The sequence below is a fragment of the Saccopteryx leptura genome, chromosome 8 (assembly GCF_036850995.1).
Source record: "Saccopteryx leptura isolate mSacLep1 chromosome 8, mSacLep1_pri_phased_curated, whole genome shotgun sequence".
Classification (NCBI taxonomy): domain Eukaryota; kingdom Metazoa; phylum Chordata; class Mammalia; order Chiroptera; family Emballonuridae; genus Saccopteryx; species Saccopteryx leptura.
Genome location: NC_089510.1, coordinates 85978221 through 86043421, shown reverse-complemented (window position 1 = coordinate 86043421; position 65201 = coordinate 85978221). Strand labels below are relative to the sequence as shown.

Sequence of the window (65201 nt, the reverse complement as noted above, 5' to 3'; positions counted from 1 at the left end):
ACAGGATGGACAGAGGCCTTTCCCACCAAGGGTGAAACTGCTTCCACAGTTTGTAAGATTCTGCTAAGGGAGATCATCCCTAGATATGGGACCATAGCTATAGGATCTGATAATGGACCAGCTTTCATCTCTAAGACTTCCCAGGAGTTAGCTAAGAGGCTAGGAATTGATTGGAAATTACATTGTATTTATAGGCCTCAAAGCTCAGGGCAAGTAGAAAGAATGAACAGGACTTTGAAAGAAACTTTGATTAAGGTGAAGGAGGAGACCGGCGAAAACTGGGTAGAGTTACTCCCTTTTGCCCTATTCTGGGTTAGATGTACACCTTACATTAATAAGTGGAGTCCCTATGAGCTCATGTTTGGACAACCAGTTCCTCTGGTTCCCCAGCTCACCAGAGAGGAAATAGAAGTGTCTAATCATAACTTCCTCAAGTCCCTACAGGCATTGCAGCAGATTCAGAGAGAAGTAAGGGAGTTGCAGAAGCAAAGGATGCAGCATCGGGAGACAACACCCAGAGGCTCTCGCCACCGGACCCTGGGCAGTGGGTTTGGATTCTTAACCACCGACGAGGGAACCTAGAGCCGCGGTGGCAAGGACCGTTCCAGGTACTGCTCAGCATCCCTTCTGCAGTCTGGGTAGCTGAAAAGCCCTACTGAATCCACCTCTCCCACATGAAGCCAGCCCAACCACCCGACGAAGGACCCCGGAAATGGCAGGTCAAAGAGAGCCCTGGAGAGCCTTTAAAGCTCACCTTCTCCTCCATTTAGGACTAATAACTCTGTGTAATTTACCCAGTAAGGAACTAAAATAAAAAAAAATAAAAAAGGGTATTAATTAGGACAGCTGATGGAACAGTAATAGCACAAAACAAAACATGGGTAACCAAGTAACTTTTAGAGTAGATTTTTCAAAGTTCTTTGATAATGAATTCTGTAATTCCCCCGCAGCACACAGGTATATGGGATGGAAACCTAGAATGCCTTTAGGCTCACCACAAATAGAAAATGTTGAAGTGTGTACACCCTCTCACCATAATAGGGCGTTGTGGTTTACTCCACATTATGTGCGCCCTGAGCCTCTTCCAGGGCGACGCCACACTTGTGGATCTACTGCTGATTATTATTGTAAGGCATGGGGTTGTGAAACACATGCTTCCCAATGGAAGCCATCTAAATCTGACCCAGACATAGATCTCTTCCGCCTGAGTTTGGAGGGAAAAGGCCTAATAATGAAAGGGATTACCAATGTTCTATAAACAATTGTAACCCTACCATTGTTACCATCAAAAGGCCACAAGACCCAAGTTGGAGTAAGGGAAAAACATGGGCAATAAGACTTTATATCGAAGGTGCAGATCCAGGAACCTTCTTTACTATCAGAAGATTACCCACCAAGAATAAGCTTCTCTTTGAAGGGGAAAAGAATAAGCTAGCCCCTAGAGTGCCCAAACCATCAGCCACTTCCTTGACCAGTTCTTCCACAAGCAAAATAGACTTAGTTAGTCCAACTTCATATAATGTACCAGGAAGAACAGATTATAAAGCACCCTATCACACTGTCCATCCATTACTTAACGGACAACAGGAAGAACTGGGATTATTAGACAAAGTGTTTACTTACTTTAATAACACTCAACCTAATATCACTGAGTCTTGCTAGCTGTGCCTTATCCCTAAACCCCCCTTTTTACATTGGGATAGGGGCTAATACATCAGAAGGAGGAAATTTAGTTCCTAGTACTATAATCCCTCCCAATACTGGAAAACAGGACCAAATAAAAGATTGTTTTTCTGGGGGATCTCTCACCTTAGCTGAATTCCATGGAAAAGGGACTTGTTATCCCATAGCTAATTTTACTGTAATTAATTCTAATTACAGCGATTATTGTCTTAATCAAGAAACTCTGGTTAGTGATCCAGAAAAACCTCAGGTAATAAAAGCACCAGAGGGATTATAGTTTGTGTGTACCCAAGGTATATTCAAACGTATTGTTCCTACAAAACCTGAGTTCTGTATAAATGCATATATCATCCCTCAAGTGTATCTATATGGAGGCAATCCTGATTTCCTCCTTATGCCACCTCTAAGAAGAGAAAAACGAGCTCCCACTCTAATACCTATCATAGCCACTGTAGGTGTTGTAGGATCAGCAGCGGTAGGAGCTGCTGCTCTAATTCAAGGGGACTTGAATTTAAAACAGTTGTCCCATACCTTTTCTAGGGACATTGCCATACTTCAGAACCAGGTAATTTTCTTAGAAAAGCAAATAGATTCTTTAGCAGAAGTAGTCTTACAGAACCGAAGAGGGCTCAATCTCCTTTTCCTCAAACAAGGAGGATTATGTGCTGCCTTAGGTAAAGAATGTTGTTTTTATGCTAATCATTCTGGAATAATTAGGGAGAATATTAAAGTATTAGCAGACAGGTTAAAAAATAAAAAAAGTTAAAAAAAAAATAACCCAGGCTGGTATGCCTCTATGTTCAAGACCTCTCCATGGCTAACTACTCTCATATCTACAATTGCTGGACCATTACTAATACTTTTGTTAACTCTTACTGTTGGGCCTGTAATTTTTGATAAACTCGCATTTATTAAAAAGAGAATTGAGACTGTAAAAGTAATGGTCCTATCTCAACCTACCTATACCATCCTTCCTTCTGATGAAGAATCAAGGGTTTGATTTATGCCCTAACAGGAGTAGGGAATGTAAGGACCAAGAGAAGATCAGAATATCTAAAATAATAGGAGATAGGCAGGGCACTGATGGAACAGGGAACTTAAGGGTTACAGGCAGGTCCTGCTCCTGTTCTGTTAGGAATACCATGCCCAAGGTCCTTCAAGAAGCAGAGACAGATAGGGACCCTGTGAGGCTGAGAACAAAGAAAGACAAACGTTTGCATTCCATTGGTTAAAGACCCTTATCAGAAGTTTATGTTTGGAATTCGCCAATGAGCTAGACCCAGCCCCTGTTGCTATGCTATGTGCAGCCCCCTTAGCGAATAGGTAATCGCCACATCTGCTTCTGTATATGCTTGCTTACTTAGGATATAGTATAAGGAACTAGCTGTAAGTGCCAGGCACGATTCCCGTTTGTAGCTCCTTGTGAGTAAGGTGTCTCCGGACACCTGGGAATTCGCCCCTGCACAGGTTAAACTGGCAAATAAAGAAACATCTATATTCCTGAAAGTCTCTGACGTCTGTTATTGTACCTGATGCATGCTACACTGATAAGCTTACAACATTTATCTATAGGGTCTATTAAAAGGAAAAAACATTCCTACACATTAACTGCAAGATAACACAGTAGTGATAAATGTTTTATATGCAACACAGTACTGGTAAATGTCATTTTACATATCAAAGACATTCCCAAATCCTCCATAGTTTACATTTATTTATCCTTGTTGCCACCACAGTGAAAAGGTTTAGCTTAGGATAAGGAGAGAGGCTAAATAAAAATACCTTTGCTAAAAGTGTTGGGACTTGCTTTAGTTTGTAAGTTTTATACATATAAAGAATTTCCAAAGGGATGATTATTAAAAAGCATATAAAATGTTACAGAATGCAGGGTTTTCAAGCAAGGGGAGTGGGCTCGTGATCCCTTTGTCTAGAGTATACGTCACTCTCAGGATGCCAGGAGAGGAGGAAGGGTGAGAATCAGTGTAGGAATTTTTAATTAAGATATGTAAACATTGTCTCCTAAAGGATCTTATTGAAGGGGAAGGGGAAGTTTTCAAATACTAATTTTTGGGGTTTTTTTTCAGAAAGGAGGGGTAAGGGGGCCTGACTTCCTTTTAAAATACTAATGTTAACAATTTTTGCAATTCTTCAGCACCTTATCACAGCTTAATATATTGTTTTGTTGATTGGAGACTTAAGAAGGTGACAGAGGAAATGTTAATAATCTACATGAAAACTTCAAAAGTGTTCCATGTCTCTAAGACAGGTTTATTTGATATACAAATACACTGTGAAAGTATTCCCCCATCGACTGAATTAACATATCATTCATCTCACGTATTTGCATTTTTGTTTTTTTTCATTTTTGTTGAATTAATTGAGATGACATTGATCAATACAATGATATAAGTTCCAGGTGTACAGTTCTATGATACATCATCTGTATATTGTATTTTGTGTTTACCACCCAAAGTCAAATCTCCATCCATCACCATTTCCTCTTCTACCTCCCTTCAACCCCCTTTCCCACTGGTAATCACCATGCTGTTATGTTATCTGTGTCTATGAGAGGCTTTTAGGCTTAATTTCTTCACCTTTTTGATCCAGTCCTACAACCCCTCTCTGCTCTAACAGTTGTAAGTCTGTTCTCTCTATCTTTGAATCTGTTTTTATTTTGTTCATTAGATTCTACATATAAGTGAAATCATAAAATATTTGTCTTTCTCAGGCTGGTTTATTTTACTTATCATAATGTTCTCTGTGTCCATTCGTACTGTCATAATATTTGTCTTGTACCCTTATACCAACCTCTCTGAATCTCCCTCACCACCAACCCCTGGCAATCACTTTTCTACTCTCTGTTTCTATGAGCTTGACTTTTTTAAGATTCCACATATTGAAGATATCATTCTGTACAAAGTGAAAATACTTGCAATTATGTATCCAATATGGGGTTAATATCCAGAATATATAAAACACTACAACTTAACAACAAAAAGCAAGTAATCTAATTTTTTTTCTGCATAAGAAGAGCACATTTTATTAATTTAATGCAGTGACATTGATAAATCAGGGTACATACGTTCAGAGAAAGCATCTCCAGATTATTTTGACATTTGATTACGTTGCATACCCCTCACCCAAAGTCAAATTATCTTCTGTCACCTTCTATCTGGTTTTCTTTGTGTCTCTCCCCTCCCCCACCCCCTCTCTCTCCTTCCTCGCCCCTCCCCACCCCACCCCCATTATTATCACACTCTTGTTCATGTCTCTGAGTCTCATTTTTATGTCCCATCTATGTATGGATTCATATAGTTCTTAGTTTTTTCTGATTTACTTATTTCACTCAGTATAATGTTATCAAGGTCCATCCATGTCATTGTAAATGATCCAATGTCATCATTTCTTATGGCTGAGTAGTATTTTATAGTATATATGTACCAAAGCTTTTTAATCCACTCATCCACTGACGGACACTTGGGCTGTTTCCAGATCTTCGCTATTGTGAACAATGCTGCCATAAACATGGGGGTGCATTTCTTCTTTTCAAACAGTTCTATGGTATTCTTAGGGTATATTCCTAAGTGTGGAATAGCTGGGTCAAAAGGCAGTTTGATTTTTAATATTTTGAGGAATCTCCATACTGTTTTCCACAGTGGCTGCACCAGTCTGCATTCCCACCAGCAGTGCAGGAGGGTTCCCTTTTCTCCACATCCTCACCAGCACTTATTCTGTGTTGTTTTGTTGATGAGTGCCATTCTGACTGGTGTGAGATGATATCTCATTGTGGTTTTAATTTGCATTTCTCTAATGACTAGTGATGTTGAGACTCCCAGCTCACACCACCAAACTGGATTACAAATTAATTTAGGAACAATTAGTGTGAAAAACCAACTCTGGACTACAAGAACAGTTCTCAAAAACCAAGGAGCAAAGAAGAAGCCACACCAAACCTGGTAGGTAGCACCTGAATCTCCCCTGCTTACAGGAACAGAGGGGGTGGGTGAGGCTGAGAGCCCAGAAGGGCTCTCACTTCAAGGAAAAGAGCAGAAAATATTGCTCACAGCCAATTGCCTGGCGACCAGGGAATGAGGTGTGTTGAAAGGGCTGGCTTGTCTTCCAGAAAGAAAGGGGAGAGAGAGAGACAGATGTTGAGGGGCAGAGGAATGCAGGAGATGACCTAAAAAGCTGACTCATCAGTGCTGGAGGTGGCCATAGCTGGGGGAGGGGCTGGTCCTTCCACAAAAGCAAGCAATCTAATTTTAAAATGAGCAAAGGGCTTGACTGGTGGTGATGCAGTGGACAGAGTCTTGACCTGGGATTCTGAGGTCCCAGGTCTGCAACCCCAAAGTTGCTGGCTTGAGCACAGGCTCAACCTCAGGCTCAAATGAGCACGGGCTCACCAGCTTGAGCACAAGGTCGCTGGCTTGAGTGTGGGATCGTTGATATGATCACATGGTCACTGATTTGAGCCCAAAGGTTGCTGGCTTGAAGCCCAATGTTGCTGGCTTGAGCAAGGAGTCACTAGCTCAGCTGGAGTTCCCCCTCCCCAACCTTGGGACACATATAAGAAGCAATCAATTAACAACTAAAATGCCCCAACTTAGAGTTGATGTTTCTCGTCTCTCTTCCTTTCAGTCTCTCTCTTTCTCTCTCTCTCTCTCTTGCACACACACACATACACACACACACACACATACTCAAATGAGCAAAAAACTTGAATTAACACTTCTCCAAAGGTGATAAACAAATAGCCAATAAACACATGAAAAGATGCTCCACATCACTAATCATTAGGGAAATGCGAATCAAAACCATAATAAGATACCACCTCACACTTGATAATGTGAGATCAGTTGGAAATGGGGGAAAGTCACATGAGGAAAGAGGTCCGGGAAATTTGACTGGAACCACCCACGTCCATGCCCTCCAAAAGAAATGGCCCAGGAGCATGTGAAAAAAGAACAACTGTCTGTCAGCCAATGAAGTTTTGCCATGTCATATCAACCCGCCACCACCATACTGATGCTATAAATTACCCCCTGGGTGGGTGAGGCTGCGCAACTTCTCTGGGCCATCTCGTGGACCAGAGAACTTCGCCTGGGATATGCTCTGAATAAAGCTTTTGCTATTCCACACTTGGTGCCTATGCCCTTCTTTCTTCCTTGGCAGGGAAAATACCTTACATTTGGTGCCAAAACCTTGGAGGAGCTTGAAGCCCACTGGGGGCCGCTCCTCTCCCCTTCCCTTTGTAGGAAGAACAAGACCTCTGACTTCCCACCCACTTCAGCACACAGTGCAATAAGTCCCCTGCCTTTGGCCTTCCCTCAGTTCTTTCCGCCTTTGAAACTCCCTGTTCATAATCACAGCTGCATCAGGGACCTCCTATCTGTTCCAAGTGCGTGTGTGCCCATGGAGACGTCCCGGACACATCCACTCTACCTAATCGTCTGGTGGCCAGAGCTGGATTTGCGGGATGCTAATTCTCATCTTTGATCACTCTGAGGGCTGAGGGTGGCCATAGAGGCATAGGAATCTAAACCTGACTCAAAAACAGTCCTGAAGTGCCTTATCTGGAATCTCTCCCTTCCTAAAAAAGAAGAAACTGTTTTTTCTCCACTGTGGCCAGGCCACAGAACCCACTGGACAATAGAACCAGGTAGCCTCATTAACTTCCTTGCCATGAAGGGAGTTTTGATTTTAACACCTTCACCAATTTATAGGACTATTGCCAAAAAACTGGGAACTGATTGGAGATTTTTTACATTCAGGGCTTCTAAATTTGCTCCTTGTCCTAATCTCTGTGCTGCCTGCTCTATGTGCAGGTCCTTTTAGCCAGAGAAACCTCCACTCCTGATCTTACCTCCTTTGCCTACCCCCTTGAGGAACTCTCTCCCCCTCCTGCCCGACCCCCGGGGCACCCCTCTCTCAGGACCCCTCTCTGGTCCCTCTGTGGACTTCTTCTGCTCAGGTCTCTTCCCTCCAGGAAGCCCCCTTCCCTGCCGGCCAGGAGCCCCTCCCTTCTCTGCTGTGTTCTTAAGCCCCTCCCCCATCAGGCTGCCCTCCGCCGGCCATTGGCCCTCACGCGGGTTTGCAGGGCTCCTGACCCCATGGCCCAACCCCGGTCTTCTTGCAGGAAGGCCTGGCCCTGTCCTGCCTTTGGCTCCAGCATTTCTGGCTGGATCTGGGTGCTGGGCTCCCCAGGAGCCCCCCTCCTCTTATTCTCAACCCCCAAATCCCTATTCGAGACCTGATGAACATGGCATTTAAAGTTTTTAATGGTTGGGAGAAAAAGGCCAAGGCTACTCTCCAGAACCTCATGCAGCAGAAGGTAACACTCCAAATGCAGACTCTTGTGGCAGCCCTGAGGCCGGCAGAGCAACAGGGGCAAAGTATAGGAGGTGCCCGACCCAAGTCCAGGCCGCAAAGAGGAATCCCACCAGGAGCTTGCTTTAAATGCTGCAAAGAGGGTCACTGGGCCCGGCAGTGCCCCTGCCCAAGGACACCCACTAAGCCCTGCCCTGACTGCAAGCAGCCTAGTCACTGGCAGAGCGATTGCCCCTTTTGGGCAACAGGCTTTTCCTCAGTGCCTATATGTGGAGGACAAGCCATCCAAATGGGAGGCCAAGCCAGCCAGGCGGGCCCACCACTCGAACTCCTAGGCCTCATGGACGACTGACGCGGCCTGGACTCGAAGACCCCCATCACCCTCGCCAAGCCCAGGGTAATGCTGCAAATAGCAGGTAAGTCCATCTCATTTCTTGTGGACATGGGGGCTACCTTCTCTGGTTTGCCATCACACTCTGGACCTCTAGTTCCCTCACAGGTCTCGGTTATGGGAGTGGATGGGACCCCTTCTTTTCCCCTTCGCACACCATCCCTGACATGCAGTTTGGACAGAATCCCCTTTTTGCACTCGTTCTCAGTCATGCCATCGTGCCCTGTACCCCTTCTGGGTCAAGACATTCTACACAGTCTTGGAGCCACTATCCAGCTGACAGCATCTTCTCACCTACTTCTACCACTCCTGACTGAAGGCTCTCCCACTACCACAGATCACCCTAACCCAATCACACCCCCTATTTTACCAGATATTCTCAACTCTCAGGTCTGGGACACTTCTAGCCCTGTGGTAGCAACCCACCACCCACCTGTACACATCCGCTTAGAAAATCCCTCTCAATTTCCATCTAGACCCCAATTCCCTATTTCAGCAAGTCACCACCAGGGCCTTAAACCAATAATTACCCGCCTCTTAAACCAGGCTTACTCATCCCCACGGACTCTCCCTGCAATACCCCCATTCTTCCTGTTCGAAAACCTTCAGGAGCTTATCGCCTCATACAAGACTTACGTCTAATCAACGAGGCAGTAGTTCCCCTCCATCCAGTAGTCCCTAATCTCTACACATTACTGTCACACATTCCATCAGACACCACTCACTTCACGGTCCTAGATCTCAAGGATGCCTTCTTTACCATTCCTCTACACCTGACTCTTACTTTCTGTTTGCCTTTCCTTGGACTGATCCGGACACTAATGCAGCCCAGCAGCTTATGTGGGCTGTTCTACCCCAGGGGTTCAGGAACAGCCCACACCGGTTTGGACAGGCCCTGGCTCAGGATCTAGCTGCATGCAATCTTGAAACTAGTACTCTCTTACAATATGTAGATGACCTACTTCTCTGCAGCCCCTCTCTGTCCGCCTCAAGGAGACACACCACCACACTTCTTAACTTTCTTGCCATGAAGGGATATCGTGTCTCCCCTGCTAAGGCTCAACTTCACTCTCAGTCTGTAGTCTATCGGGGCATCATCGCCTTAACCCCCACCACCAGAGGTCTCACCCTAGATCGAACTCAGACCCTCCACAGTCTCCAGCCACCTACCACCGCTGATCAGATTCTTTCTTTCCTTGGTCTAATAGGCTTCTTTAGACACTGGATTCCCAACTTTGCTCTCTTAGCCAGACCCCTCTACAAGGCTGCAAAAGAGATTCCCACGGGACTTCTCACATCCCCCAACACCGTCAAAAGGGCTTTCTCTACCCTTTGAGATGCCCTCATCTCCTCTCCCCCTCTCGCTTTACCTGACCCCAGATGCTGCTTCCACCTTTTCACTGATGAAAAGCACAGTAATGCAATCCTAGTACTGACTCAACCTGTGGGGCCTACATACCGCCCTGTGGCATACCTGTCTAAACAATTGGACACCACCATCAAAGGCTGACAGCCCTGCCTCCGGGCACTGGGCGCAGCATCTGAACTCACCAAGGAGGCTACTAAACTCACCCTTTCACAACCCATCACTGTCTTCTCCTCCCATAGGCTCAGATCTCCTTTTGCACAAATCTCTTTCTCTGTCAGGTCCTTCCCGCCTACAAGAATTTCACCTCCTGTTCATTGAAAACTCTTCAGTCTCTCTTTTGCCCTCTCCCTGACTCAACCCAGCCACTCTACTGCCAGCTCCAATGATACTTCCAGAACCCACCCACTCCTGTACGGAACTAATAGATTTCCTCAACAGACCCCGACATGGATTATCAGATTCTCCTTTAAAAGATCCAGATCTAGGCCCTGGCCGGTTGGCTCAGTGGTAGAGCATCGGCCTGGCGTGCAGGAGTCCCGGGTTTGATTCCCGGCCAGGGCACACAGGAGAAGCACCCATCTGCTTCTCCACCCCTCCCCCTCTCCTTCCTCTCTGTCTCTCTCTTCCCCTCCCACAGCCAAGGCTCCGTTGGGGCAAAGTTGGCCCGAGCGCTGAGGATGGCTCCATGGCCTCTGCCTCAGGCGCTAGAATGGCCCTGGTTGCAACAGAACGACGCCCCAGATGGGCAGAGCATCACCCCCTGGTGGGCATGCCGGGTGGATCCTGGTCGGGCGCATGCAGGAGTCTGTCTGACTGCCTCCCCGTTTCCAACTTCAGAAAAATACAAAAAAAAAAAAAAAATCCAGATTTAATACTTTGTAGATGGGAGCTCTGTACAGGGACCCGACGGACGACGACGGGCAGCCTACGCGGTGGTCACTACCTCCTTCGCCCTCGAAGCCCAACAGCTGCCAGAGGGCATCACCTCCCAGAAAGCAGAGCTAATTGCCCTCATGTGGGCACTCACTCTGGCCCAGGGAAAATGCGTAATCATATATACTGACTCTAAATATGCTTTTCTTATCACCCACAGCCACTCTGCCCTCTGGAAGGAAAGGGGCTTCCTCACTACCAAGGGCTCCCCATAATCAATGCTACCCTCATTTCTAAACTTTTGCAGGCATTACAGCTTCCCGCTGAGGTGGCTGTGGTACATTGTAAGGGCTATCAAACCTCTCAGGACCCAGTGGCCTTGGGAAATGCTCGGGCCAATGCGGCGGCTCGAAACCTCACCACGGGGACCTCCCCCTCTCCTTTCATGTTTCTCTCCACCTCCTTGAAACCTCCCTACACTCCTGAGGAAGAACAGACCCTCCTCAGAAAGGGTGGAGATGTGTGCAACCAGGTATGGATATTTCTCAGAGATAGAATTGCCTTACCAAAAGGACAGGTGAAACTCTCCTTTCTGATATCCACTGTTCCTTACACAGAGGGCCAAAAGCTCTCTATCGTTCTTGCAATCACTCTTTTTCTTCCCAGGCCTCCAGCAGACTATCGAAAAGGTACATGCAGCATGTGCTGTCTGTTCCAAAGCCTCTACACAAGGGGGACTCCGCCCCCACTTCCCTACTCATCAGCGGACGGGGCACTTACCGGGCCAGGATTGGCAGATTGACTTCACTCATGTGCCCCCTCACAAAAAACTCCATTATCTCTTAACTTTTGTTGATACTTTTTCAGGGTGAATAGAAGTCTTTCCCACTTCTCAAGAGACAGCAGACACCATTGCCTCCATTCTCGCTGAAATCATCAGTCCGCGGTTTAGAGTGCCGACTACCATCCAGTCAGACAATGGCCCAGCCTTCACTGCCCAGATAGTCCAGCAGGTTGCCCTCTCTCTCAACATCACCTGGAAGCTCCACATACCCTATCACCTCAGTCGTCGGGTAAGGTGGAAAGGGCCCATGGCATCCTGAAGGGTCAGCTAACTAAACTTTCCATCGAGACCAGACTCTCCTGGACAAACCTCCTCCCCCTGGTACTCACCAGAATCAGAGCAACCCCGCAAAACCCCACTGGACTCAGACCCTTTGAGCTGGTTTACGGTAGACCATTCCTAATCAATCACAGCTTACCTGTCAACCCCCCTCCTCTTGCCACATACCTCCCCTTTCTGTCTTTACTTCGCCATCTTCTTAGGAAACATGCAGACTGGACCCTTCCTCCCGTAGGGGGTCTAGATGAAGCATACCCAGCGGTCCCCCTCCAGCCAGGAGAGTTCTTCTGAGGGAGCTCCAGCCCGGCTCCCTACAGCCCAGGTGGACGGGACCCCATACAGTAATACTGACTACTCCTACCGCAGCCACGCTCCTAGGGCAGACACCTTACCATGTCTTTCGCTTCAAGCTTGCCCCATGCAGGACCGCTGGCAGTCAGAACCACTGGGCCCCACCCGCCTTCTACTCACCAAAAGGTTGGGCCCTGCAGATCCTCCTGTTGCTCCTGTCCCTCCCACCGGGAACCTGCATCAGAGTGAGTTAAAGCAGGGAGCAATGCTGTTACCACATCAATGAGACTGGCCTGAGGGAAGAAAACATCAATGTCCTCAACTGTCTGCAAGAGAAACTGCGCAAGGACCTCTCTTCCTACAACCCGCTTAACTCCTGGGGGCAGCCACCCATCCTCACCTGGGCTGCCCCTATCCTAGGTCCTCTTCTAATTATCAGCATATTACTCACGTTGGCTCCTCTTTTTCTTAGATTCTTACAGGACCACATCCATGAGGTTTCTCAAGTCACAGTCAACCAGATGCTCCTACACCCATATACACTATTCCCCTCAGAGCCACCACCTTCCGACCTCCCCTCCCCAGGATGTCCCTAACCAGCAGGAAGTAGCCAGATGAATAGCGGCGCCCCTATCTCACATAAAAGGTTGGGATGTGAGGTCAGTTGGCAATGGAGAAAGATCACATGAGGAACCAGGTCCAGGAAATTTGGCTGGAACCACTCACATCCATGCCCACCAAAAGAAACGGCCCAGGAGCACGTTGAAAAAGAATGACTGTCAGCAAGTGAAATTTCACCACGTCATATCAACCCCCCACCACCATACTGATGCTATAAGTTACCCCCCACCCCCGCGGGTGAGGCTGCACAACTTCTCTGGCCCATCTCTCACTTCGCCCGGGATGAGCTCTGAATAAAGCTTTTGCTATTCTACACTTGGTGCCTATGCCCTTCTTTCTTCCTTGGCACGAAAAATACCTTACAGATAGTATCAGTAAAACAACAACAAACCCAGAAAATAACGAGTGTTGGCAAAGATGTAGAGAAATTGGAACCCTTGTGTACTGCTGATAGGAATATAAACTGGTGCATCTGCTGTGAAAAACAGTATTGTAGTCCCTCAAAATTTTTTAAATAAAATTACCATATGGCCCAGAAATTTCACTTCCAGCTATGTACTTAAAAGAATTGAAAACAGGGTCTTGAAGAGATTTGCACATTCATTTTCATAGCTGCATTTTTCACAATAGCCAAGAGATAGAAGCAACCCAAATATCTATTAATGAGTGAATGAATATACAAATGTAGTATTTACATACAATGAAATTTTATTTAGCCTTAAAAAGGAAGGAAATTCTGACACATGCCACAACATGGATAAACCTTAAGGATATTATGGTAAGTGAAATAAGCCAGTCACAAAAGAATAAATACTCCATGATTCCATTTACATGAATTGATCAAAATCATGGAACCAGAAAGTAGAATGGTGGTTGCCAGGAGTTGGGGTGAGTAGGGAATAGAGAGTTGTTTAATGAGTATAAACTTCAGTTTTGCAAGATGAAAAAAGTTCTGGAGATTACTTACACAAAAATGCGAATGAATTTGCTATTGAACTGTACTCTTTAAAATGATTAAGATGGTAAATTTTATGAGTATCACAGTTTTAAAAAGATATTTCATGCCATGTGGTACTCATAAAAATGGCTCATTATTTAGATAGAAAATATTGACATTTGAGATTGCCATGAAACAGGACACTGCTCATGCCAGGAGTCAGAGCACCACACAGGAGAAGAGGAACCTGAGGCCACAACTGACTTCATCAGTGACCCACAGTGTGTGAATTGCAGTTATTGAACCTTCTGGGGACTAGACCAAATGCTATTACTGCATTCTAAAAAAAAAGGTAGATGTTTTAAGTATAGATGAGGTGATGTTTGTAAAATTGCAGAGGCTCCTTACCAACAGAAAACTTTAAGTAAAAAAATATATATTATCATTAGTATGATTATGCTATTTCTGTAAACATTGTTAAATTGTTCAAAGGAATTCTGTCCATTTAACTGGTTTGGGCTAGATATCTATTAGTAATAGACTCTTTGCCACAGCAAGTAATATTTAGTTTCCTGAAACCAATCTTTAAAAGTCTGCTTTATACAACTGTTGAAATCTCTCATTATAAGGACTTATTTTTGGCACCAGGTCCTGGAACTTTAGCTAATAGCAGTCAACTAGGATAATTCTAGCTTAATTTTGCAAGTGTTCTAAAGGTAGAAGAAATTTGTTGCCCATGAATCATAATGACACTCAGCAAAACAGCTCAACATTTTACAGAGTCAGAAGACCATGGTAATTGTAGTTCTTGATCATCCTTTGTTGGGAATATTTCTATTATTTAGAGAAATGCAAATAATTTGGAGGAATCAAATTCCATTACAATGAATACCATGTAACAAATATTATTTCAGAAGTGTTTGTGGTGTGGTCAAATAGTCTAGATTCAAATTCCCTGGGGGAGTTGTAATCTTGGTACCAACCAACCAACAAACAAAACCCCACCAAAAATCCCACCATCAATAAGCAATTTACAAGTGCAATTATTTGAATGATTTTTTAAAATTAATTCTCCCGTTTAAAAGTAAAATATTGTTTCTACTTGTTTGATAGTCTACTTTCTTTTCTATACCTTGTCAATTATTTTTCCTGCTTAGTCCTTACACTATATCAGTAGTAAAGAGGGAGGAACAAGGGAATCATGTAAAAGAAACAAAAATAATTTGCAAAAAAAATATGCATAAACTATAAGCAAGAAACAAGAACCATGTCTTCAGCATATACTATAGTTCTTATGGTGCTCAGCATTTTATGGCCATTAAAATCAAATGATGTTTGATTTTAGCACTTTGTCATGCAGAAAATAATTTTTGAATTTTACTTTTTCTCAGGGGTTATGGATTTCTAAATCTTAGTAAGATTTTAAGTGATAAAAAGTTAATAAGTAATTTTATATTTTAATGAGGATATTAAGGAAAATAAGACTTTTAAAATAAAGAAAATGACAATTGAAACTAGTGTCTAAAGAAACAAAAACTTCTGTTGATTGTTTTTCTCATCTTACTATTTCCACACAGTTGTCCCCTTGTACAATAGAGGATGGAGCAAAAGTAGGTTTATAGTTCTTTGTATAGAAAAAATACAACAATTAATAAATAATAATACAAAAATAAGCTGTGTTTTGCATACTCTTAACTGTAGCCTACTTTTGCCCCGCCCTATGTGAGCAAGAGTTGAACCAGTGCTCACTGACTCAGTAGCACTGCCTTTGTCACAATACTTCATGATAGGAACACATGTAAATCAACATAACGTATGTTATAATAAATATATTAACTTTTATAAAACTTGTTAATTATTAGAAGGCTTGTTAATTATTAGAAGCATTTAATTTGTACAAGCTTGTTAATTAAAATAACATATAACAATTTCAGAAGAATGCATTTAATGCTACCATCATATATATATATATATGATGCACCTGACCAGGATCCACCTGGCACGCCCACCAGGGGGTGATGCTCTGCCCATCTGGAGTGTCGCTCCATTGCAGCAGGAGACATTCTAGTGCCTGAAGTGGAGGTCATGGAGTCGTCCTCAGCGCCCAGGTCAACTTTGCTCCAATGGAGCCTTGGCTGCAGGAAAAGAAGAGAGAGACAGAGAGGAAGGAGAGGGGGAGGGGTGGAGAAGCAGATGGGCACTTCTCCTGTGTGCTCTGATCAGGAATCGAACCCAGGACTTCCATATGCCAAGCCAATGCTTTACCACTGAGCCAACCGGCCAGGGCCAATGCTATCACCATATTTTTAACAAATAAATTATAATATCATTAAGCTAGTAATCCAAAGTTTGTTTAAATGTTTATTTTTATTGACTTTAGAGACAGAGGAAGGGAGAAAGAGAGACAGGAACATTGATCTGTTCTTGTATGTGCCCTGACAATGGATCAAACTGGCAACCTCTGTACTTTGGGATAATGTTCTAACCAACTGAGCCACCTGGCCAGAACTAGTGATCCCAATTTTTTACAGTTTCCTTAGGGCATGAAATAATCATCATCTATATTCTGGTCAAAGAAAGGGAAGACAGGTGAAGAATGAATATTTCCTATTCTTTCTTTGGAAGTCTTGTTACATGGAAAAAATGTTCTTGGAATAAATCCTATTACATTTCATTTCTATACTTACATGATTAATTTCCAGAAATAGAGCTCTTAACACTGTAAGAAAAAATAATTTCAAGGGCTTAGTAGGTTAGAAGTGTGTCTGTAGGTATTTTTCCCCGCAGAGAAGGAAGGAAGAGGGCTCGAAGCCACAAAATGTGGAATAGTAAACGGCTTTATTGAGTACAGAGTGCATCCCACCCAGCAATGTTCCCGGGCCCCAAAGAAAGAAAGAGGCCAGGGAAGTTGAAGGGATTAAACCACGTGGGAGATATTTAAAGGAGACCCTCTAGGGAAGTCGAGCTAACATGACGTGGTGAAATCCCACTGGCTGGTAGATGGTCACTTTTTTCCAAACGGTTCCTGTGAAGCTTCTTTTGGCGTGCCTGGTTGTGGGTGGTCCTAGCCAAAGTTCGCAAGTCTGAGTACCCCAAGTGACCATCCCCCATTATCCACCGACCTTACATTCTGACCTTTTGTGTTAAATAGAAAAAGGGGCGCCGTTTATTCGTCTGGCTACTTCCTGGTGAATAGGGGCGTCATGGGGAGGGGAAATTGGAAGGTGGTGGCTTTGAGGGGCGTCAGGAGGAACATCTGTGTGGTCATGATTGGAGAAACTTCGCAGATGCGGTCCTGTAAGGATTTTTTAAAAAAGAGGAGTAATAGGGGGATTTGCAGGGTCCAGCCTTTTGGTGAGCTGGAGATGGATGGAGTCCAGTGGTTCTGACTGCCAGTGGTCCTATAAGGAGGCAAGCTTGAGGCAGAACTGCATGTCAGGAGTGGTGTAAAAAAGGGAAAGGAAGGGGTCCCATCCATTCCCATAACCGAGACCTGTGAGGGAACTAGAGGTCCAGAGTGTGATGGCAAAACAGAGAAGGCAGCTCCCATGTCCACAAGAAATGAGATGGACTTACCCACTCGTTGCAGCATACCCTGGGTTCTCCGAGTCCAGGCTGTGTCCTAGGAGTTTGAGCGATGCACCCACCTGGCTGGCTTGGCCTTCCATTCGGGCGGCTTGTCCTCTGAGGAAAAACCTATTGCCCAAAGGGGCAATCACTCCGCCAGTGACTGGGCTGCTTGCAGTCAGGGCAGGGCTCAGTGGGCAGCTGTGGGCAGGGGCCCTGCCGGGACCAGTGGTCCTGCTTGCCACACTTAAAGCAAGCTGCTGGTGGCTCTTCTGGTCTCAGGGTTGCCACAAGAGTTTGGGTTTGGAGCATTACCTTCTGCTGCATGGGGGCCTGGCGAACAGCCTTGGCTTGTTTCTACTAGTTGGGACCATTAAAAACTTTAAATGTCGTGTTCACAGGTTCCGGATAGGGGTTTGGGGGTTGAGAATAAAAGGAGGAGGGCTCATGGGGAGCCCGGCACCCAGATCCCGCAGGAAACGCTGGAGCTAAAGGCAGGACAGGGCAGGAACTTCCTGCAAGAAAATTGGGGTTGGACATCCTGAAAACCGGTGTAAGAGCCAATGCCAGGCTGAGAAAGGCCTGACGGAGGAGGGACTAGAGAACACAGTGAAGGGAGGGGCCCCTGGCCAGCAGGGGAGGAGAAAGAGAATGGTAGTGGTGAATAAGAAACAGGTTTTTGTAAAGGGAGGGGAGGGGGCTTTCAGAGAGAAGATACCTGAGCACAAAAGAGGTTCGCAGAGGGACCAGAGAAAAGTCCCAAGAGAGGGGTGCCCATGGGGGTCAGACAGGAGAGAGAGAGAGTTGGGAGTCCATGGAGAAGGAAAGATTAGGAGTGGAGGTTTTAGGTGAGGTTTCTCTGGCCAGAAAAAGACCTGCGCAGTGGAACAGGCAGCACAGAGATTAAGAACAGGCACGCGAATAATTAGAAGCTGTGTATGTAAGAGATCTCCAATCAGTTCCCAGCTTTTTTGACGATAGTTAAATTGGTGAGGGTGTTAAAACTGAAAGTCCCTTCAGGAGGCTAATTGAGTGGGTTCTGTGGCCTGGCCACAGCGGAGAAGAACAATTTCTTCTTCTTTAAGGAGGGAGATTCCTGTGCCCCCACAGACGCCCTCAGTCCTTGGAGTGGTCAGATTTGAGTATTAGCATCCTAAAAACTCAAGGTCCGGCCACGGATGGAAAAGGTAAAGTGGATGCACTTGGGGAGGTCTCCGAAGCACACGCTCACTCGGATGGATGGAAAAGACTTCCCTGACGTAGCTACGGTTTCGGACAGGGAGTCTCAGAGGAAAGAACAGAGGAAGGCTGGAGGCAGGGGACTTACTGCACTGTGTGCCGAAGTAGGTGGAAGGTCAGAGATCCTGGTTCTTTCTCGGAGGGGATGAGGAAGAGGAGCGGTCCTTGCGGACTTCTACTCCTTCCTGGGTTTCGACACTAAAATGTAAGGTATTTTTCCCCACTGAGAAGGAAGGAAGAGGGCCCGGAGCCGCAAAGAGTGGAATAGTAAAAAGGCTTTATTCAGTACAAAGTGTGCATCCCACCTGGCAAGGTTCCCTGGCCCCAAGGTAAGATGGAGGCCAGGGCAGTTGCACAGATTAAACCGTGTGGGAGATATTTAAAGGGGTCCCTCTAGGGGAGTGGAGCTAACATGATGTGGTGAAATCCCACTGGCTGGTAGACAGTCGCTTTTTTCCAAACGGTTCCTGTGAAGCCTCTTTTGGCGTACTTGGCTGTGGGTGGTCCTAGCCAAAGTTCGCGGGTCTGAGTTCCCCAAGTGACCATCCCCCATTATCCACCAACCTTACAGTGTCAACATCAAAACAAATGATGATATAAGATAGTTTAAAAACAGTTTTTATTTTTCAGTGTATCCTCACCACACTCAGCAAAGGCATTGGTGTTAAGTCAGTAAGAACTTTGGTAATAAACAGAATTTTAAAACTAACTCTATACTATTTAAAGAGATGGAGATGATACAAAGATGTGAAGCTACACAAAGGTGGCAGCTGCTTCTTAAGATGGCTCAGAGGTGGGGTCATGAGACTTACTGCCACAGGACGGGACAGGGGAGAACTTTCACCAACGAACAGGGTGGGGTAGATTGGCTTTGAGTACCATACTTTCTTTTTTTCATCTACTTAGTTGAGACATTTGTTCTTAAAGCTAGACTTTGTGTCCTTAAAACCAGGCTTTGTGTGGAGGAATGGATAACCTAATTCCAGATCATCTCCATTTGTTAGCATATCAAAGGCCAAGACTGGAGACCTGCACATAGTTGTGCATCAGAAAGTCGGGAACAAGGTGGCCTACCCTTTGATTATAGGGCACCAGGGCATTCTGGAGTTCCAGGAGAGGACGCTGCATTAGATGAATGAAGGGAAAGCTAAGTACAGAGGAACTCTTGTTACACATCTCCCGTGGTTTCCCAGCTAGGTGCCCTGGAGCAACCTAGGGTCGCCAACAGGCCAGGGAGAGACAGAACCTGAGTCACCCTGACTGGCCCGAAAGGAGGAACCTCGAAGTGCTTGCATCCCCTTGGGTGATGGAAGTATAATAAAGACTGGTCTGGGAAGCTTGCTAGAGTGAGTCATCAATGCCATGGCAAAAGTCACTCTGTGGTCAAGGGCAACAGAGAATGAACTCTGCAGTGTCAGATGCTGAGGCAGCAGGCAGGGCCTCCTGTGAGCAGGCCATGCGATGATGTTGAGATGGGAAGCCAGCAGAGCCCAGGCCGGAGTGGCAGAATGTGGTTCCTCAGCACTGAGAGCCTCCCCACTCCTCTACCATAAGGCCACAGCAAGTGTTCACCTCTCAACTTATGTGCCATCTCAAGGAACAAAAGGAGATGGAGAAGGCCCTGGCTGGTTGGCTGAGCGGTAGAGCGTCAGCCTGGCGTGCAGAAGTCCCAGGTTCAATTCCTGGCCAGGGCACATAGGAGAAGTGCCCATTTGCTTCTCTACCCCCCCCCTCCTTCCTCTCTGTCTCTCTCTTCCCCTCCTGCAGCCAAGGCTCCATTGGAGCAAAGATGGCCCGGGCGCTGGGGATGGCTCCTTGGCCTCTGCCCCAGGCGCTAGAGTGGCTCTGGTCGCAGCAGAGTGACGCCCCGGAGGGGCAGAGCATTGGCCCCTGGTGGGCAGAGCATTGCCCCTGGTGGGTGTGCCGGGTGGATCCCGGTCGGGCGCATGCGGGAGTCTGTCTGTCTGTCTCTCCCCGTTTCCAGCTTAAGAAAAATACAAAAAAAAAAAAAAAAAAAAAAGGAGATGGAGAAAAAGAATCCAAAGGAAATCATTTAATCTCAGAATAGACCAAGTTACTTGAGAAACACTGATTCTTATGTTATAGTGGATAGGTTTTAAGTGACCAGATCGGACTAAACGAAGTTTCTCACCTCTTATGCAGACAGTAGGACCCGTGAAGGAGACTAGATCAGCTGCAGGAAAAAATAGAGGCTTTTCTTTGTACTGAGTGTAGGTCGCAAATTTACAACACTTCTGAATAATTAACAAATAGCCCCCACGGCCACTGCTAGTCTCATCCTCACCTGTTCCTCTCTGCGGTGGCATGGTGGCATGGTGGCATGGGGCTTCTTCCAACTCTCCCAGAACAGCCAGGCGGGAAGCCTGCCACTCCCTTTTCTCCCAAACTCAACACTTCAGAGAGCACACTCTTCAGCCCTGCGATCTTTCTCCCTGGTTCAGGGACAGTCACCGCCAATGCAGACCAGTCCGATTGGATTTTGGCTGAGGTGCTAGAGCAGGACCCTGTAGTTCCCTTGTTGTGTTAGGGATAATACACTGTGTGTATTTGGCAAATGAGTGGGAAATCTCAGGGGAAATGCTGGAGCAACTGGCTTGGGGAGCAGAGGGGCCTCAGGGCAGTGGCTCCTTTCCAACCACTGCTGGAGAATTCCAGTCAGCACAGCCAGACTAGTGCATGTTAACAGGACACCAGAAGCTTCTACATCCGCTCTCCCTTTTTCCATCAGAGCCCAGACCCTCCAGAAGCCACTGTTTCTCTTACTGTCCCCCCATATCAGGGCTCCTAACCTTCCTTCCTTTTTTCCTTTTTTCCTTCCTCTTTCCCTCTCTTCTTTCCTTCCTTCCTTCTTTCCTTCCTTCCTTCCTTCCTTCCTTCCTTCCTTCCTTCCTTCCCTCCTTCCTTCCCTCCTTCCTCCCACCCTTCTCTCCTTCCTTCCCTCCTTCCTCCCACCCTTCTTTCCTCCCTTCCTTCCTTCCTCTCTCCCTCTTTCCCTCCCTCCCTCCCTTTCTTCTTTCCTCCTTCCTTCCTTCCTTCCTTCCTTCCTTCCTTCCTTCCTTCCGTCCTTCCTTCCTTCCTTCCTACTTTCCTTCACATAGTCTTAGCCCACCCTCCTAGCAGGAGCTCGTGTAGGGGAGTAAAGAAGTCATAACTGCAAGTGAGCACTAAAAACTCATCCAGGGTTGGCTCAGAAGAAACCATGTCATTCATGAACCCTACTGGTACTCTGATCACATTTCCAGAAGAACAAAATTATAAATCCATATTGAAATGAGAACTGTTACACTGTTAAGATGGGGTTATATGGTCTGGCCAGGATGTTGCCTATATGAAAACAATGCATTTATGAGTTCCCATTGAGCAATGTATAAACAAGCCTTTCAAGCACAAGCTCTTCTAATTTGAGGACTAATCAGAGCAATGAAATCTCTATGTATTTATATTCATTAATATAAATTTATATTATAAATAAACTTTAAACTATACATATAATACAATGAGAGAGACAGTTTAGTAAAGAAATTAAGGCAAAGTGAAACTAATGTTAGGAAGAACAAGTTGAAGCCATAGAAAGTTTGTAGTTTTAAAATGCATGCCTAAAGGCAGATTGAACTTACTATTAGCCAACGCAAACTAGAAATTCATTAGTTACACGATTCCTAAATTTTGTTTTCGTCTGATTTCTCTGGAAAACACCCAATTATGCCTAAGACTAAAGGCTGAGAAAAATTTCTCCCATGTATCCTCAGTAGGGAACTCCATGTAATGTCGGTATCTGACATAATAGCTAACACTTAGTGGGAACTAGCCAAATGCTTGTCCACATTGTTGCCTTCCCATCTCCAAAAAACTCTCTGAGGCTCTTCTGAAATGAGGAAGAGTGGCTGGGAAAAGTTCAAGAGCTTGTTTGGCCAGGTCATGCAGCTCATAAATGGTGGGCCTGAGACTCGACTGAGTCTGTTAGTTATTGAAGTCCCTGCTGTTGACCACTGCTTTATGAACAAATATTCTAGAATGAAATCAGTATGTTCTTTCTGTTATTTCTTATAATGACCTCAACAGCCAATGACAAAAATGTGTGTCAACAAAGTCTAAAGCATTACTGGTGACACTTTATTTTTTATATTAAATTTTGTACTTTCCACTGGTAAATGAGTCAGAATAAAAAAATGAATGTTATTTTTCAAAACTATAAATTTTTTATTTCTTTAGTAAATAAAACAGGTCAACTTTTCAAAGTTCCATGTTTTCTCCTTTGCGTAGATTTTAGCTCTTGCACAGACTCTGCCTGTCTGTGAGAAGTGAAGTACAACTGTCAATTCTAGAAGATTCTTTCTTTAAAATCTGCTTTTTTTTAAATTTTGCAGCTCTGTGGGAAACAACTTAGTTTTTTTCCTACTTGCAGTAGGAACTTTTCCACTAAAACCTGTTGGAAATACGAAATAAGTTTTATTTCCACCAAAGAAAAGCTTATTATTTATTTGTATAGCTTTTTCCCTTTATGTCGAAGAGGGGCATTAAGTGAATGCCCACAAAGCACCTTAGAGACTAAGGAGGGATTAAACCGAAGGCTAAGCCCTAAGGCAGGTTTATGTACGCTGGCGTGCGCTCTCCTAGAGCTTACGTCTTTCCGCTGTCTGTAGAGGATACCAGAGGGCAACGTTTCTGTCATAAAATAAGATTAATCAACTTAGTTGAATTCATATTTAAGGCACAGTGAATTAATTAAGACAGTGTCTGCAACAATTGTCAGGTGTGTTTTTCAAGCTGCAGTCAGAGAAGCTTCTGCAATTTAAAGACAGAAAGTCTTTGGATGGTTTTTCCATGAGAAATGCCCTAACCAAGAAGTCTTCCCAGAGGATGTAAGTATACAAATCTACATGCTGATTAGGCCAAACTGAGGCTAGTCACTTTTACTAAAGTGTTTGCACATGTAAAATGAAAGGAGAATTTTATCTTAAAAGGAATATAGTTTTATATATAAGTTTAATGAAAATGGGAAAACAAGGAAATAACCATGTATAAATACCACCAAAAGCATTCCTCCCATAATTGCAGGGTGAGTACAATATAAAAAAACACAGTACACTTTGGAAGAATAAACTTATATAAAGATTTATCTGTAAATGTCGTTGGCTCTGTTACTAGCAGAATGTCAGCTGATAAATTTTTATTTGGCTGAAGTTACTGAAGAGGAAAATAATATACTGCTCCTACCAAATAAAAAAATAAATACTGCCTTGCTTTAGTTTTTTTTTTTTAGTAGAATAAAATAAAGTTTTTAAAAGATCAAGTCAGTTCTAAGTTGTATATAAATTTGAGCATTTTGTCATCTTCAAAGATATTAAGTACCTGTTTCTGTGTGTTACTGCTATATATAGTATTTACATTATCATTTTAATGGCCTCCCATTACTGCAGATAACTGTGTTCCAAAAATTGTCATGATGTACAGACTATGAAGTGTCAGAGTAGAAAATTTCAGAAAAAACATTGAGGAACAAACAAGCCTAATCATGAAAAAAACTCTCTTATATTAATATTTCTGAGTTCATTCTCTAAAATTATCTAAAATTCAGTTCAATTATATGAATACTGCTAGAATTTTACTGTAGTCTATGTACAAATTTATATAGATATAATAGGTTTTGTTTCAAAATCTTTTGAAGAAAGTGAACAAAATTTATACAAACAATAGTAACACATAAATTATGAATTCAAGTAATTACAGTTTCTACTTGCTTAATGTTGTCAAAAATTTATCTCTTTGTGTCACAATGTCTGCAAATATGCCTAGAGCTTTATGTTTCAAGAAGGTGTGGGTGGATCTAATGACAATGAGCTTCCAGATGAAAAGAAATAAAAGGCGAGAAAACCACGCACATACCATATGTGTTCAACAACACTTTCCAGAGTATTTCTTCTCTGTGATGTGATGCATTTACAAAGTGCTAAAGCACATGCCTTTAGTAAAATGTATTTTATAACCACTGCCAAATACTTCTGTATTAACTGTTGTATTATTGGCATTACAACAGTGATAACTCATTTTTGTTTATACTGGTGCGTGAATAACCAAAAAAGTGCTTATTGTCATTTAAAACCAAAAGGCCAACTGTCTTCTTTATTTATTATTATTATTTTTTTAATTAAGTGAAAGGTGGGGAGGTGGGGAGGTGGGGAGGCAGAGAGATAGACTCCCACACCCTGACTGGGATCCACCCAGCAAGCCCCTACCCTACCCAGAGGACATTGCTCAGCAACCTAGCTATTTTAATGCCTGAGGGAAGGCCATGGAGTCATTCTCAGTGCCTGGGGCCATGATCAAACCAATCCAGCCATGGCTGCATGAGGAGAAGAGAGAGAGAGAAAAAAAGGGGGAGGGGAAAGGTAGAAAAGCAGAAGGTTGCTTCTCCTGTGTGCCCTGACTAGGAATCAAACCCGGGACTTCCACACGCCAGGCTGGTGCTCTACTACTGAGCCAACTGTCCAGGACTGCCAACTGCCTTCTAAAGTAAAATGTTAGTGGCATAATTCAAACCAGTAGAAAAAAACTCTCTAAACTTCCTATTCTTAGCAAGGATGGGGAAGAAGAGTCAGCAGAGTGACCCAGAATAGAAGGCCCATTGAGGAGAGGCTCAGAGCAGAGTCTAGGAGAGGGACTAGGGAGGCTTGTGCAAAACAAAATGGGTGGAATTGGTTCAGAATGTTGGGTACTGACTGAAAGAAGGTCAAGAAAAAAAGCAGGAAACCAGAGCCTGACTTGTCAAAATTTCCCAAAGGAATGTTTCACAACAGAGAAGTCATGTTCAATTTTAAGTTGTTGTTAACACAAACCCTCTCCCTCTCCAATGGTCCCAGATCTCAGTAAAGTTGGCTGCACGCTGTGAGTGGTTTGGTGTGAATACTGAGGGAAGTGGACTGCATTCTGAGTTGGTGAGCCATGAGGTAGACTAGGAGCCCCTCAAGAACAAAAACTCAAGACAGAGTGCCCGCAAAGATGAAATCCCCAGGAATGGGCCGAAGCCTTGCAGAAGATGTGGGATAGGGGCTGAAGGTGACATCAATCATTCAGATTTTTTCTTCCTTTTTAAAAAAAATTTATTTGGGGGAGGAGGAGAAAGACAAGGGTGAGGGAGGGAGCAGAAAACATCAGCTCCCATATGTGCCTTGACCAGGCAAGCCCAGGGTTTCAAACTGGTGACCTCAGAATTCCAAGCTGTTACTTTATCCCCTGCGCCACCACAGGTCAGGCCCAGTCATTCAGATTTTAAGGAACAATATCACTTTTCCTGTTAAAAATCACTGTGATGCACATTTGGGTTGAAGATATTTTGGACTATTTCTTCCACTTGAAATAAGTGCTTCGGTAATTTTATAATTCTCTTCGGTAATTTTATAATTCTCTTATAATCTTCTCAAGAAATATGTGATTCTACAATTAGAACGGTAAAATATTTTATGCAGATAGTACCTTCAACTGTATTTCAATTAAAATGTGTTCAGTAAATATCTGCTGATGTGGCAAGACTGCTCTGAGCCTCTCCTCAGTGGGCCTTCTGCTCTGGGTCACTCTGCTGACTCTCGCTCCCCAGCCTTGCTAAGATTAGGAAGTTTAGAGAGTTCTTTTCTGCTGGTTTGAATTATGCCACTAACATCCTATGTTAGAAGGCAGTTTGATTTAATTTTGGTTTAATTTGTATCTTATACAATCTTTTATATAATTATTTTTAAAATCCTTTTCATATTGAATATAAAAATAGATTTTTCACACTTCTAACTATAGTTAGGAGAAATTAGCATGATCTCTCTTCTCACAGCCAATTTTTCAGTTAAAATTATTTGATAGTGAGATATTATTTTGGCCTTCCTTATTTTAAAAATGATTTCCTATTTATTTTTTAAAAAAAACTAAAATATACTTATGGAAATGTGAAATATGCTTTAGCATTAATATAGGACACCTAGAATAGTGAGTATGTGAAGATGCTGAGAATTGTTTTATAACTTAAACAAAAGCCCTCTAAGGATATCTCCTTCTAATTTTAAGAATTTATATTTTTCTTAAAATTATAGAAACACTTAATCCTACTAATCTTCTTTTAAATGTAAAAACTTGCCAAATACAACAGTTATTCTAAAATTAATTCATTTAAAATGAATATATCCTAGAATTTCATGCATCATATATGCAACAAATAGTTTCTAAATTGCTCAAACTCAGGTTTGGCAAATTCAAATTGCACTGGCTTTAATGAACAGTCATGGGACAGCCAGTGAGAAAGTGAAATAGAATTGAATTTGCACCTGGCTGCTATGCACCAGGAAGACGTTCATTAAATATCTGCTGATGCGGCAAGGGCTTTAGTTCATGAAGTTCATGTCTTGCTACTATTGCCCTAATCAGCTGAGACAGAATTAGCACTAGCTAAATCGCCTGCGTGCTGCCTGGAAGGGTTTGTTGAGGGTAAGAGTCTGAAGACAGAGATTAAGGAGTCCTCATCCTCCTAAAGTGCTGAGCATCCAGGATTAGAGCTCTGGGTCAGAGAAATCCTGCCTGAGTGCTAACCTAAGCACCAGCACTCTCCCGCGTTTGGGATAACCAGACACGCTCCACATTTAAAACAGAGATCCCAGGCATACTTTGACTCAAGATCGTTTCATCTGCCATAGTAAAGTAACCTTGATTTACAATTTTTCTACATGTACCTTGTTTGTTTGTTTCTTTAAATACAGAGGATACAGAGAAAATATGAAAGTTAGTACGTAAATACTCATGGGTTGATTTTATGACTATTTCCAAAATGGTTTGTACATAGAAACATAGATTTGGAGTTTAAAGTATCTATCTGGCTGATGACGGGAAAGACCTGGCCAATCCCAGAATATTTCCTTGGAAGTGTCCTGATAATATTTGCTTTAAAATATAATTTGGTTCAAGGCAGTGAAACTGTTGTATATGATGCTATAATGGTGCATACATGTCATTATGCATTTGTCAAAACCCAGAGAGTTCGACAATAAGTGTGAACACTAAGGTCAGCTATGGACTCTGGGTGGTAGTGATGTGTCAGTGCAGGTTCATCAACGGTAATGAATGTGCCTCTCTGGGGAAGGCTAGAAATTTGTGGGGAAGGGATATTTGGCAATTCTCTGTACTGTCTACTCAATTTTGCTGTGAACCTAAAAATATAAAGTTACTTCATATATTTATATATATATTTATATATACATATACACATGTGTGTATATAATATATATTATATTTTGAAAACAAAAGATAGTAGACATAACATGAAAAAATGGTACCATAGTCCATTTAGGCTGTTATAATAGAATACTATAATCTGGATGAATTATAAACACAGAAATTCCCTGAAGGCAGGAAGTCTAAGATGAAGGCACCAGCAGATTCAGTGTCTGGTGAGGATCTTCTTTCTGGTTCGTATATGGGTGTCTTCTTTCTGTGTCCTTAGGGGGAGGGAGATCTCTGGTGTCTCATTTCTGAAGACACTAATTTTGTTCATGAGGGCTCCACCTTCGTAACCTAGTCTCCAGCTCCAAATACCATAATATTGGGGATTGGAGTACAACATAGGAATTTGGGCATAGAGGAATGTACATTCAGTCTATAACACCCAGCAGTGGTTTTCTTTTTAAATGAAGTTTGGGCAGCAATAGGTATGATAGTGGTAAGTAAAGAAGCACTTGTTTACCAGAGAAACGAGGAAAGCCGAGGAGAGCTCAGAATCATAGCATTTAGGTGTAGCAGATGTCAATGACTCGTTGTCCTCCTCAGAGACTTCCATGACATACAGATATTTCCCCGAACATTAAAAATAATTTACCTTTGGAATAAAAACTTAATGGATTTATTCAAAAATAGTAAACGATCATATCAAAAGTATAACAACATTTAGTAGATTACATTCAACTCTTTTGGCATGGCAAAAAGAAAACAAGCCAGACTCAAGTACCATGGACTCCAGAACAGGTATGGTACCAAGAAGGGCTTTAAATTAGATTTCAGTTAGATGAGACTTATCTCTGATGCCTCATGTTTTTATCTCCATTAACCCAACAGCCTGTGTTCCCCACTTATTTCACTGAGCACATGACTAACAGTGAAAAAAATCTGGCTATGTTGTTGCAGACAATGGACCCTACAGAGGCTTGTAGAAACATGCCTATGCCTGGTGAAGCTGGCAGTCCAGAAGTAAGGCCTCTGTATCGATTATCTAATGGAATGACATTGGAAGGTAACCATTTTGCCTCAGCTGCTCTAAACCCTATTGCTGCCCTATTCCATAAGCCCTTGGCCCAGTTCAGAGTTCACCTGCAGCCATGGAGGTCATTTTCCAACTCAGGCACCTGCATCGCTCACCTTCTTGGTGCAAAGGCTTTCTTCTGCACCATAGGAGCTTGTTGGATCAGGCTCAGGCATAAATCAGATGTGAGGGAGAAGTATGCGGACAGAAATTGATGAGTAAACAGCCAAGTCTTTGTCTTTCATTGGGACATTCTGAGGTGTGTCCCACAGGTTTCTTAGAGGTTCCCCAGCAGGATTGAGCACCAGTTCCCCCTTCCCTGTGGTAACTTGCACATAACTCACCCCTTATTGCCTTTTCTCTTCCTCATTTTATTTCCTCACTTCCTCATGTGGGCTTCTTGGGACCACCTCCCAAATAAACTACCTGCACTCAAGCTCTTGTCTTGAGGCCTGCTTAAGGAGAGTCCTAAATAAGGCAGCCTCATTCACTTTCAGTGATCAATCCACATGGCATTTCCCAAAGTTGGCATGTGTGAGGCAGAGGGGAGGCACCATCCAGGCAGTCCTTGCTCTGAAGGAGTTATGCACCGCTCACTTTCCTCCTTCCTCTTCCTCCTGACTGGTCTCGGGCATCACATAAATGATGAGCACTATGTTTTATCATTTCAAAGATTCTATCTAATTCACAGAGGTGGTTTAAGGTTGGTTGAGGCCCCTGGCACAGAAGAAAATATTGGGCCTCTTTAAAAAAGAGAGAGAGACAGGTAAAATAAAAATACATGTTAACCAAAGGGGAAAATGGTGATGGAGTAGGCGGATGTTACAACTCCCACCTCCCAGAACCAAAGTGGATTACAACTTAAGTTAGGAACAATCATCTTAAAAAACCAACTTTGGACTAAACTAAGAGGAATCTATAACCAAGCATCACCGAAGGAACAACACTGAGCTGGTAGGAAAGGCAGAGATGCGGAAAGGGCTGCCCCAGTCCCAGGAGTGAGAGGCAGCCCACAGGATCTCTCATGGTGGAGTGGGTTTCCTGGAGAGTTGTGGGCCCTCAGCCACAGGACCAGAACCCCAGCCTGGAGTCCCAGAGATTAGAGGAGGCATATGGACAGTAGTTAGTTGAAAGAAGAGCTGGTTTACTGTTTGCAAGAGGGAGACAGAACACTCAGACCCAGGTTCTGTCTTAAAGGGACCGTACAAAAAACCTCATTCACGGCCACCTACCCGGGGCTCTGGGAGCGAGGAGCACCAAGAGGACTAGAGTTGAGAGAGGAGAGTGTAGTCTTGGGAACACAAGGAGAGACTGTGGGGGACAGCCACCCTGACCCCTGTACTGAGTCACTCCCCAAACCTAAAGTGCCCATTCTTCCTGGGAAAACCAAACCAACAAAGGGAAGCAACTACCCCACTCACCAGTGCCTCTCCTGCTTCAGTCACTGCAGAGAGTCACTTAAAAGCAGGAGGTGCATCAGGGACACAGGATTTGAGTGCTGAGTTCTGGGGTACATGGCCTCCCCAACCTGCTGAATACCCTCCAAAGGGCAGGAGGGCCCAGCTGTAGCAGCAGACACAGTGTTTGGCCCACATGGCAGATGGGGGCGGAGCCCAGTGAGGCAGCCCATGTGACAGTGGTAGGGAGTGGAGCCTGGAGAGGACTCCCATGTGCTCACAGGGATAGAACCCTGTGGGACGAAGTGTCCCCTGTGCTGGCACAGGGTAGACCCCAGCAGAGTGAGGTGTCCAGTGCACCTGCTAGAGGCAGAGCCTGGTGAGGGGTGCCGCATGCCCATGGGGGGCGGAGCCTAGAGAGACAGCCAGGGCACCCATGAAGTGCACAGCCCAGTGGCCCAGGCTGTGAAGGAGAGGGGTAGAGTCCTAAGAGGTGTCCCCCCCTCACACCCACAAGGGCAGAGACAGGAAAGGAAGATCATTCACCCATGGGGTGCAGAGCCCAGCGAGGCGAGGAGTCTCCCACACATGCAGAGCATGTAGCCCACAGCAGATTACAAACAGCTGAAGCCATACCAAGAAGATTTAGAAATAACACAACTGAAAGCTGGAGGCAGACAACACCAACCCTATACTCAGCTAGCTACACAAACAACACATCCAAAGGAGCAGTCTATACAGAGACAAAATGGGAAGACAGAGAAGTGCAATTCAAATGAATCAACAAGAGAAATTCCCATAAAAGAACTGAATGAAATGTAAATCACTAAGATACTGATTGCAGAGTTTAGAATAATGATTGTTAGGATGCTCAAGGATCTTAGAGCAACAATAGATGGACTAAATGAGCACTAAAACAAAGAGATATCTGGCATCAAAAAGGACAAGGAAATTATAAAAAATAATCAGAGAGAAATGACAAACAGAATATCAGAAATGAACACTACAGTAGAAGGAATTAAAAGCAGGCTGGATGAAGCAGATAATTGAATCAGCATTTTAGAGCACAAGATAAATGAAAGCACAGAAGCAGAACAACAAAAAGAAAAGAGAATCAAAAAGTCTGAGGAAACTCTGAGAGAACTCTGTGACAACATGAAGAGAAACAACATTTGCATAATAGGGGTTCCTAAAGGAGAAGAGAAAGAACAAGGGATAGAAAACCTGATTGAAGAAACCATAGCTGAACTCTTCCTTAAAATGATGCAGGGAAAAGTCACACAAGTCCAAGAACCACAGACAATCCCATTAAAAAGGAATCAAAGAGACCTACACCAAGACACATCATAATTAAAATACCAAAGCTAAGAGATAAAGAAAGAATACTAAAAGCTGCAAGAGAAAAGCAGTCAATCACCTACAAAGGAGCCCCTATAGGGACAACATCTGACTTCTCAGCAGAAACACTTGAGGCCAGAAGGGAATGGCAATAAATATTCAAAGTAATGCAGAAAAAGAGCCTACAACCAAGACTTATTTATCCTAGGGATTTCTCTTGTTGATTCATTTGAATTGCACTTCCCTGTCTTCCTGTTTTGTCTCTGTATAGACTGCTCCTTTGATTGCATAGCTAGCATGAAACTAGAAATTAACTACAATAGAAAAACTGAAAAACACTCAAACACTTGGAAACTAAATAGCATGTTACTAAATAATGAATGGGTTAATAATGAAATCAAGGAAGAAATAAAAATTGCCTTGGAACAAATGAAAGTGAACATACAATAACTCAAAATCTATGGGACACAGCAAAAGCAGTCCTGAGAGGAAAGTTCATAGCATTACAGAAATACCTTAAGAAGCTAGAAAAAGCTCAAATAAACAATTTCACCCTACATCTAAAAGAACTAGAAAAAGAACAGCAAGTAAAACCCAGAGGAAGTAGAAGGAAGGAAATAATAAAGATCAGAGTGGAAATAACCAACATAGAGACTAAAAAAACAATATAGAGCAGCGGTCCCCAATCTTTTTTGGGCCACAAACCAGTTTAATGTCAGAAAATATTTTCATGGACCAGCCTTTAGGTTGGGACAGATAAATGTATCACGTGACCAAGACAAGTGTCAAAAGTGAGTCTTAGACGGATGTAACAGAGGGAATCTGGTCATTTTTAAAAAATAAAACATGGTTCAGACTTAAATATAAATAAAACGGAAATAATGTAAGTTATCTATTCTTTCTCTGCGGACTGGTACCAAATGGCCCACAAACCGGTAACGGTCCATGGTCCGGGGGTTGGGGACCACTGATATAGAGGATCAATAAAACCAAGAGCTGGTTTTTTAAAAAGGCAAACAAGATTGATGAACCTATAACCAGACTCACCAAGAATAAAAGAGAGAGGACTCAAATAAATAAAATTAGAAATGAGAGTGGAGAAGTAACAACTGATACAGCAGAAACACAAAGGATTGTAAGAAAATACTATGAAGAACTATATGCCAAAAAATTAAACAACGTAGGTGAAATGGACAAATTTCTTGAAACATATAATCTTTCAAAAATCAGTCTGGAAGAATCAGAAAACCTAAACAGACTGCTTACAACAAATGAGATCAAAATAGTTAACAAAAAACTCACAACAAACAAAAGCCCTGGGCCTGGTGGCTTCACAGGCGAATTCTACCAAATATTCAGATAAGAACTAACTCCTATCCTTCTCAAGCTATTTCAAAAAATTCAAGAAGAGAGAAGACTTTCAAACTCTTTTTATGAGACAGTATACTTCTGATTCCAAAACCAAAGACAATACAAAGAAAAAAATTATAGGCCAATAACTCTGATGAATTTAGATGCTAAAATTCTCAACAAAATATTAGCAAACTGGATCCAGCAATACATGAAAAAAATCATACATCATGATCAAGTGGGTTTATTCTGAAGAGGCAAGACTGGTCAACATTCGCAAATCAATCAATGTGATTCATCATATAAACAAAAGGAAAAAGAAAAACCACATGATAATTTCAATAGATGCAGAAAAAGCATTTGATAAAATCCAGCACCCATTTATGATCAAAACTCTCAGGAAAGAGGGAATACAGGGAACATACCTCAACATGATAAAGGCCATCTATGACTGTGCCAAACCCACAGTCAACATCATACTAAATGGGCAAAAGTTAAAAGCAATCCCCTTAAGATCAGGAACAAGGCAGGGGTTCCCCCTTTCACCACTCTTATTCAATATAGTTCTGGAAGTCCTGGCCACAGCAATTAGACAAGAAGAAGAAATAAAAGGCATCCAAATTGGAAAAGAACTAAAACTATAATTATTTGCTGATAATATGATACTGTACATAGAAAACCCTAAGGTATCAGTCAAAAAACTGCTGGACCAGATAAATTAATTCAGCAAGGTGGAAAGATGTAAAATTAATATTCAGAAATTAGAGGCATTTTTATACACCAACAATGATCTATCTGAAAGAGAAATTAAGAAAACAATGCCCTTCACTATTCCAACAAAAAAAAATACCTAGTAGTAAATTTAACCAAAGAGGTTAAAGACTTGTACTCAGAAAATTATAGAACGTTGATAAAAGTAATCAAGGAAGATACAAAAAAGTGGAAGCATATACCATGTTCATGGATAGAAAAAAATAAAAATCATTAAAATGTCTATATTACCCAAAGCAATTTATAAATTCAATGCAATTCTTATAAAAATACCAATGACATACTTCAAAGATATAGAACAAATATTCCAAAAATTCATATGGAACCAAAAAAGAACATGAATAGCCTCAGCAATCTTGAAAAAGAAGAATAAAGTGGGTGGTATCACTCTTCCCAATATCAAGTTATACTACAAGACCACTGTACTCAAAACAGCTTGGTACTGGCATAAGAACAAGCATATAGATCAATGAAACAGAACAGAGAACCCAGAAATAAACGCACACCTTTATGGACAATTGATATTTGACAAAGGAGGTAATAGCAAACAATGGAGTAAAGACAGTCTCTTTAACAAATGATGTTGGGAAAATTGGACAGCTACCTGCAAAAAAATGAAACTAGACCACCAACTTACACCATTCACAAAAATAAATTCAAAATGGATAAAAGACTTATGTGTAAGTCGTGAAAGCATAAGCATCTTAGAAGAAAACATAAGCAGTAAGTTCTCCGACATCTCTCGCATCAATATATTTGCTGATTTAGCTCCATGGGCAAATGAAATAAAGGACAGGATGAACAAATGGACTATATCAAACTAAAAAACTTTTTTTTTTCAGAGAGAGAGATAGACAGGGACAGACAGACAGGAACAGAGAGAGATGAGAAGCATCAATCATCAGTTTTTCGTTGCAACACCTTAGTTGTTCATTGATTGCTTTCTCATATGTGCCTTGACCGCAGGCCTTCAGCAGACCGAGTAACCCCTTGCTCGAGCCAGCAACCTTGGGTCCGAGCTGGTAAGCTTTGCTTAAACCAGATGAACCTGTGCTCAAGCTGGCAACCTCGAAGTCTCAAACCTGGGTCTTCTGCATCCCCGTCTGATGCTCTATCCACTGCCCCACTGCCTGGTCAGGCCAAATGAAAAGCTTTTGCACAGCTACAGATAATATGAACAAAATAAAAAGACAAACAACACAATGGGAGAACATATTCGACAATACATCTGATAAGGGGTTAATAACCAAAATTTATAAAAAACTTATAAAAATCAACACCAGGAAGATAAACAATCCAATCAAAAAATGGGCAATAGAAATGAATAAACACTTCTCCAATGAGGACATACAGATGGTCAATGGGCAGATGAAAAAGTGTTCAACATCACTAATCATTAGAGAAATGCAAATTAAAACCACAATGAGATATCACCTCACATCCGTCAGAATGGCGCTCATCAACAAAACAACACATAATAAGTGCTGGCGAAAATGTAAAGATAAAGGGAACCCTCCTGCACTGCTGGTGGGAATGCAGACTGGTGCAGCCACTGTGGAAAACAGTACGGATATTCCTCAAAAAATTAAAAATCGAACTCCTTTTGAACCAACCATCCCATTTTTAGGAATATATTCTAAGAACACCAAATCACTGTCTCAAAAGAAGAAATGCATCCCCTATGTTTATGGCAGCATTGTTTACAATAGTGAAGATCTGGAAACATCCCAACTGTCCATCAGTAGACAAGTGGATTAAAAAGCAGTGGTACATATACACAGTGGAATATTATGTGGACATGAAAAAGAAGAAAATCTTACCTTTTGTGACAGCATGGATGGACCTGGAAACTATTATGTTAAGTGAAATAAGCCAGGCAAAGAAAGAAAAATATCATATGACCTCACTCATTTGAGGTATCCAATGAACAATTTGAACTGAGAAACAGAATAGAGGCAGAGATCGGATCAAACGGACCAGAGGGCAAGCAGACAGTGGGAAAGGGGATGAGAGGATGGGATCAAAGAATGTAAAGAGATTAGTGAAATTATATATACATAACACAGCATTATAGAGAGCAGAAAAGCAAATCCTAGAGGGAAGGGGGAAAGGCGTGTGGGAGAGGAGGGCAAAGGGGATGATGAGGGGAACACGGGGTTGGGTGGATGTATTTGAAGGGACACTTGAATCTATGTAAACACAATATATTTAAATCAATAAAAATTAAATAAAATAAAAACTTAGGTAAAAAAATACATGTTAACCATATTTTTTAATAAATAAAAAATATCATGTATGATTAATGTTAAAAATGTACATATGAAACCAAACTTGGTGTCATTAGAAAAAAGTGTAGGCCCTGGCCGGTTGGCTCAGCGGTAGAGCGTCGGCCTGGCGTGCAGGGAACCCGGGTTCGATTCCCGGCCAGGGCACACAGGAGAAGCACCCATTTGCTTCTCCACCCCCGGCCCCTCCTTCCTCTCGGTCTCTCTCTTCCCCTCCCGCAGCCAAGGCTCCATTGGAGCAAAGATGGCCTGGGCGCTGGGGATGGCTCCTTGGCCTCTGCCCCAGGCGCTAGAGTGGCTCTGGTCGCGGCAGAGCGACGCCCCGGAGGGGCAGAGCATCGCCCCCTGGTGGGCAGAGCGTCGCCCCTGGTGGGCGTGCCGGGTGGATCCCGGTTGGGCGCATGCGGGAGTCTGTCTGACTGTCTCTCCCCGTTTCCAGCTTCAGAAAAATACAAAAAATAAAAAATAAAAATAAATAAAAAATAAAAAAGTGTAAAGTTGGGGTTTGGTGGGGCCCTTCAGAGGTCGGGACCCAAGGTGTGCGCCCAGTGTGCCCACTGTTATATCCGCCTCTGCTCATTCATTAGTAAATCCAAACTTCTTGAAAAGGCAGTCTATTGGTGCCAGAAAGCAAAGCTCATAATGTTTCAAAATGAGACACCAGGTTGTATCCCACATCTTTCTGTGTGTAATGGACCAAGGGGGAGAAGGTGGCTGTGCACCAACTGTCCCGTGGGGACCTGGGATTTCCTGCCACAGGGCAGTGTCCTTGCGGGAACTATAAATCCAGATCTGACATAACCCAGCCTACATTCTTTGTCACACTGTCACCATGGCTGGCAGTTACCTAGCAGATGCTTTTATTCTAATCCTGACAGAAATACAGTAGGCAAATGATAAGTGACCCATGGACTTGAGTCTCCAATTTTATCAGTAGGTTTAAGTCTGGTGAGTTAAAGAATTGCTTATTTATTTATTTATTTATTTATTTTCTTTCATTTTTCTGAAGCTGGAAACAGGGAGAGACAGACAGACTCCCGCATGCACCCGACTGGGATCCACCTGGCACGCCCACCAGGGGCGACGCTCTGCCCACCAGGGGGCGATGCTCTGCCCATCCTGGGCGTCACCATGTTGCGACCAGAGCCACTCTAGCGCCTGAGGCAGAGGCCACAGAGCCATCCCCAGCGCCCGGGCCATCCCCGCTCCAATGGAGCCTTGGCTGCGGGAGGGGAAGAGAGAGACAGAGAGGAAAGCGCGGCGGAGGGGTGGAGAAGCAAATGGGCGCTTCTCCTGTGTGCCCTGGCCGGGAATCGAACCCGGGTCCTCCGCACGCTAGGCCGACGCTCTACCGCTGAGCCAACCAGCCAGGGCCAAGAATTGCTTATTTAAACACCATTATTTTGAATCATAGAAGTGTATTAATTATTTTAAATTTAAATCAAATAATACACACAAAAAAGGAAGAAAGCATGAAAGACAACTACTTTGGAAAGCAGAGTTTTTCTTCCTACTTTTTTTTTTCCAAACATAGTGTAGATATTTTGGGATTTTTATTTTTGGCAGGGTAGGGGTTTGAGTGACAACCGAGGATAAAGGAGAAGCTAAAATGAACTGTTTGATTAGCACTTGTTTATTATTTAAAATTATTCAAAGAACATTAATAGCTAACAAGCAAATGTAAGGCAAAATATTATCCCCTTAACCAGGGTTTCTTTTTCTGCTCACAAGGTTCTGAAGATAAAGCTATAAATTCTTGTGCTTTTGTATTTTTGAATAGAACTTGGTCACTTGTTCTAATTAAACAGTCTCATGCTTTCAACTTGTATCCTTTCTAATTAAATATATTTTAGCTATTAAAATTTCCCCTTCTTTTTTGTTTTAATTTTATGAACTACGGTAAATATGAATATTTTTTCAAAAAGATTGAACATAAGGGAGAAGATATGCATTTTTACCTCTGAAAACAGACAAATAAAAATAAGTTGTTACAAAGCAAGTTGGTATTTCTGGGATCTTGCAAGGCTGGTTTAGTTTTATTATTGCTTGTGGCATGGTGTGGTAACACCTGTGGACACCGCACCAAACTTCAAGGGCACACGGATAAAACAGTGAGTTCCACAACTGTATCTGAGTGCTTACAAGCAAGGCTTTTATGTAACTGAAAGCTTGCTGTGGCTAGTCTTCCCAAGTGTTGGGAAAATTCAAAAGGTGGTCATCATGTTTAAGAAGAATTCAAATAGTTCTCACCAAGTAGAGTTATTTGTTAACATATCAATCTGGTTCTTTTTAGAATTCCATCAGTGGCGAGAGGTATTGATGATAAATCCAACAATGGCCATGAATCCTTTATTGACAGCATCGGGGCAGCAAAGGATTCCACCGGTTTCCTCACCATTTGAACCTCCAACTCTGGATAGGTATTTCTTTCCAACATAAGATTATAGTCAAAGGAGAACATGAATAATTGCTAACTTTTCGAATGATTTTAACCCCAGGGTTGTTTTATGGTCTAATAAAACCAGTGAACTGTGGTGCAGTCTGAGCTTGTGTTGTCAGGGAGGAAGACGAGAGGCCAAGTCTCAGGTTCAAGTCACCTAATATACTGTTAAACCACAAGACACTCTGCGGGTGGTACCTTCAACACACTTCCCATCGTTGCCCCTTTGAGAGCTGCTTGACATACTCAGCAAATAGCTAACAAGCACTTTTACTATGTGACAGGCATTGTGCAGATGCAAACACTAGTAGAATCTGGGAGAGCAGACATAACAAAATGCCACAGACTAGGTGGTTTAAACAACAGATATTTACTTCTCACAGTTCTAGAGGCTGAAAGTTTTAGGTCAATGTGTCAGTAGGGTTGGTTTGTGGGAAGACCTCTCTTGGCTTGCAGACAGCTGCCTAGTATGCCTCACATGGCCTTTTTCTCTGTATATGTCCACATGTATGCAAGTATGTGTGTGGGAACACTTTTCTTCCAAGGTTGGAGAGGTGCTAAAACAACAACAAAGAAAACTGGGCGAAACACTAATTTCTAGTTTCTGTCATTTCTCTAGAGTTCACCAAAGTTCTAAGGTATCCCTTCCTCTTCTTATAAGGATGCCAGTCCTGTGGGATAGGGCTCCACACTTTTGCCCTCATTTAACTTTAATTGTCCCTCAATAACCTTATATTTAAGACTTCATCATATGGAGTTAGGAGCACAATTTAGTTGGTATTAATTGGGTACCCTGATTTCCTCTCATAGATCTATTCTTTCTTTTCTTTTCTTTATTTTTCTTTTTACTTAAAATTTGTATTTATTTTTTTAAAGATTTTATTTAGTTTAGAGAGAAAAGAGCAGAGAGAGAGAGAAGGGGGAGGAACAGGAAACATCAACTCCTATATGTGCCTTGAGCAGGCAAGCCCAGGGTCTTGAACCAGCAACGTCAGCATTCCAGGTCGACACCTTTCTTATTCACTGTGCCACCACAGGTCAGGTTTCTGGATCCTTGATCCTGCCTCTGTCTCTATTCCGCTCCTCAGTTCATATTGTTCATTGGATTCCTCAAATGAGTGAGGTCATATGATATTTTTCTTTCTCTGCCTGACTTATTTCACTTAACATAATAGTTTCCAGGTCCATCCATGTTGTCACAAAAAGTAATATTTCCTTCTTTGGCCCCATAGAATTCCACTGGGTATATGTACCACTGCTTTTTAATTCACTCCTCCACTGACGGACACTTGGGCTGTTTCCAGATCTTGGCTATTGTGAACAATGCTGCCATAAACATGGGGGTGCATTTCTCCTTTTGAATCGTTGATGTGGTGTTCTTGGGATAGATTCCTAAAAGTGAGATGGCTGGGTCAAAAGGCAGTTCGATTTTTAATTTTTTGAGGAATCTCCATACTGTTTTCCACAGTGACTGCACCAGTCTGCATTCCCACCAGCAGTGCAGGAGGGTTCCCTTTTCTCCACATCCTCGCCAGCACTTATTCTGTGTTGTTTTGTTGATGAGCACCATTCTGACTGGTGTGAGGTGATATCTCATTGTGGTTTTAATTTGCATTTCTCTAATGATTAGTGATATTGAACATTTTTTCATATGCCTATTAGCCATCTGTATGTCCTCTTTGGAGAAGTGTCTATTCATTTCTTTTGCCTATTTTTTGATTGGATTGTTTATTTTCCTGGTGTTGATTTTTACAAGTTCTTTATAAATTTTGGTTATTAACCCCTTATCAGACGTATTGTCGAATATGTTCTCCCATTGTGTACTTTGTCTTTTTATTTTGTTCATATTGTCTGTAGCTCTGCAAAAGCTTTTTAGTTTGATCTAGTCCCATTTGTTTATCCTGTCTTTTATTTCACTAGCTGTGGAGATAAATCAGAAAACATATTGCTGCAAGAGATGTCAGAGAGCTTACTACTTATGTTTTTTTCTAAGATGCTTATGGTTTCATGGCTTACATTTAAGTCTTTTATCCATTTTGAGTTTATTTTTGTGAATGGAGTAAGTTGGTGGTCTAGTTTCATTTTTTTTCAGGTAGCTGTCCAATTTTCTCAACACCATTTGTTGAAGAGCCTGTCTTTACTCCAATGTATGCTCTTACCTCCTTTGTCAAATATCAGTTGTCCATAAAGGTGTGGGTTTATTTCTGGGTTCTCTGTTCTGTTCCATTGATCTGTATGCATAGTCTTATGCCAGTACCAGGCTTTTTTTAGTACAATGGTCTTGTAGTATAACTTGATATCAAGAAGTGTGATACCTCCCACTTTATTCTTCTTTTTCAAGATTGCTGAGGTTATTCATGTTCTTTTATGGTTCCATATGAATTTTTGGGATATTTGTTCTATATCTTTGAAGTATGTCCTTGGTATTTTCATAGGAATTGCATTGAATTTATAGATTGCTTTGAGTAATATGGACATTTTAATGATGTTTATTCTTCCTAGCCATGAACATGATACATGCTTCCACTTGTTTGTATCTTTGTTAATTTCTTTTATCAGTGTTTTATAATTTTCCGAGTAATCTTTAATCTCCTTGGTTAAATTTACTACTAGGTATTTTGTTGTTGTTGTTGCAATAGTGAAGGGCATTGTTTTCTTAATTTTTCTTTCAGATAGATCATTGTTGGTGTATAAAAATGCCTCTGATTTCTGAGTATTAATTTTATATCCTAACACCTTGCTGAATTCCTTTATCCAGTCCAGTAGTTTTTTGACTGCGACTTTAGGGTTTTCATATCATCAGCAAATAATGATAGTTTTACTTCTTCTTTTCCAATTTGAATGCCTTTTATTTCTTCTTCTTGTCTGATTGCTGTGGCTAGGATTTCCAGCACTATGTTGAATAAGAGTGGTGAAAGGGGGTACCCCTGCATTATTCCTGATCTTAAGGGGATTGCTTTTAACTTTTGTCCATTGAGTATGATGTTGGCTGTGGGTCTGTCATAGATGGCCTTTATCATGTTGAGGTATCTTCCCTGTATTCCCACTTTCCTGAGAGTTTTGATCATAAATGGGTGCTGGATTTTATCAAATGCTCTTTCTGCATCTATTGATATTATCATGTGGTTTTTGTGCTTTCTTTTGTTTATGTGATTAATCACATTGATTGATTTGCAAATATTGTACCAGCCTTGCCTCCCCAGAATAAATCCCACTTGATCATGATGTATGATTCTTTTCATGTATCTGATTTGCTAATATTTTGTTGAGAATATTCTTTTTTTCAATAAAAGTGACATTATAAGTATTTACATTGTACACTCTTGCAGTTTCCTATCAACTTCTTTAGAATATTTTGACATTATGAGGAGAAAGTAATAATCTATTATTTATTCTTGTTCATAGAGTATGAACAATAAATTTGACTTCTAGAGCCACTGATGTTTAGCAAAATAAATAATCCACCCAGGAAGTCAGACTTTGATTCTGTATGACAAAGCCAAATATTTTCATTAAATGAGAAAAGAATATTGTGGTCAGAATAGTATATTGAGGTGGCTCAAACCGGAAACCTGGCCTCTCATCTTCCTCCCCAAACAACATGAGCTCAGCACACCCTCCAGCTTCTTCACCAACCTCTGGACCCTGGTCTCTATGCAGTCACCTGCAACTCACCCTGCCATTCAGCCAGCAGTATGACCAGTGTCTATGCAGGTCCCAGGGGCTTGGGTTCCTGTGTTTCTGTGTCCCACTCCATGAGTGTCTGGTGTAGCTGGGAGTCCAGGGGCCTAGCAGGCATAGGGGACATCAAGAGCAAGAAGGAGACTATGCAATGCCTGATGGATACCTGGCCTCTTACCTGGAAAGGATAAGAAAGCAGGAGGTTGATAACTGGAGACTGGAGAGCAAAATCTGGGAATATCTGGAGAAGAAGAGACCTTAGGTCAGAGACTGGGGGCATTACTTCACAACCATTGAGGATGTGAGGGCTCAGGTCATGTGCACAATGACTGCATTGTTATGCAAATTAACAATGCCTGCCTTGCTGCTGATGACTTCAGAGTCAAGTATATGTTGGAGCTGGTCATGTGCCAGTCTGTGGAGAGTGACATCAGTGGTCTCCAAAAGGTCACTGATGACACCAATGTCACTCTGCTGCTAGAGACAGAGATCGAGACTCTCAAGGAGGAGCTGCTCTTTATGAATAAGAACAACTAAGAAGGAGTAAATGGTCTACAAAACCAGATTGCCAACTCTGGGTTGACTGTGCAGTTGGATACTCTTATATCTCAGGACCTCAGCAAGATAACAGCAGACATCTGGGCCCAATATGATGAGCTGGCTCAAAAGAACCAAAAAACTAGACTAGTACTGGTCCTAGCAGACTAAAGATTACACCAGAGTGGTCACTTCACAGACCACTGAGATAGGAGCTGCTGAAATGACACTACTGGGGCTGAGGTGGATGGTCTAGTCCCTGAAGACTGACCTAAACTCTCTAAAAAATCTGAAGGCCAGCTAAGGGAGGTAGAGATACTATGCCGTGACAATAGAACATCTCAATAGGATTCTGCTGCACCTGGAGTCAGAGCTGCCTCATACTGGAGCAGAGGCCAGCACCAGCCCCAGGAGCATGAGGTCCTGCTGAACATCAAGGTCAAGCTATCACCATCACCATCTGCTCAAAGAAGGGGAGAACTTTGATCTCAGCAATGCCCTGGACAATAGCAACTCCATACAATCCATCCAGAAGGCCATCACTGGCAAGATTGTGGATGACAAAGTGGCATCTGAGGTCAATGACCCCAAATTTCTGAGGCGTTAAGGAATTAGAAACAGGGCACCTATGGGGGGAGGTAGGAGACCAATAAGAAGTTCAGAAAGCATTGAAAAATTAAAAGAAGAAAAAGAAACACTATGGTGCTCATGGAAAATCAGATCTCTTCCAGACATCCCTAAAACTTTCCTTTCCTGTTTTCTCTGTTGTCAGTTGGGTCAACCCTTCCCTCGTAGAGTTCCTCTTCCCAGAGGCGAATAAATGTCGGTGAGGACCCAGGCACAGAAGAAAATATTGGGCCCCTGACATTAGAAAAAAGTGTAAAGTTGGGGGTTTGTGGGGCCCTTCAGAAATCAGGGCCCAGGGCATGCGCCCAGTGTGCTCACTGTTAAATCTGCCTCTGCTTCTTCATAAACTTTCTTTTTCCCCCCTTTTTTATGAAAAGAAGAAGTACATATAAAAATAGATTAAAACATATAGATACAATTTAAAGAAGAAAAATAAAATGAATATCTATATATAAAACACCTAGATTAAGAATAAAACATTATACAGTAGTTCAGAGGCCCCTGTGGATACCTCCACACTCCACCACTCTGTTTTTCCTCACCCTTGAGGGGGCATCCAGTTATTATTATTATTATTATTATTATTGATCCCTTGATTTTCTTGATAGGTCTGCCACATGTGTATCTTTACAACCAATAAAATGTATATTCTTAAATAAACAAACCTAGTTGAATAATTAATATATTTGACCAACTAATAAATGAAAACAAATTTTATGCTTATCTCAATAAACACAGAAAAAAACATTAGATAAAATTTGTCATCGTAATTATGTGTTCTACATCAAGTTTATTGTTTTCTAATTTTATTAAATGTATTGGGGTGATATCTAATCTTTCGTACTGTATTTCTACTTAAATCTGTAGAGAGTGCAGGACTTTTATATTTCATTTTGGGAAGAGGTGATAGAATCCCATACGGCAATAAAAAACTCATTGCCTATGCAATGGAAACTTTGTGCAATCCCATCCTCATTTTATTGGCTTTGTATATTTTGTTCTAGAGATTTATTGCCTTCCACTGTAGCTACAACTGACCCAAGACAGTTTTGTGTTCCATCCCAGTTTGGATCCTCTGTCCTACCAAACGCAAATATGCCAAACATGATGTCCAGTCGTGTCTACCCAGGTATGAGCAATCAATGGTTCTCATCTATGGAAAGCCACTTGACCTGGATGGTGCTTGTAAGTTTCTTCAGTTAGTACTTAGGTTTAAATTATGGTTTCCTCACTGTCTGACCAAGGGTAAGTTGCTTCACTTCTTCAACCATCAATTTATCAATGGATAACATGAAAATCTGCAATGTTACTTAGTATCTGTCATATCTTACATGTAAGGAACTAATGAGGTCATGAGGAGATGAGATCTGAAAGTTAAAGAAGGCTTGGGGCAGTATATATGTGGCCTGATAGTTCATAGCTCAGACTTAACCATTATTCTGAGTAAGAGGGGAAGCTTTTGATGAGTTTGAACGAAGTAGTGACGTGTTCTGACTTACATTTTACCAAGATCACTCTGGCTGCTGTGTTGGGGACAAAGTTGATAGGACAAAGTACTGAGGATAAACTTATGGGAATAAATAGGTTATTAGAATAGTCAAAAGATTATGATGGATTTTCCCTGGGTGAATACAGTAGGAATAATAAAGAATGATTGGATTCTGTATTATTTTGAAGGTAGAAACAACAGAATTTTCTCACAGTTCAGGTATGTGATATACATAAGAGGAGTGTTAAGGATGACACCAAAAATTTTGGCCTGAGCAGTTAGAAAGGTGAAGTTGCTATTTACTGAGCTGAGGAATACTGTGAGAGGAACAGAAATCTTGAGTCAGGAGAGATATCATAGGCTCAATTTAGCTCATATTACAATTGAGACACTGAATAAACAATCAATGAAAGATGTCAGGAAGGCAGCTGAAGTGCAGGGAGGACTTCTTGAACCACTGGCAATATAATTTAGAAAGTTATCAGCATACATGAAACTAGCTGAGATCATCTATATAGTGAGTATGGATAGAAGTTAAAAGAATGATCCCTGGGACATACCAACAAGGGTGGGATGATACTGAGGAACAAGCAAGGGAGAGATAGAAGGAGAAACCAGTGCAGTAGGAGGAAACCCAGGAGAGTGTGCCGGCTAGAAGGCAAGGGAAGAAATTATTTAAGGAGAGATTGAGTAACTGTGTCAATTACGCCACTCATAGATCAAGTAGATGAGGACTAAGAATACATGACCAGATTTAGTTATGTGGAGGTCATTGGTGATCTTGATAAGAGCATTTTTAGTAGAGTAGAAACAATGAAAATATTATTGATGGGGACTCAAGAGAGACTAGGAGATGAGAATGTCCTCATCATACTGGAAATCAAATTGATGCATCTTATCTCCCCAAAACAACATTCATGAGTTTCTGTTTGTCTCTGCTTCCTAACCCCAACAAGCCTTAATAGATAGGAACAATTTCTTTTTTTGGCCAAAAGAAATATGATTGGTACCAGGCCAGTGAAGACACTAACCTGCCTGGATTTGAGTTACCACAGTGCATGGATCCACCACAGTGAGATCAGGCATCCAGCAAAGACCAGATACGAAACTAGACACCTACAATGGAGGGTCCCTAAGACCAAATAAGATAGCTGATTCTGAATGGAAGGTCCCACCTGGCCACAGAACCCAGTAAACCTCTAGCCATGGTTACAGACAACAGATAAACAGACCACAGACTGAGAGTGTCCTCTGTAGAGATGAAAAGTCCAGAAACTGCCAATATTTGCCTACAAACAGGCAGGTTTATCACCTGTCCCAGGGATGTAGGTCAGGTCTCCCAACTCAAGGCTGATGTGTAGGAAAATAAACCAAGGCAACATAAGGCCTCAGTCCTATAGAAACTAAACTTCAAAGTAAGTTAACAAAATAGAAACTAAGACAGGGATCTATTTCAAAATATAGGGTGTTAGATAGGAAGTGACTTATTACAGCTAGACTAGAACTAAGTTTGGGGCCACTTATTTGGGAAAGAGAAAGAAACCTGAAATAGATTAGATGAGTCTGGATTTCAAAAGGTCCTAAAACCTAAGTGATTAGAATTGTGCTCTCTGCACTGGACTTCTCACATGGACTTTCTCTGGACCCTTGGGCAGTCCACCATGAACTGGCACTTTCATGCATACCTCAGCTGACTATAGAAGAATGTCCTGAAGCCACTGAACTATAAAAATGTAGAGGTTTAGAGTTAGAAGGATTTTTAGAGGTCACCTCATCTAACCTCTGATTTTTAAAAATGGCAAAGAATCTCAAAAAATATATAGTGTGGTTTATTTCAAGATAGGTTACTGTTATTGTTTAATGAGCTCTACTATCTCAGTACAGAGCAAGTAAAAGCAACAGGTCTAGCTTTCACAGTACTTATCCTTTTGGGGGGGAGAACAGACTACACAAGTAAAAATATAGTTGAACAAACTATGTGCAATAAGTACAGTTTGTGTGTTTATTATTATTAGAGCGTATTGTGTGGACCTGTGCTATAGCAATTTGACATGGTAATTTTATGTTTATTAATCTACTAATTTAAAAAATATTTGCTTGTATCTGTTCTCGTTTTTATTTCAACTTTCTAAAAAGTCATTTTATTGTATTTTTGAAAAGTATTGGTCCATGATGAGTTGGAAATTCAAAAAGAAAAAAATGCTCTCACCATAGATGTTTTGAGAAGCACCAGTATAGATTCTAAGTGCATTAGGAGTGAAGATAAAGAAAAAAAATCAATGTAGCATGAAGTTATTAGGCAAAAATAGAGCTTTGAATTCTGGTTGTGCTGCCATTATTTCAAGACATTTTAGATAGTTGACACAAACAAAAAATATAATTGCTACCCAACTCCACTGAAATCATTTCGAAAACTTATTTTCCTCAGATACACCAAAATATCCACATAGAGAACTATATATTTTATTTACTTAACCATGCATTTATTTCTAGGGATTTCAATGGAACAGGAAGCATTTAGTTACATTTTTTTAAAAGCCAACTAATTCTTCTTGTACTGAAGGAAATCAAAACCTATCAATTTTTACTTCAAAAGCAAGAGATCAAGAAATCCACAGTTTATTTCATCTTTTTCATTTTGAAAGATGGCAGGAAATGTCACCAATCATGAGACCTAGCCTTAATGGAAAAAAAACCCAAAACTAATGTTATCATGCTATCACCAACGTGACTCTCTAGACACTAAATAGCAGTATCTGATACTACTTCCAACATTATACTCAGCTAATGGTGTTTTGTAAATACTGTTTTAATCATTATACTTTATCATTTTCAAATGGAAGTTGTTAATTTGTTTGTTGGGTGGATGGTGATTTTCTTTCTTAAGGTTGGGGCATTTTACCACCTGAATCCTTGAAGGCAATGGCCAGAAGGAATGAACTGATTCAAAGGCAGCATACTGCCAGGTAACGTAACAATGTTGCTTTATTTATTCTCTATTCATTCACTTGTTTGTTTATTCACTTGTTTTAAATAGATAGGTAAATAGATATAATTATATATATTTCAATATATACTTTCATTCATTTATTATATTTGCATATTGTTGTATTTGTGTACATTCATGCATGTGTATGTATATTCTGAATGAATTTATGTGCATATATCTATATATATATATCTATAGATAGATATACACACATGCTCCAATTACTTATGATTACTTAAAAAATATTTCAAGACTATTACAAAAAGAAACATATATATACATCTACACAGGTTGGTTAAGGATAAAAGCAAGATTAGAAATTACATAGCGAAGCTAAGGTTACAGACTGTAATAGGTTGTCAATGTCTCATAATTAACATGCCTACCTGTGATTCCTCTCATATTTATATTGACATTTTTGTCTTAAATGACTTCACTTCTTCCCAAAGATAAAAGCCAACTTGCCAATCTCACTTCAGACAATGCCATCAGAGCCCAGCCAGCCCCACCTCAAACCAACAGTGGCCTTCAGCTGTAGCTACCAGGAGAAAGGAAAGATTGCAGTAATGACCAGGGTAGGTCTTGTGAGGAAAAGAAGGCATCAGAGCCCATTTTCTCATCACTGAATCCTAAGGGGTCCAGGTGATAACCAATAAGCAAAGTAAAGGAAGCAGAGACGCCAAGCCCTTCCTCTCCTCCCTCCAACCCCGGCCGCTTGCAGTAATTTGTAACAGTTGAGACTTGTGTGGACTTACTGAGTTTCTTGAGTCCCACTAAAATCATACAGCAGGGTTTAAAAACCTCTTCTAGAACGTCAGTTTCTTTGAGGATTAACTCTGGCAAGAAACTACCTTGTGTTATGTTATTAATTTATAGTAAAAATTTATACTTTTGCCTCTTCCCCTCAGATCTTATCCCAAAACTCTCCTTCCCAGTGGCTTTGTGAGGGATACGTGTTTCTACTCAACAAACTCAGATAAGTAGTGTGGAAACTCACAGGGAAAACAGAGGTGCTGTCTCAGGGAAGGCAGAAGGCCATTAAAACTTTATCTTTTAAAAAAATGTTTATTGAATATATTGCAGTAACATTGGTTAATAAAATTGTATTGCTTTCAAGTGTACAATTGTATACCACATCATCTGTACATTGTATTGTGTGTTCACCACCAAAGTCAAGTCTCCTTCATCACCATAAAATTATATTTCTAATGGTTTTCTTGGGTTGTATAAAATGAATTGTTTTGTTTTTTAGGATGGAAATGGAAATGCATGCCATTTACCAGCAAAGAAGAATAGAAAAAGTGAATCCCAAGGGATTAGCAGGTCTGGGGATACCATTCCTCTGTGGCCCTAGTGTCCCAGCTGGCCCAGCCACCGGCCATGGCAGAGGCATTCTCCCTCCCAGTGACCTGCATTTGCACAGACGCTCCCTGAGAAACCTTCATGGAAACCCCATGCTAGTGGCAACTGGTCCACACTATCTCGAGGGCTGGGGGCAGAAATGTCGTCGTCTCAGGAGAGGTACAGGGAATCAGAAAGTTCTAGACAGTGATACCGAGAGTTCTAAAAGTCAAGCAGAAGAAAAATCCCTAGGCCAGATTCATGTGATTCCCTATGAAGAGGATGAATGTGCAAAAGACCCAGAAACCGAAGCTCTCAACAGCCAGAAGTCAAGTGAGATCAATGAAAAGCCAGCTACAGTTCTTGCCAATACCTGCAGAGAGTTGGAGCCCACTCATAGCAAACCCTGGGGAGCTCATCACACTTTGATGGAAGCAAAGGTCTGGGATGGTGGGAAAGATAAGGTTCCAGAGCAGGTTTTTGCAGCCTATGATGGAAAGAATGGGGTTTACCCTCCAGTTCCTCAACCATCTTTGCCAGGTGGGTATCCCGACACCAATGGCCAATGGCAGATTCTCATGAACCACAAGTTATCAAGTCCTTAAGTAATCACATAGTGATCTAAAACCTTTTTATCTTTCCTTTTCTTAACCCTATTTAGAATGACTTCTTCATGAAGTCACTTTGTCACTTTAGTTCCAAGAAGCCATATCAGTGAAACTCATCTCTATATATTTCTATATAGAGAATTCACAGCAAAGGTTAGGAAGGCAAGTATGAGGAAGGATGAAGAAACCTATCAGAATTTTTAATTAAAGTTTTAATTTAACCTGCTTTAATTTAATTTCAACAGAAAATAGAGGGGCTTCTTGCATAAAAGTAAGAATTCTATCTGTATTTAAATGTAGAAAAAAATACACAAACAGAAGCATTAACTTTCAGTACCCATTACTGTTGATGATACTTTCTGATCTTAAAGTATAAACACACTACTCCCCCCAAAACACTGAACAGTTTTCTAGAAGTTCTTTAGATAAAAATATTTTTAAACACAGGGGAAACACTGCTTCTTTTATAAAGTGTTAATTTGCCTTTTTGATATGAAGATGCAGCTAAATCCTTGCATCACCTAGAGTGCATGATAAATCACATAACATCGGAGAACATGGTGGTGTTAATCTGCAGAATGAAATCCACAGGGCATTTCTACTGGAATCTGAGAGAAGCAGTTCTAAAACTTCTTTATTTACTTTATGTTTTTGTTTACTTTAATGCTTTCAATTAAAGATCTTTTAGAGGAAGAAAAGAAAGGTTTTTCTTTTCTAAGGTTTTTAGAAAACATCTCTCAAAAATATATATAAATTTTTAAAAATCTTTCAGTAAGTTTTAGTATCCCTTAAAGAGTTTAAATGTAGTTCTATATAAAGAGATCACTCTGTAGTAATAAAATATGAAGAAATTAATACAACTATACATAAAGCCATGCTCTTAGTGTTCCCCTTTCCCCTGGAAATTTTGTACCACAAGATAATTTTCTTTCTATTTTAAAGGAATGCATATACTGGTTACAGGTGGGGAAAATCTGTCTTTGGATGAAGATATTCAGAAATGGACTGTGAGTGATGTGCACACCTTCATTAGTGGCCTTCCGGGTTGTTCAGATTATGCTCAGGTGACTTAATTTAAGTATATTCATAGAAGTAAGATACTTTGAGCCCTGGCCAGTTGGCTCAGTGGTAAAGCATCAACCCGGTGTGTGGAAGTCCCGGGTTCAATTCTCAGCCAGGGCACACAGGAGAAGCACCCATCTGCTTCTGCACCCCTCCCCCTCTCCTTTCTCTCTATCTCTCTCTTCTCCTCCGGCAACCAAGGCTCCATGGGAGCAAAGTTGGCCCGGGCGCTGAGGATGGCTTCATGGCCTTCGTCTCAGGTGCTAGAATGACTCCAGTTGCAACGCAGCAATGCCCCAGATGGGCAGAGCATTGCCCCCTAGTAGGCTTACCAGGTAGATTTTGGTCAAGCACATGCAGGAGTCTGTCTCTCTGCTCCTCTGCTTCTCACTTTAGAAATTTTTTTTTAAAAAAGTAAGATACTTTGAAATATATTTCCTTTATAATGAGTTCCATCAAACTTGCATTTTGTCCCAGAGGATTGCTAATAATCTCCCCCTTTTTTATGGCATTGGCTACCCTAGGGAAAGCCCAGGGCTGGCTTTCGTTTCTGTTCCAGCAAGACTCCTGAGAGGTGGGAATTCTTCCTAAATTAAGAGATTCAGAGACCAAAGATCCAAAAAGGATGAGGAATGTCTACTACCTTCCTTACTTGTCTATAAACAAACATTTTGGGGACACATATTTCTGTACCAGAAGTTTTAGGCTACTTGTAATAGATAATGGAAATATATACTTTATTTTTAAAGGACATGAAGGCAATAGATCTGAAAAGCTGGAGATTAACTTTTTAAATTCTGTATTTATACTAGGACAATATACAAAACTGCAGATGACACACAGAATTCAATCTAGTAGATAAATGCATTCTCTATAATAATGTCAGGACAGTTGGAAGGAAAACTAATTTTATTCAAAAGAGAAAATTTATGACAAAAGTCATGGGTTGGCAAGTTTTTGAAGTTGGTGTCAGTGCTAAATTTTCATGCATATAGTTTACTTTTTCAAGTGATTTAATAACACAATTTCAAGCAACAATGTGCCTATTAAATTGAGAATTATTGTTTTAATATATATGTTATATATTATAGGGGAAAAAGCAAGAAAAAGACTATGATTTAACATTATCATCATCAACTGATGTTAAAAATAATTTTTTTTTTTCTTTTTCTGAAGCTGGAAACGGGGAGAGACAGTCAGACAGACCCCGGCATGCGACTGACCGGGATCCACCCAGCACGCCCACCAGGGGGCGACGCTCTGCCCACCAGGGGGGATGCTCTGCCCCTCCAGGGCGTCGCTCTGTTGCGACCAGAGCCACTCTAGCGCCTGGGGCAGAGGCCAAGGAGCCATCCCCAGCACCTGGGCCATCCTTGCTCCAATGGAGCCTTGGCTGCGGGAGGGGAAGAGAGAGAAAGAGAGGAAGGAGAGGGGGAGGGGTGGAGAAGCAGATGGGCGCTTCTCCTGTGTGCCCTGGCCGGGAATCAAACCCGGGACTTCTGCACGCCAGGCCGACGCTCTACCACTGAGCCAACGGGCCAGGGCCTAAAAATAATTTTTTTCAGATCTTGGTTTGAGAATATTTTTCATTTAATACTGTTAATTCTTTTTTGTTGTTGATTTTCTGTTTATGAGACTTATGAAAAATTACACAGTTGGTAGTAATTAAGACTATGGCTTATGAAACCAGGAAGTACAGGTTCAAATCCTGGCTTTTCTGCTTTCTGGACATGTGATCTAGGACAAGTTGCCTCCCTCTTCTCTGTGTCTCAGTTTTTTCATCTGTAAAAGGGGGATAGTATAATACACTCTCAAAGGATTATCGTAAGCAATATAGAGTGCCTAGCACTTTGTCAGTTCTCAATAAATGCTCATTTTGGCCCTCACTGGTTTGCTCAGTGGATAGAGCATCCACCTGCCATATGGATGTCCTGGATTCGATTCCCAGTCAGGGCACACAAGAGAAGTGACCATCTGCTTCTCTTCCCCTTCTTCTCCCTTTTCTATCTATCTTCCCCTCCTGCAGCCAGTGGCTCAATTTGTTCCAGAGCGTCTGCTTGGGCGCTGAGGATAGCTCAGTTGGTCTGAGCATCAGCCTCAAGCACTGAGAGTAGCTTGGTTGATTTGAGCACTGGCCCAAGATGAGGGTTGCCAAATGGATCCCAGTCAGGGTGCATGTGGGAGTCTGTTTCACTATCTCCCCTTTGCTCACATTAAAAAAAAAAAAAAAAAAAAAAGCTAATTTCATCATTATATCAGCCAGAAACAAGAAACCTCGTGTATAATGTATATGTGATTACTGACTTCTGATGGATTGAATCTGCTTGAACTTTCATTATTATCAGTCAGTGATCCCATCATAAAAGTGCAGTTTGTAATAACCACTCTTGTAATAAATAATATTACATGCACTTCAAAGGTTATCATCCTAAATGTCCTCTTGCAGGTACATGGAAGTCACATAAACAAGAACGCCCAAATTTTGCTGACTTATTATCTCTCACCAACAGAATGTCAGTGCTCTATCCCACCCCAAGAAGCAGAAATGATTATTTCTAGGTGTTTCTCAAATGTGTCGAGGATCAAGTCCCACTCTTGTTTCCCCCTTAAAATCTACTCCTTCCCAGCCACTGCTGGTGAGATGAACTGCAGGAACGTGGTTGCTCTTTGGGGCACAGTGCCCCCACAATGAGTACCAGTGTTCTGTACACGGAGAATGCCCCGGGTGCAGTCTGAGTGCAACAAAGTCTGTAGCAGCATTGCTTGTGCACAACACTCACGAGTGCCTTTGTCTGAAATGTGCCTTGGCTTTCACTCATAGCCAAGGTCACATCCACTGCTGCCCCGCCCTCCTCTTCCTCACCTGTGCTTTAGGGGCCCACTCACTTGCCTTTCCCTTTGGCCACAATCTTCTTTCACCTGCCTCCTGCAGATAAAACAGAAATTCAGAAAAAAGTAACCACAGCTGAAACCCAAGCCCCTATGCAAATGAATCCTTTTAAATAGATGTCGAGAGAGGCTTGGTTGCTCACTGTTTAGAGATGGACATCCAGGAGACCCTACAACACAATTTTGTTTGTCTAAGTAAATGTCTAGTTTAAAGAACTCAGCAGATAAAATAGCCCCTCTCTAAAAAAAAGTCTAAATTACTAAAAATCTGTGCACATTTTTCTGGTGTTTGGGCCGAGCTTCCTCTCATGAGAATGAGAGTGGGACATGCTCTGAGAGACAGCGGCGTGCTCTGTGCTTTTGCCTCAGGTCCAGGGTTCACCCACCAGGGCTGAGGGCTCAGCCCTCATGCATTCCAGGCCCTGGATACCAAACTGTGCCGGAAAGTTTTCCCTTGTGGTTTCTCTTTCTTTGGTGCTTCCTGAGAGTGCCTTCATTGCTTACTGCAATTCTACCAAGGACAGAGAAATGAGACCATAATTCCACCATTCTTAACTATTTTCATCAGCAACCGTTTTTTTATGAATGGCAGTGGGATTAAGCAGGGAAAATCCTGGATCAGAATCATAAACTATATGTTATTTTATAAGTTCTCTAACTGGCAAGCTGTGCTTCTTGGGAAACTCACCTCACCTTTTCTACATTGCTCTCTCATTTATTGAAAATTATAATAATAATGCCTGTTCTTTGTTGGGTTGACTATATGCAAAGCACTGTAATAGGCATATCAACTTATAGATTATCTTTTAAATTTTGTCTGTACCATAATTCTGCAAATTTTGTCTATACCAAAATTTTGCAGCTAAATAAAATTGACATCAAGGTGACTGGCTAAAGGAGTGAGTACTTGAAAATGTGTATGTGACTACAAAACTGTAAATTTAAAGCCTGAGGAATAACTGGGAAGAACATGGAAACAGAGCATGACAATTCTTTTGAAAACTGGGCTATAAAGAGGATGAGACACGAGGCTGTATCTCGAGGTGGAGTGAGGAAGCATTTGTGTGTTTTCATTATTATTATTGCTTGTTTTATGATGGTGAAGACTTGCTTAAATGCCAAAGGGAAAGAGCCAGCCAAGGAGGAGAGACTGGAGGTCAGAGAGGGCATTATTTACAGACTGTGACCCAAGGTTGGAGGGGTAGGACCCACAGCATTCGTGAGGAGATTGTCTTTCAACAGCGAGGGTCCCTTCTTCCATGTATCAGAGCAGAGGGGAAAATATGAGTTTGTAAGTTTGTTGGGCAGAAATAGAAGTTCTTATCTACTGGTTTCTCTCCCTCTCTCTCTCTCTCTTTTAAAATTATGGAGTTCTACAATATGTTGAAAATAAAGGAGGATCTAGAGTTGAGGATTGTGAAGGAAGTTTGAAATAGAAAAAAGAGAAAGTTCATCAGTCAATATAGGATTGCCAGGCAAGTTGAAGTTGGAGACCATGAAAAACTGCTCAGTTTTTCCTATCCATCTCTTTATCTGCCTGGCACCAAGCTACCTTGGTGCCAGCAGCCTTCCTAGTTTCTGGAAGAGAAGAAGGCATGGTCACATCCATTACACAGTCAGAACAAATAGGCCCTGCTGGAAGGGTCCAGCATGACAGCTTCCATCTGCAATTTTCCCTCCTACCTGTACCATTCAGTTAAGGGCGTGAACAGAAAGCAGTGCACCTGTAACTGTGAAAGATGAAATTTGTCTCTGATGGTTTTTACCCACATCCCTTCATTTAGATTCTTTGCTTTTTCATTGATTTGTCCATCAATGTTTATAACACCTCTTCTACTATGTTCCAGCCATCGCATGACAGGTAATTGATAAATAAGACATGTGTGAGCCCTCAAACATTAACTGTTCCAGGCTGGAATCGAGTTCTATAAACCGAGAATTACAGTGCACTCCAAGGGCTATTAAAGAGCCCAAACAATGTACTTCTTATGCACAGAAGAGAGAGTAACTGAAATCAGAAATTTTATATAATGTTGTGTTGCCCCCCAACTGTCTTCATGTCTCCTCCCAAACTAAAATATCTGTATATAAAACAAGTGTTGTTGTTGTTTTCTAAGGACATTGAGACAAAGTTAACATCTTATGTGTTTTCTAAGGTATTTAAAGATCATGCGATTGATGGAGAAACTTTGCCACTACTCACCGAGGAGCATCTTCGGAACACTATGGGATTAAAGCTAGGGCCGGCACTAAAGATCCAATCACAGGTACAGCAATTGTCCCTGGCTAAATATGTACCAGTGGTATGAAGCTTAAGAGAACTAGGTTATCTTTATCCTGTTGCAATAGTCATACCCATTTAACCTCTTTATTAGCTTTCCCCCTATAGGGCTGGAGACATAACTGAAGTGCAGGAACGTGAAAACATTCCTAGGTATAGTTGGGAAAGCACAAAGCAGTGGTATACTGGTAAATGTTTAACAACCAGATCTCTAAGAACAAAATAAACTCAGTTGTAGCAACTGTCAATTCCAGTAGTGTAAATACTCCCAGGATAGCTGACAGACTCCTAATGTAATGTCACAGGGTACAGAATTAGGAAGAGATGCACAGCAGCACCCCATTTCAGAGTGCTATATAGATAGAATAGACACGAATAACCTCAGCAGCAGAGATAATAATACATGATAATAGAAAAAGACTTAGTAAAAACAGTTAAGAAATGATGATGTTTAAGTATTTCTGTAGTGTTCAATATAATGTATTTAATTGTAAGTTTATATAATTTATTTTTTAATAATGGCATATTTAACAACTGGCTTGTAAACTTTCTAAAAATTTAACAATTGACTCTTAAGACTGGAATGAGCCAGCTCCAGCACACCACTTCTCACCATCTCTACTGTTCATTCTGATCTAAGGCACCATCATCTCTCATTGGATTCCTGCATTAGCCCTCGGACTGTTCTTCCTGCTCTGCCCTCACCCAGCCAGAGCATATTTACAAAACAAACAGTTGTTCTTTAAATACAATCATGCCTAGCTTAACAATGGCGATACTTCTGAGAAATGCGTTGCCAGGCTGTTTCACTGTCTGAATTCCATAGAGTGCATTTATCAAACCGAGAAGGTATAGCCTACTACACACCTAGACTATATGGCACAGACTATTCCTCCAAGGCTAGCAGCCTGTACAGCATGTTATTGCACAAAGCATGAGATTAAATCAAGCACAAGAGAAAATGATGCAATTAAGAGACTTGGTAAACACGAGAGGTATGAGGTTACTGCTACCATGGCACAGGCAAATGATTTTATAGAAAACTATTTTCTATAAGTAGAAAGAGTACTCTAAAATAATGATAAAAATATAGTATAATAAATACATAAACCAGTTACATAGTCACTTATTATCATTATTAAGTATCATGTACTGTGCATAACTGTATGTGCTATACCTTTATATGGCTGGCAGTGCAGTTTGTTTACACCAGCACTGCTGTGAACATGTGAGTAACAACATTACAATGGCTATTACATCACTAGGTGATAAAAAATTTTCAACTCCATTAGAACCTTATGAGACTATCATTATAGTATAAATGGTCCATTGTCAACTGAAATGTCTTGTTATGCAGTGCATGACCATACATAAGACAGACCAGGTTACTCTTCTGCTCAAAAGTCTGCAATATCTCCCTCATTTCCTTTGGAGTAAAAGCCAAAGTTTTTTTTATTATTTGCACTTCTCCCCACCCACCCCCATCCTGTCTTCCTCACCTCATCTACTCCCCCACAGTTACTCACTCTGGATGCTGCTGGAGTACTTTGACGTGCTCCCCCTCCCCCACAGTGACTCACTCTGGATGCTGCTGGAGTACTTTGACGTGCTCCCCCTCCCCCACAGTGACTCACTCTGGATGCTGCTGGAGTACTTTGACATGCTCCCCCTCTGCCTGGGATGCTCTCCCCTCATGCTTTGCTCCCTCTCTCCGCTCAATGAGACTTGCTCTGATCCCTCTATTTAAAATTGCACACCGCCCAGCTCATGCATATTACTGCTATTCATTTCTTCTGCTCTTTTTTTTCTCATAGCATCTATCATCTTCAATAATATATTTCTTATATTAATGTTTATTATTGAGTTCCTCCTGCTCCCACTAGAATGTAAGCTCCATGAGAGCAGAGATCTTTATTTTGTTGACTGATGTAGCCTTAGACTATGCAAGACCCATAAGAGGTTGAAAATTATTTGTTGAAAGAATAAGTTTCCTAAAAGTGAATCCAAGAAGCATCAACTCATTCTTCCCAGAATTTATACAGGGCACCTTTTTTATATTACATGTTTATGCCAGAAACTGAGATTTTAAAATATCCTTCAAAAACCATTTTATCTTTAGGTTAAGGAAGTTATTTTTTTTTTTAATTTTATTTTATTTTATTTTATTTTTTTACAGAGATAGAGAGAGAATCAGAGAGAAGGATAGACAGGGACAGACAGACAGGAACAGAGAGAGATGAGAAGCATCAATCCTTAGTTTTTCATTGCACGTTGCACCACCTTAGTTGTTCATTGATTGCTCTCTCATATGTGCCTTGTCCGCGGGCCTTCCGCAGACTGAGCAACCCCTTGCTGGAGCCAGCGACCTTGGGTTCAAGCTGGCGGGCTTTTGCTCAAACCAGATGAGCCTGCGCTTAAGCTGGCAATCTCAGGGTCTCGAACCTGGGTCCTCTGCATCCCAGTCTGACGTTCTATCCACTGCGCCACCGCCTGGTCAGGCGGAAGTTCTTTATTTTTAATGCAAACACTTTAATACAGTGTGTCCGTAAAGTCATGGTGCACTTTTGACTGGTCACAGAAAAGCAACAAAAGACGATAGAAATGTGAAATCTGCACCAAATAAAAGGAAAACTCTCTCAGTTTTATACCTATTTAGTGCAGTTCGATGTGGGCTCACACACAGATTTTTTAGGGCTCCTTAGGTAGCTATCCCGTATAGCATCTACAGACTCATCACTGACTGATGGCCTACCAGAACAGGGTTTCTCCACCAACTGCCAGTTTCCTTCAACTGCTTATCCCACCGACTAATGTTATTCCTATGTGGTGGCGCTTCGTTATAAATACGCTGATATTCATGCTGCACTTTGGTCACGGATTCGAATTTAGTGAGCCACAGAACAAATACACTGAACTTTCCTCTGTACCGTCCACATCTCGACTGGCATGGCCGTGGGCTGCTCCACTGTATACACGGTGTTACATCATCATCTGCGCATGCGCACATGCTGCCACACCATCCTACAGAAACTGGGAGGGTTTTCCTTTTATTTGGTGCAGATTTCACATTTCTATCGTCTATTGTTGCTTTCCTGTGACCGGTCAAAAGTGCACCATGACTTTATGGACACACTGTATTTCTGTAAGGCCAGGGGCCACCATCCTGGCCATTCACATGCAGGTTCTCATTGAATTCAGGCAGACAGTAAAGAAATGGCGGAGTCGGAGGATGGTGGGCCATTCTGTTTATTGGTGTCTCACCAAGACAGGCAAGCCACAAGAGAAGACAAGGGAAAAGCAGAAAACCTGCTTTTCCCATGAAGGGCAAGGGATCAGGGAGGCCCCTGCAATGGTGATAGCAGGAACCAAGAGAGAGCAAGCTCCCGGTCTGCCCCACTTTATAGTATAGAAATAAAAACCTTTTAATCCAATATACAAACAAGGAAGTCTCTGATACAAAGTCACTTATCTGAGGCATAATGGGATTCCTCATGAGAGTGCACCACCCCACATCATGCAACAGTCAAGGGTTTGGGGAAAAGCTTAGTTTTAAAACTAAGCCTTAGACTATAATGACTTTGCCAGCTTACAGCCTGTCCCCCACACCCAAAGCGAGCAAATATATATGTCATATTTAAAAACTTATTTGACTAACAATTTCCATCATTATTCTTTTTTTATTTGGGGGGGAATAATTTAATATACAGAAAATTTGCAAAGATAGTACAAGAGTTCACTCACTTTTCCTAATGTTAACATCTTACATAATGTGGCACATTTGTCAAAACTAAAAAATTAACATTGGTACAATACGGCCTACACTTTTAAACTATTTTTTTATGAGGATACTCTATCTCTTGGAATACTTAAATGATACCACATGGTTTTTTCTTTGGTTCTGGTTTATTCCTTTGGCTTTTTTTTTTAACCTTACAATGTGGCCAACTCCAAGTCACCTTCTCGTCACCTGCTGTTAGCAGTGCCACCTATGTCATTTTCATGAGGCTGTAGCCATTTCTTATGCTCCCGTCTGATATGTATAAGTGCTGCCATGAAACTTGGCTAAGCTATTAGATCCATGACCCATCTGCCAGCATAACAGGACAGGGCTCCCGCAAAAGCTGGGGGGGGGGGGGCGCTCCAGCTGATGCCAGATGATCAACCAAACAGAATAGTTGTAGAGTCCTTGGGGTTGGGAATTTCCAGCAGTCCAATTGAAGCATCAGAATTGGAAGATTCTGAGTAACCTCTGGAAGATCTAGGACCGTGATGGCGAACCTATGACACATGTGTCAGCACTGACACGTGTAGCCAGTTTTGATGACACACGGCCACATGCAGCCACATACCAGAGAAGTATGGGGCCACATGCCAAGAAGGACGTTTTATCCTCAGCTCCTGCACGGCCAGGTGCAGTAGCTGAGGATAAAACATTTGCTGTAGTGTGGACACTCTGTGCCAGAGGTCTGTAGGCCAAAACAACAGAACTCCAGCATAGAGCGTCTAGTTCTGGGACTTCCGGTTAAGCCGTTAGGAGATATTTGACCTCACTTCCGGTCGGCGTAGCGGGGAGCAGCAGAATGCCATGGGGGATGCATCTCTGGGGGCCCTGTGATCACCATTACCAGCAACCACATAACCACAGCAACCATCATCCAATGTACTGTTCTGGGGTGTCGTGGATTTCTAATTAATCATCATTACTGAGATAAGTGAGGGGGAGGCTGGGAGAGGCGAGGGCCTGTGCTATGAGTGCTGTTTCCCACCATTAGAAATAGCAGCAGCCACCTTAATTTACATTGGATGCAACTTGCAGAATTTCAAGACAGCAACGGGGCTCAGGTGTTTGTCGACTTGAGGTCAAAGCTTGCGAATCTGGAAAGTTGCCACTTGGAGAATCAAGGGGAGTGACACTATGTTCTTCTTGTTTTCATAAATTGGTTATCAAACATGATTTTAAGTTAATAAAACTGGAACTGGAACTAATTTCACTTTTTGAAAAAAAAACTCACTCCCAGCGGTCAGCGAGCATGAAAAAAACTCACTACTCAAAGGGTTAACTGAAGAATTTCAGTCTTTAGCCAGAAGAAGGCTGTTGGGGAAGGTGGAGTGGGGTGTCTGTGGGACACTCTTGGGGAACCATCAGAAAAGAGAGAGGTGGAATAAACTCAGAGTGAAATAACAGTGTGTGCAGATGAACCACAGCAGAACTAGGAATAGGAATGGGAAAGTTACTACCACTTTGATATCCCGTTTTACAGCAAGGAACTCTATGTGAATGAGAGAAAGGAAAGGCCCACTATGTTTTAGGATCATGTCCCCTGCAACTAACTATACAGATGTCCATGCCTGAAATTACCTTACCTACCTGTCATCTGTGGCTGAGCTGGGTTATTGAAAGAATTCATAGACTTAATTACTGTAAAGCCAGTAGCCACGGCCACCATCACAGCTGCCTGGCCCATGCAGGTTTGCATTAGATTCAGACAGTCGGTAATGAAACAACGGAGCCAAAAATTAGTGAGCCATCATCTTTAATCCTAGCTTGCACCTGGCGGACAAGTAAAAACACACACTGGGCTCCAAAACCCACTCATTCAGTGCTCACAAAGCTACTGACTTATCCGAGTTTCCTAGAATCAAAGGTTTCTAGCTCACCAGACTTATTCACCTCTGTTCCCCATCTCCTTCTCTCTGCACAAACTCTGCACAAACTGGCTTCTTACTCAGCACTCCACCATCTTGGCTCCTCCACGTGGCCTTTCTCTGCTCTTCCCTAATGCTAATCTCAGGAACTGAGCGAGAGCAAGCTCCTGGTCTGCCCCACTTTATAGTGTAGAAATCAGAACCTTTAATCCAATATATAAACAAGGAAGTCTCTGATACAAAGTCACTTATCTGAGGCATAATGGGATTCCTCATAAGAGTGCACCACCCCACATCAAAAAGGGTGGGAAAGGCTTAGTCCCAAAACCAAGCCCCAGGCTACAAGGATCCTGCCTGCCCACAGCCCGCCCCCAACACACATTAATATAATCACACCCATCCCAAGCAAGAAGGGCAATTAATATTATCACCTGGGGGACAGGCTTCCACGTGGGCAGCGCCATCTGTAACAAAGTGAGCATAATGTATTTTTTTTTAGAGCTGGTCTGGGAGAAGAGGCGAATCGAGCATAATGTGTTTTATCTGCCCAACAATTACCATAATTGTTTTGTCTTCAAAGGTATCGCAGCATGTGGAAAGTATGTTCTACAAGAAAAGCTTTTTATTTCCTTCCCATACAAAGCAAGCATTTGATCAACCAGCAGATACATCCCCTCTTCTGGATTTTAACTCCTGGGGTGATACATTGGACAGTACCTGTTCCCAGGATATAATAATTCCTAAAGGAATTGAGCGAGACACTACGAGAAATTAAAGCCCTCAAGAAACAAGAACTGTCTTAGTCGATTTTCCAGAGTCTAGAATACTCTGAAGAGTGTGTGATGGTTTCCCAGGACCAGATAGATGTTGAAAAGGAGAGAAAGCCAGTCCTTCCAAGGTCGTCTTGGAGGAGGCCTTGCCCGAGGCTTCCCTAAGTGACTTCAACACAAAATGGCTAAAGGTATATCCTTGTAAGCAAAAGCTAAATGAAGGACAGGATGTGCAAACATGTAAAAAAAAAGCTACAAGTGGATGTTTCCAAAAGAAAGACTCTTAAGAACACAAACAGCTGATTCTATAATAATAAAAAAAGAAAGAAAGAAAGAAAGAAAGAAAGAAAGAAAGAAAGAAAGAAAGAAAGAAAGAAAGAAAGAAAGAAAGAAAGAAAGAAAGAACTCTGTACTCTCTCTTCACTCATTTCCCATCACCCAGAAAGAGACAAAGGCAGCCCAGTAGAGTCGGAAAGAATAGAGAAGCTGACCGCAAGGCCCTTCCTCATCCCTACCTTCCAGGCTAAATGAGTCTGCTTTAGGGGAGAAAAGGGTAGACATTAAACTTAAAGTTAGGAGTCTAATTACTATTCAGCATTTTCTTTCTGACATGAAACTATGTTATGTGTAAATAACTGGCAGACTCCTCATTATCTGAGAAAGACATGAAAAGTTATAAAACCAACCTCAAATTTCACCCAAGGAGTGGAGTTACCCTTGCAAAACAAGTTTGAATGAGCAAGATGGAGGGGCATGGCTTTCTGCGTGCATCCTGCGGAGCTCCAGTTCTTCAACCTCACTTCCATCAGGGAGCCTCAGAGAGGTGCACAAGAGATGAGTACAGGTTCGCTCAAGAGGGGACACTGGGTGACAGGGTGTGAGGGAGATTTACTACATACCCTCTTCTACATTTTTGAATTTCTAACTATGGGAATGTGTTTTCTATTTTTAAATTTTACATTGAAAATAAAGAAACTGTAGTAAGCAGCCTGTAAAATGGCCCCCAGTGATCTCTGCTTTCTAGTATGCATGCCGTTATATAATCCCCACCCCTTTTGAGTGGGCTGGACTTATTGATTCTTTTCTAATGAATAGAACAGTAATTTTTCAAGCTTTTTTCATCTCATGGCACACATAAACTAATTACTAAAATTTTGCAGCGCACCAAAAAATATATTTTTTGTCAATCTGACAAAAAAAAACAGGTACAATTTTGATTCATTCACACCACTATTGTTCTATTAGCTGTTGTCATTTTGTTTTATTTGACAAACTCAGGGGAAAGAGGTCAGTGCTCCTGACCAAATAGTCAGGTATTACATGTTTTAGAAATTCTTGTGGTACATGAGTTGAATACCACTGTAAATAGAATATCAAAGACATGATGGATGTCATTCTGTGGTTTCTGTCTGGGGTGATCCCTCTTACTCTCTTTGAAATCCTCACTCTTGAAGAAGCATGTCGGCAGCCCTGTAGAGAGGCCTATGTGAGTGAACTTGAAAATAGATCTGAGGGCTGCCACAGCCACATGAGGGAACTCTAAGCTGGAGGAGTCAAGCCTTGAGATGACTATGTAGCTCCTGGTTACAGCTTGACTGGCAGCCCTGAGCCAGAGGTCCCCAGCTGAGGTGCTCCTGGATTTCTGATGCACAGAAATTGTGAGATAGGAAATATATGTTGTTTTCAACTGCTAAGTTTTGGAGTACTTTGTTTCATAGCAATAGAGAACTAAAACAAACATTGCATCGATAATATATATAGCATGTTATCCACGTTAACTTTTTGATTTGGAAGAAAGTGGACTTTTGCAGAGTGGGCATTTTTCTCTGATTTGCAGAGAATGAGCTTTTGAAGTCATTCCCCCACAAATCATTCTAATTTAGTTGTGCTTTGCTTTATTTTATTTTTTAATCAATTTATTTATTTTGGAAATCTTTATTTTGGAAATTATCAGTGTATAGATATTTATTTTTCCCTTTTTATTCATCTCATGGCACACATAAACTAATTACTAAAATTTTGCAGCACACCAAAAAATATAGTTATTGTGGTGACACTGATTAACAAAATTAAACAGGTTTCAGGTGCATGATTCCACAATGCATCATCTGCACACTGTATTGTGTGTTTACCCCCAAGTCAAGTCTCCTTCCGTCACCATGTACCCACTAGACCCTCCTCCCACACCTCCTTCCCATCCTCCCCAGTATTCACCACACTACTGTCTGTGTTTGTTTGTTTTTTTTTCTTTTTTGCTCAGTCCTGCCACCCTCCCCAACCCGCATCCAGCCTACCAAACCTCCCGACAGTTGTCAGCCTGCTCTCTATGAGTCTGACTCTATTTTGCTTATTAGTTCACTTTGTTCATTTGTCCCAGTAGAGCCCGAGCTCTACATTGATCAGGAGTATCTGATTCGATTTCCCCGTGCAGTGGGACACTCCTGCTTGTCAGCAGGGCTGGCAGCCTCTTCAAGACTACTCTTGAGGTGGCTATGAGGATGCTACTAATAAGTGCTGATACTAACTGCCACCAGAGAAGAGACATGACTGACAAACACAGAGTTAGTTGCAAGAATCACTCAAGCAATTTATTACTCACAAATCCTTTTGGCGTGCCTGGGTACAGCTTAAGGGGGCCCCGTCAGCGTGCTCCTCTCAGCTGTCTTTGGTCAGAGCTCAGAGTGGCGTGGAGACAGTCCACGTTCACGTTGGAGTCTGGGCGACTACCTCAGCAGGGGCCCCTCAGCTTTAGTACCTTTTCTGGCCAATGCCTTCTAACAGGTGTCACTCTACCTCAAACCACCTTTTTGGGAGTTCCTCTCAGGGAATCCCCTCTATGTCAATACTAAAATGTTTGCATCAAATCACTTTTTAAGATGTTCTTATTTACATTAACTTACAAGTTAAACACCAAGCCACTTCTTATCTAGGTCTAACTTCACACACATACTAACTGGGCCCTACTTGAAAGTCAGAGTCTCAGCAAGAGAA

At 41.9% G+C, this 65201-nt stretch overlaps 1 protein-coding gene and 1 pseudogene across 3 annotated transcripts; both read left to right on the top strand.

Moving 5' to 3' along the window:
* The first annotated feature begins 23097 nt into the window (after positions 1–23097).
* Positions 23098–62570, top strand: SAMD7 (sterile alpha motif domain containing 7). 3 transcript variants are annotated; one of them, XM_066346874.1, is made up of 9 exons: positions 23098–23304; positions 28595–28700; positions 38144–38270; positions 44140–44264; positions 47512–47590; positions 48866–49494; positions 50526–50626; positions 55670–55780; positions 62021–62570. In XM_066346874.1, the coding sequence occupies exons 2-9, from the start codon at positions 28598–28600 to the stop codon at positions 62213–62215; spliced, it is 1470 nt and encodes a 489-aa protein (XP_066202971.1). In that variant the 5' UTR covers positions 23098–23304; positions 28595–28597; the 3' UTR covers positions 62216–62570. The 3 variants fall into 3 exon arrangements, with proteins under 3 accessions (XP_066202971.1, XP_066202970.1, XP_066202972.1); XM_066346873.1 differs by having other exon boundaries at positions 50505–50626; XM_066346875.1 differs by lacking the exon at positions 28595–28700 and having other exon boundaries at positions 50505–50626.
* Positions 41807–43115, top strand: LOC136380058 (keratin, type I cytoskeletal 18 pseudogene; annotated as a pseudogene).
* Positions 62571–65201: the final 2631 nt, after the last annotated feature.

Coding starts and splice junctions, on each gene's coding strand:
- SAMD7 (XM_066346873.1), top strand. CDS start 28,598: ATGGACCCTACAGAGGCTTGTAGAAACATGCCTATGCCTGGTGAAGCT. Junction 28,701..38,143: donor TAATGGAATGACATTGGAAG/GTAACCATTTTG, acceptor GGTTCTTTTTAG/AATTCCATCAGTGGCGAGAG. Junction 55,781..62,020: donor CACTAAAGATCCAATCACAG/GTACAGCAATTG, acceptor TTGTCTTCAAAG/GTATCGCAGCATGTGGAAAG.